The following is a 72,089-nucleotide window of genomic DNA, read 5'->3' on the forward strand; positions in this document are numbered from 1 at the left end:
AGGACTAACGCCTCCACACCATACTCATTTGGGAAGCAGGTTCATTAAATCTGAGTATATTAGCATAATTCAAGATTCATTCTTTTAGATATCCTGGTGTCGTAACGTGACACTCCGATCCTCTACTACAATCCTGGTGTCGGAACTTGACACCCGATCCTCTACTACTATCCAGGTGTCGGAACGTGACACCCGATCCATTATTACTATCCTGGTGTCAGAACGTGACACCTGATCCATTATTACTATCCTGGTGTCGGAACGTGACACCCGATCCATTATTACTATCCTGGTGTCGGAACGTGACACCCGATCCATTATTACTATCCTGGTGTCGGAACGTGACACCCGATCCATTATTATTATCCTGGTGTCGGAATGTGACACCCGATCCACTATTACTATCCTGGTGCCGAAACGTGACACCCGATCCACTAACCTCATTCTTTTAGTTCATCAAGTCTTCCTTTATACCAAGGCATCATCATTAACAAAGAGGTTTTAAGGGTAAAGATTCAACAGCCTCATCATGCTTATTTTATCACAATTATATATAATCACATCATGCAAGAACACAACTAAGTATATAGAAGACTTTACGAAATTACCGAATACATATCAATCGCTATTTAGAGTTTACTATGGAATAGCATAAATCATAACCTACCTCCACTGAAGAATTGTGATCAAGCAATCTACTTCCCCAATGCTGCGTTCTTCTCTTTCTCTCGCTCGTTCTCTCTTCCTCTTTCTGATTTTTCCTTATTCAACTCTTTTTCTTTTACCCTAGTTACCATTTAATTAAGTATAAAAGATGATAAAAGTAACCCACTATTTATTTCAAGGTTATCACATTTAACCCCCAAGTAATTGAATTATTAACATTAACCCACTAACTTTATAATTATAAGAAGGAATAGTCCAAAACGCCCCTTAAAACTTTTAACAGAAATCCGACCCAGTCAGGGTTACGCAGCCTGTGACGGCCCGTCGTGCCTGCGACGGTCCATCCTGCTGCTTCCGTCACAGAATTCAGAGACTCAATTTTATTAAAGGGTCTGTGACGATCCGTCGTTCCTACGACGGTCCGTCCTGCCATGTCGTCGCAAAGTTCAGAGAGTTGTTCTCAGTATCCAAATTTTCAGAAACTAAGTGTTTTGAAACGAGACCCCCTCGACAGTCCGTCGTGCCTATGACGGTCCGTCGTGGGATCCGTCAACCCAAACAGTTATTACCAGAAATAAACTCTACTGCTCAAAACGACTAACAAGTCGTTACAAATGTATTTATGGATAAGCTAATATATTGTTGTGATTATGACATAATAAATTTATTTATAAATTATTAATGATATATCATGTTTAGAAATTTAAATTAATTAATTAAATATTAGCCTTAATTTTTTCTTATGTCATCAGTGTTTAATCTAAGTAAAAAATTGAGGAAATGGAGAGGATTTAGATCCAAAAATAAATAAATAATAAAAAACTACAATATTTTTTTTAATATACAAAAAATTGGTGTCTTGAAGGAGTATAATGCTTTGGTTTGGATGAATAATGAGAAATAAAATGGAGGTTAGCTCTTTATACTATCTAATAGGAGAATGACACATAATAAATATTTTTGTTAAAATAAAGGATAAAGAGAATTGTTAGTTTCAAGGGTATAAGTGAGCCAAAAAGGTGAATGAAAGAGTATTTTTAGACTAAAAGATTGATGAAGGATATTTTTAAACCTTTCTTATAGTTTAGGAGTATTATTGGCCCTTTTTCGTGTTTTGAAATATTGGAAGTACTAATTATATCATTTAGTTTAATCATTTAACATATTTCCGTAAAATTATGTGAAAATCGAAGTAAATCAATATGACTAATGTTATTTTTGTACCATCATTAAAAACTAATGTGCTACAACAACATTGAAAAAATATGTTTATTTTATCAATGTCAAATTACTTTGTTTTTAAATATCTAAGAAAGAGTCATTAGATTCTATGAATAATTGGATATACATTTAATTTCTTTGACTTAAATACAACTTACATGCCAAATATTTAAGGATTTTTACAATTACTATTTAATAAACCCCTTGAAAATGAAAGAGAGTTTTAAATTCCACTTAATGTATAGATGAGTTAGATATTAAATATAATGTACCTAATCGTAATTACCATCAAGTCAGTGACTCTATATAAGGAATCCAAATTTCAGTTTTTGGCACCAGAAACAAAAGACTACTCATAGCTTCTACTCAATGAGGTTTATCCTTTCTTGATTTTGCCTTTTTAAACCCTTTGGTAAGTGACCATTTTGATTTTGATTTGTTGCCTCGAGTGCAACAAATGCAACTACAAAGGAGAATCAATAAAGGCAAGACCATACTAATTGAACTGGATCATTTAGTTGGGAATAAGCTATCCCAAGATAAGCAATTGCATTTGTTAGGTTATTATCATTTTAATATTAATATTTAACATATTAAATTTCTTATTTTGGAGTTATAAGAATGATCATTGGTAGGCATTTGTGTTTTAAACTACCAATTTAATCATGCTATTCATCTTTGACTTGGTAGCCATGTAATGCCATTACTTTTGGATTTATTGGTTGAATTCATTGTAGAGATAAAAAAAATTCAATAAACATTGGAATGGATAACTTCTACATCATCCATTAGCATTGGTTGTCCATCACTTTATTTCATTCTTAATTCCTCCATTAGTATTTGTAACCTATGTAACATATGTAACTCCTATTGTAACCTATGAAACACATAAGGCCATTATCTTCATTATTTACTAACTCCATTATCTTCCTATTCATTGCTAGAAAGACTTCTTGTAGTATAAATAGTGGTGGTCTTAATTTGGTTTTAGATACACAAAAAAAACCACGAGAAAACAAAGAGTGAAAGAGTTAGTCCAACAGAGAGTTCTTATTAGTTGAAGGGAGGTGTTTTTTTTTGTAAAACTTTGAACTCAGCTCTTGTCCAGAGTTGTTGAGTTATACTTTGTGAAGGTTGTTCTATCTTGGATGGGACAAGTCAAAGAGGACTACTGCTGGACCGATGAAAACATTTGCTGCAGTGGGCTTGAATCTCCTTAAAGAGAGCGAGATATCCGTGCTCAGCCTGAAGAGATTAATTTGTTCATTTTATTTTTAATTGTAATCTTGCAATTTTATTATCTTGTAAGTTTTTTCACTAACAATTTTAAGGAGATTCATGATGACTACAATTGAAAAAACCGCGGATGTCAATATGGGATATCTTAACGATCCCAATGTTATGAGAGCCTCAAATACTTGGTAGAAGTAAACCCTCGGCGAAAAGACCAACTTTCTTGATCGATCTTGATAAATTTTCCCTTTTCACTGTCTTCTTTACTCTTCCCTTTCTCCATATGCCTAGCATGAAATCCCAAATTCTAAAACTGATTAAAATCTTATTTGACCCATATTAAACTCAAAAATCGGATTAACATAATAGGGCAATGATCTGAACAAAATACACCTTAAAAATTCGAACTGGACATTTCCTTAATCCAATAGCCCAACTTCTAAATGGCATAACTTACTCATACAAACTCAAAATTGTGCAAACTTGGCGGCGTTTGAAAGATCGTACCAAGAGTCCAATCATGTCTCGAACCACACCTAACTCATCTTAAGGTAGGAGTTATGATCCTGTGAAGTTTACCAAAAACTCACTTTAACTTGCTTAATAATTTTCAGATTTCCTTATACTTTCCAAAAGTAACTATTTTCAGATTTTAAACTTCCTTCTTGTTCTTTCTAGTTGCGAGATGTTAGAATTCTCATCCTTCATCATCTACAAACCAATATTAGAAAAACTAAATTTACACATAGTGTCGCTTGTGCTTGTACATGTAGACCTTTATAGATAAAATTGATTTGTTATCAATCGCGGTACTTTACCTTCTACCATTTTACGGACAAGCTTCCACACATTTCGATACTTCTTGTTGCATCTCTGAATTTGAAATAGGTAAGTCAGAGTAAATTGAAAAATTACAACTAATGCCATAACTTTTATCTTTCTTAATATTGAATTTTGAAATACCAGGATCATCATCACGTAGATATGGTGAAGAAAAGAAGATGTCATCCCCACAGGTTACTTCAAATAGAGGTACATCTTTTTTTTTTTGCTAAGTTAATATTTCATTTTAGTTCTACTCATAATAGTATTACAATTTATCATGTACACATAAAAAGATTAGAAATTAAACAGAACTGCAAGTTGTTGTCAAAAAATTATGTGTGGCTAAAATAGGTTCCTGATTGTAAATTTTGTGGGGGGGGGGGGAGATTTGAATATGAATCACCCGAGTTTAGTTGTAATAATGAATCAATTAAGTTGATTTCTGACCAAATGCCCACAAAGTTGAACAATCTCTTTCTGGGCAACACTGAAGCATGTAAACATTTTCATACCTACATATTAACATAACAACAATTTGTTTGCATTCAGACAACATATATACATTTAAAGTTCAAGAACAAATGTATGACTTTATTGATGATTTAATTGCAGCAATGAAAGACCAAAAAATCTACAACTATATTTCTATTATAATGTAGCTGAGATAAGAAATTGATTGACTCTACCAGCCAATCTTAGTGAATCTATTGTGATGAACTTGATGAATATACTAAAATCAGTCGTATACTATCTTTCTAAAATTGTTAACAAATGTGCCAAACCTATCTAAATTCTACATTGAACTTAAATTAGATTGTGGTTTGAACCAACAAACATATAATTTTCCAACCACCTCTGAAGTAGGAAAATTTTGATAGAAAAACAACGAAATGAAAAAATTTCTACACCTCACACTCGAATATACACCCACAATAAAAAAAATTAGAATTGGTAAGTTACTACTATGGATTTATGATCCATTTACTATTTTCTCACCATCAAAATGGATGGAATTGTGATATTAAGAAATTTAAACAAACATGTAACATTTCTAAATATCAAACTAATCGTGAAAGTGAACAACTACCAAATGTAATGAACATGACTTAAATTGAGTGCCTACTCGACATGGAATCTAAAGTTTTGTCAAAAGTTTAGAACAAAAGACAAACTATTTCTCATAAATATCATTGTTATAAAATTAAAATAATACAAAAAGAGTCAAATGAAATGTTACATTTTGGAAGACTGTTACAACAATATAAAGTTGACCAATACATAAAACTTGAGGCACAACTGTTAAATTTCTTCTCGTTTTATCACAATTTATTTAGAGTTTGAGGTGTTGCAAGGAATTATTGATATATTAAGACATGGTGAAAGAGATACTTCAGATATTGCAAAAGTATGAATGCTACTTCTAACTTTCATAGAAGGTCCAAGAGACATGTGTTGTTGATATATGGATTCAATTGCATTAGTATATCATACATATTTTTGACAATCGAAATCCAACATGTCTTTTCATGAAAACAAATCATTGCAAATTCCATTATCCTAAAAAAACTCTTAGAAACAACAAAGGAAAGAATTCTTATCCTATTTAAAAAGGACGAAAACTGCAAATACTTATACAATTAAAAGGATACAATATTTATAATACTTGATTAGTCTCATACAATCCCTATTTACTTTGTAAATTCAATTGTTATATTAACATGGAATGTGTTAAGACATTAAGATGGTCAAATACATCTATAAATATATTTGTAAAGGCCATGACGAAATTGCATTTTCTATACATAATAATGACTCAAATGTCGAAATATATAAAATGAAAGAATATCAAGTTGCTAGATGGGTCTCTGCTCCAAAAGTTTCATGGTATCTATTTTCTTTTCCTATCAGTGAAATAACTCCAACTATATCCCAACTTCAACTACATATAAAAACACTAGTATTTATCCTCTAAAAGCAATCAAACTGTGGATCAAATTCTAAGTAATTCGATGATAAGAAGAACAATGTTTAACTGATCTTTTTCGAAATGAATAGAATCAATAAAAATGTTATAGAACTCAATTTACTATATAAAGACTTCTCAAAATATTTTGTTTGGTCAACAACAAACAAAATGTGGTCACATCGACGACGACATAGTTTTGTGATTGGAAAAATTGTCATATGTCATTTTACTGAAGGAGAAAGATATTATTTTAGATTACTCCTAACAAATGTAAGAGGATCTAAATTATATGAAGATCTTCAAGCAATTAACGGAATATGTTGTGACCCAATTAGAGAAGCCGCATAAAAAAGGATGCTTATTATATTCTGATAAAAATTTTCTAACGTGTATGTATGAAGTTGTGACCTATCAAATACCTTACCGTTTAAGACGTCTATTTGCTACAATATCAGTATATTGCAATCTTGTTAATCCAAAAGAACTATAGAAAATACTTAGATTCAATGTATGAAGATTTTAAAAAAAATATCCTAATTTAGGAAGAAAATCTATTCAACATTTAGTTATAAACACATCAACGCATTTTACATTTAACGGAATACAATATAAAGGAATATAATTTTGTTTCTGAAAATATTATACCATCTAGAATAACTAAAGAATCAAAAGATATTCACTTCGAAAGAATATAATAGTAATTGAAGAAGATCTTTTATTACAAACAAAGTTAAATCCTCATTAATAAGAGCATTTAACACAATACTTGATAGGGTACATTCGGATAAATCAAGTGCTTTTTATTGAGGGTCCAAGAGGAACTGGAAAAACATTATTATTAGTAAATGTAAGATAAAAAGAGTATATAGCTTAAGCAACTGCAGGTTTTGGTGTTGCAGCTTCAGTTCTCCTCGGAGGCCGAATTGCACATTCACATTGCAGAATTCCAATTGATATTGACAATAACTTTACTTGAAATATTAGTAAAACAAAGTTCATTAGAATATCTAATTAGAGATTCAACATTAATTGTTTGAAATGTAGTCTCAATGCCAAACATAAAATGATACAAACTAGATATTCTATTAAAGAGCCAAATAGGTAAACCAAATTTATTTGGTGAAAAAATTGTAGTCTTTGGAAGAGATTTTATAAAAACATTGCATATTGTGCACAATGATAAAAGAGAAGACTTTGTTCTTATTATATTCTGCTATATGAAATTAACTTGAAAAATTATGCTTATCTGAAATTATACGAGCAAAAAAAGATCCGACCTTCTGTGAATATTTTGTGCGAATTGAAAATGGACGAGAAATAATTAACGAGAAAAGAAAAATTATAATTCCACATAATTTTATCATTCATTGTACAAAATAAAATATAATCCCTAAACTCAGAGAAATCTATCCTGATATAAGGACATTCTACTCAGAACAATCTTCTATAACTTTTCGAGTTATTTTATCTACAAAAAATAATGTTAATGAAATTAATGATATGCCCATCAACTTCCTAATAATGTTAAAATTTATATTGCAACTGATGAATCTCTAGAACTAGGTGATCAATATTGAGATTTTCTTACACACCTTAAATCCTACTAATTTACCCCATACAAATTGACTTTGAAAAAAGACTGTCCACTTATGTTATTGCCAAATTTAAATCTTCCAAGGGATTATGTAATGAAACACGATTAATATGTCATAATTTTAATAAGCATGTTATAAGTGCTACTATGAATAGTGACTACAAAAACAAACACGTATTTATTCCGAGAATCCTATTAATAGAATCAACCGATGAAAAATTACCTATTCCTATTAAAAGAACACAATCTATAATTCGACTATGATTTACAACGAAAATAAACAAAGCTCAAGGTCAAACATAAGATTGCGTAAGAATCTATTTGTGCGAACCCGTTTTCTTGCATGACCAAGTTTATGTCACTTTATCTAGAGCTAAAACTTCTAAAAATGTCAATATACTAATACGTCCACCTATAGTTGAAGATAAAATGATCATTATAATATAGTGTATGAAGAAATCATTCAAAAAGTATTCACCTAAAATCCTATATTTTCTATACATCAGGAGCCAAACCAACTAAGCCTAAAAGGACTACAAATGTCTTCCATAAAAGTTATAGTAAGACTCTACATTACACAATAAATTTAGTAAAACTTATATCAACTCAACTCTAAAATTGTATATGTCATTTGTTCATACTCTATGGTAATATAAAGCTTTCGCCTTCAAGTTTACATATGAAATTTACATATTATATGTTCACACTTCGTAAAAACAACCCCCTCTTCTTTCTAAGATGAAATGATGGTTCTGTTTTCATTCATTTGGCAATTTATTAGATCATTCTTACTCAAGTGAATAAACTTTTTATGTGTTTTTCTTTTCAGAATTGGGAAAAGTTAACAAAAATAAAGACAACTAACTCAAAGTTTAGTACTATATGATAGTCGATAATCCTTTTTTCCCTCTTCTATAATTCTTTTTTTTTCTTTTACATATTGTGATCTTATTTCACTAGTTTTGAGCATATATATGTTTTATGTGTGTCGAATGAGACAATATTGTTTGGCCCACAGAAGAAAAATCATTTCACATTCACCCTTTGACATACGTGGGTAACATATGGACGCTTAAGTAGGCTAATGTTTTCTATATTTGGGACAACTAAGTTGTTGATGGTTGACATACTGACTACTTAAGGTGTGATTTTCAATATATATTCCTTAATCTGTAATATATTTCATAAAACTTCGCATAGATTCTCCATCATCAATCCTTACATGAATATGGGTTGTGTTCCAAAGGATAAACGAGAAATCTAACTCTAAGAACACAAGAAAAGGTATATAAAATAGCTATCATTATAGGTCACTTTCAAGAGTTAAACACATTAGGAAGAAAAATTGATTTAGTACGATTATATTTTATTTTAAGTATAAGTGATGATGAAATCTCCACTTCTTCATTTCTACAATTTGTTAACTATAATTATGGTCGAGCTGTGTTCACTGTTGAAAATATCGGTCTCCTATTTTATACTCGATGTCTTTCTTTTCTTTTTTTACGTTTAATGACATTTGACAAGCAAAATATGTCATTTAATTGTAAGTGGTTGTATATTTTCTTCACCTTTAAGGTTATTCTCTCCAATTCCAATATTCTCCCTTTTTTAGTTTATCGAAAGTATTAGATTCCAAAAATTGTTGCGTATATGGGATATTTTTCTAAAGCATATATATATATATATATATATAGGGACTTGTGTCCGTGCATTTAAGTAAAAAACACGATCAAGTTATTAATTTAATTTTCCATTTGGATATGTAGTTGGATTCAAATGTTGGTTAATATGTTGATTAAAACAAACTATAATGTACTTATATGACAAGGAGACTTTCTTTTAATACAAGGAATTCTTTCTAAGGTAAGTTATTTATTTTTCATAGAGTGCAAGTTTAGGTATATAAATAGCAAACAATCTCCAATTTTAACCTATCTTATTCATTTATCTGAAAGTTCTACCTTCATTTTACTGTATATTTGCTTCTTGAAACAGTTCATTGAGAAAACCAAAATAAACAAGTATCAAGAGTTGTACATGTTCATGAATAAAAGTATAAACTTTATTTAATTTTTGTAACAGGTGGTCCATTTAAATAATGAATAGTTGATGAATTTATAGGATTTCCCTTTACTTGCTATTTGTCTACTATACATTGAAAGACAATAGGGTGAGATTCTATGCATTTATTCCCTATCTAAGATGACATAGGTATTTCTATTATTGTCTCTCTAACTCCTTGGAGAACAGATATTTCATTTTGTAATCCATACATTTTGTAAATATAAATTTGATTTTATATTGAGATATAGCAAGAAATCAATTGATTTCTAATTAACGGTCTATTCTGCAGGGGTGGAGTAAAGGTAGAGTGAAGATTACTAGCTCATTGCACAACTACACATGTCCTTCTACCTCCTCCATTTTCCCGTTATTTTGCTTGGATCTTACATCATTTTTTCATCTTTTCCATCATCTTCTACTTTTGTAAGTAAGCTAATATGTACTTTGAGTTAGTTTACCTAAAACAACTTTAGTATTAACCACACGATATTAGTTGATTATAACAAAAAGGCATGTTTGTAGTATTGTTACGATTGGTGAAATTTGTCATCTAAATAAATCATTTTCTTTTTTCCAACCTATGTAAATCCTACTATCAATTTACAACACATGTAATTTTATGTTATAAGCTACAACTATTACTAGTTGTCTCTCCCGCTCACAAGTCTGTCGTATACAAAAGAAGAACATGTATCTCTAGCAAGCACTAAGGAGAGAAGCATTAAAAAGGCCAAATCATTCGTCTCAAGAGAGGTTGAAATGATAACAACACTTTTTGGCCCGCCTGAGTGATTTAGGTTATACGTCAAGTGGATATACTACACTCGGTTATGTATGTTGTAGTAAATTTTCGTTTAAATAAATGTTCAATAATGAGATAACTTCACCATTAAACTATCACCTTTTGGCTGGAAATTGTGGAATTCATGTAGCATGTTCAGCTTTAGTTGTTCAACATATTAATTTAATTGGGGAAATTCGAGGGTTAGAACACTTATATAGGGTTTTTGGTGGTAAAACAACATAGTATTAGCTTAGAATAATTAGAAAAGATTCAAAAGCCTCTGAAAATAATAATTACAAACCCACTCGATGGTGGGAACCTACGATCCGTGGGTCCACCTATGCACCATCTTGTCCCTCTGTCGATTGGGTTAAGAGACTGCGATTTTGGACTCCAAATGACGGGACCCACCCACAGGTTTTGGTTCAATCAACGGGTTGTGGTTCCAACCCATGGTCCTCCATTTTCGACCTCAAAATCTCTCAAAGTCTAAGACTCACCTACGAAACCGATCTACGACTTGTGGAATGAATGACGGGTCGTCCTGGTGAACCTTCATCAAGGTAATGGAACTTGAATTTTTTGGAAAATCTGACTACCAACCATGAACCTCACCTATGGTCCGTGTATCAAACAATGAACGGTCAGTAACATCCGTTGATCATGGCACTAGATTTCTTGAAAGCTGAAATTTTTGCACTTTCTTGAATGAAAAGTGTTACCCTCTTCTTGCCTATTGGCTTGACTTCTGCATCCAATTGTTCTGGAAGATTTGGCTAGTTGGGTCATACTTGTTGTTCCATTCGGCGCATCGTCGAAGCGCTTTTCACTTGACGAGTTGGGTTAGTTCATGTGCTACTTCGCTAGAAAGTTTGGCAAACGGGAGGCTCACTCGGCGAGTCGCCAAGTGGCTTCGGCGAGCTCCAACTCTTTCATTCTTCATCTTTTCCAATTTTTTCGCTTCTTTTTGCATCGCAGTGTCCTTGCCTTACTCTTAAGCCTTCATTGTTGAACATAAACAAATTAACATCAGTTATGCACACAAAATAAACATTGAACAAACTAATTCATTCCAAAACAAGCTTTAAATGAGTCTAAATTCCCAATTCATCAATGCACTGTATTTATAATTCAATGACACCTCTGACGTTGTTATCGCTTCTGCAGGGCGTTCAACCATTCAATAAATAATTGAATAGAAATTTTCCCCTCCAACATCTTTTTTCTCAGTTAAAATAGATAATAAAATTTTTTGTACAAACAGGTCAATGTTGGGTGTATATATGATCGATCAAGTTTAGTTGTCTATAGGTACTATTAAGATCATATGTAATTCAATACTACATTGACCAAGAAAGGTTAAATCTATATTGAAAAATGGAGAAGGCCTAAATTCCTAATCTACGAATTAGAAGATTTAAAAATATGGATGTTAGGGTAACAAATAAATTCATGAATAGTTACACTAGAAGCTTATCTTTGCCTCAATATGAATTTCTTGTCCTTGATATTTCCTTCACAACCGTATTGATGAAAGCTCAAACTATGAGGAGGAAGGGTTGAGGATGGTTTGTTATAAATAGAAAAATCGATTCAGAGGTTTAGTTTCTTCAAATTTGTGATTGGGGACACTAAAATCCTTCTAAAAAACCATAATTATCAACACAAAGTTTGAGTTGAATTGTTTTCTATTAGAGTCAAAATTCATGGCATTTGTGAGAATTCGAAATGTCTAAGGTAAATTTTATCTAAGCAATTTCAGGTTCTTGGTTGTTCTTGATTAGATTTTAACTTACACACAAAAGCATATGTAATCACAGCGCTACCAAATATAGGTACTAATCGCATAATATCAGACAACAGAAGAAATTTCTATGAACCCAATTCAAAAAAATATATACTTTTTACCAAAATGAGGTTAAAAAAACCATATTTTTTCATTAAAGAAATTGCGGAATACAGAGGTGAACTGACATCTCAAAAAACAATTAATAAAATGGGAAATTCCCCAATTTGTTTTGATAAAAATAAAAAAAATTCAAACCTCTCAATTCGGATGGGATCAGAGCCAAACAGGAGGTTGATAAAGTCATCAGATTGACCGAAAATGGTTGGTGCTTTCCTCCGGCTCCTGAATGAAGTGATCTTCATCGGCTCCACCGGAGACTCCCCGTTATTTCCCATTTTCAAATAGACAGAAAAATGGAATACTAGTCTACTACAGGTAGAGAGAGAGAAAAGGATCTGTTTCACTACAGAAAATTCAAAAAACCCCAAAATCATAGAAGAGTATAGAATGCATATGTATAAGTATAATTTTTTTTGTCTATATGAGGCAGAAGAAGATGTTTATATGTAGGGACGGGGTTTAATTTAAATGGCAGACAATTATGCTATTTGTATACTTAAATTTATTTGAAGTTTTTGCATACAGTTATTGGGACCAATTCGGGGTGTGCATTCGGTTTTTTTTTTATTTTGTGGTTTTAAGTTTGGATTTATTGATTTTGGGTTTTAAAGAAGTGTAATTCAGTTTGAGTCAAAATAAGTCTGGACTAATTTGATTTTTTTTTTCATTTTCGGTTTGGGTTTATTTGATTCGGTTAATCGACTATGTCAATAATTGAAAACATAACAAAGTTATATTTGTAATTTGAAAGAACATAATGAATATATCTATATATATATATATATATATATATATATATACACGCACGCGCACACACACACACACGCTAGCTCGTCAATATGGCGCCACCATGAATAAGAATTTCGTTTTTATTTATTTATTTTCAAAACTAGTCTTACCTTTTCATAAAAAATAATGACTTTTATGAAAATTTGTTATTTTTGTTGAAAAGTTATGACTTTTATGGAATAAAGGAAGTATTACTAGATACTAGGACTCAAAAATGTTATTTTATTTGTCTCAATTAGGGGTGCATATCGGTCGGTTCGGTTCGGTTTTGAACATTATCGGTTTTGCTTATCGGTTATCGGTTTGTAGACTAGCTAAACCGTTAAAGAACCATTAAGTTATCGGTTAATCGGTTATCGACCCTTATCGGTTCGGTTATCGGGTTAACCGTTAACATATCACACATTTTTTAAAAATAAAAATCACATGAAGAACAGGCAAAAGGTCCTGCAAGGCTGCAACCGTGTAACTAAAGTGACAGCATACTAATTACTATAGCATACTAAAGTGACAGAATACTAGCAATTAGCAAACACTTACACTGCCTTTCTTTTACTTGCTAAAGCACAAAGTCACACACTAAAACACAAACAAAACAGTTTATGATTCAATATTCATCACAACCTTTTTATACATGAGACAAGTCCTTGAAACTGAAAGATCACAAAATGATTTCACACTTCACAGTAAGGCTATCACTATCAGTAATTCAGTATGCATTTATGCTCAGTGCTCACCCAACTCTCAGCAGTCAGCACAACACAACATTTTATACTAGAAAACACTCGACACAACAGCCACAACAGTCAACAAATCCCCAACAGCTTACACAGGCGCAATCAAAATCCAAAAATTCAAAATAGCAGTCACACAAACTGAAAATTTAGTCCAAACATAGTACTAATATTTCACATTCAAGTAAACAAAATAATAGCTAGTAATCAATTTTTGCGAGTTAACGATTCTGGTTTCTTGTTTCCAAACAACGTTTGACATGATTTCTTAAGGAGGCAGTTCCATTATAGTGCGAATGGTAATAAGCAACACGACCACAATGAATACATTTCACTGTCCACGATCCATCTTCTTTTTCTTCAAGTTTTTCATAGTGATTCCAAATAGGTGATCGAGCATTAGAACCATGAAGTTCAGGCATGATGAAATCTGATGAACAAAGAAACAGAGAAAGCATTAGATATTTTAATGATTAAAATGAAAGATTAGTCAAGATAAAGTGATAAACTGATACAGAACACCAAATTCTACTGGGAGCTTTGCACAAATATTTGTATCAACCATAATATAACATACTCATTACGCATTAGTCATTAGAAAAGAGAAGTCAATCATAAATCATGCATAAAGACAAGATAATAAATAACACATGTATGATGCAATATAAGAGACCACCTCAATAGTAAGACATCTACCTTCCTTTTCCTTAAGTAGAGTTATTGAAGGAAATCTCCAATTTTACATGTCATCAATGCAAAGTTCGTTTCCAAGTTTTGCCAAATCTAAAGACAAATATAACAAGTCAAGGCTCAAGACTTAAAAAATAAAAATATAGAATAAAGTATTCACAGTTTTACATCAATGAGGTTCTTTTTTTACCTTCTTCAAGTTGCTCAAGAAAATCTAAATCTTCCTCAATACTTATTGGTTGTTGCTCACTTCGAAGCCAATCTTGAAGGCACACTAGAGCTTGTACCAATTTAGGAGTTAATGAACTCCTAAACGAATCAAGTATGCGTCCTCCAGTACTAAAAGCACATTCAGACGCCACACTTGAAACGGGAATAGACAACACATCTCGAGCCATCTCAGAAAGAATTTGAAATCTAGGGGAGTTAACTTTCCACCAAAGCAATACATCAAAATCTGATTTCCAACTTCAATTTCTTCATCAAGATACTTAACTAATTTTGACTTTGAACTTGCTCCTCCTTTTTCAGATGTATGTTTTTGTAATTCCTCAAAAAAATTTCCAAATTCTCCTCCAGACCTTGAATCAGAAGTATCCACCTTAGTTGAAGAAAATTGTCCATTTTTATCAGAATCAACAGGCTTTGTATACTCAATAAACAAAGATTCCATGTATGTTCGCACACCGATTTCTAAAGCAGCACCTTTTTCTCCAAACATCTTCCTAAGTGCAAAGCCAAGAGTGATAAATTTGTGACGAGGATCCAAAACACATGGTATAAAAACCATTTTATTCATTTTTTCAGTATCACCCCAATATTTATCAAATTTCTCCTTCATATTTTCCACCATTTTAGCTAAAACATGATCTTCATTTGATATCAATTGATTTAAGTAAACACCAACTTGACAAATTTCAAGAAAATGAAGATTTGATGTAACATATCGTGATCCAGATATCTTCAAAGTAAGATTAAAAAACATTTCAAGAAATTTTGTGGTTCGCTTTACGCCCTCCCAATCACTACTCAAAAGTGTACCTGTAGAATTTTTATCCACCATATCAACAAACTTAAGATGTAGTGTCAAGCCAATATCACGATCGGCGTACTCTACAATTGCACCTTCATATTCAATTACCCGCTTCAACATCATGTAGGTTGAATTCCACCTTGTAGGAACATCCAAGCATAAAGACTTTTTAGCAAGATTTTCATCTTCACAACATTCTTGAAACTTTTTCCACCTAGCAGAAGATTGTCTGATGTATCTCACTGCTTGCCTAACTCGTTCAATAGATACATTTGCTTCTTTTGTACTATCTTGAACAATAAGATTTACAATATTAGCCATACACCTTATATGAAGGTGACTACCACCCATTAGGTTGGTCCCCCATTTAGTTAATTGCTTAGACAACTCAGTTATTGCCACACTATTTGGACCAACATTATCAACTGTAACCGTGAAAATGTGATGCAATCCCCACTCATGTAAGCACTTACTAATAGACTTTCCAAGATCTTCACCTCTATGACTAATGATTGGACAAAAATTGATAATTTTTTTATGCAAAGTCCAATTTTTATCAATCCAATGAGCAGTAATGACCATATAATTAATTCTTTGGATGGAAGTCCAAATATCAGTGGTTAAAGACACCCTTTGTTTTGTTCCCTTAAAAACAGCCATCAACTTATGTTTTTCTTCATCAAAAAGATTAAAACAATCACGAGTCTTAGTGGTACGAAAAGGAATGTGGAAACAAGGTTGTGCTACTTTCATAAATTGTTTAAAACCTTCTTTTTCAACAAATCTAAAACGAAGTTCATCAATAATTACCATACGACACAAAGCGTTTCTACACTCTTCCTGATCAAATTTCCATGGAACAAATACTACATCACCCTTGTTACCACCTATCATTGATTGAAATGCTAATCTTGATTGTCTAATATCAATGTTATAAGGCATCTTAGGGCATTTGGATATATGAGTAAGCATTGACGTCGTACCATGTTCTTTTGTATCAGCAAAAAATACTCTTTCTTACAATAGTTGCAAACACCCTTTTCATTTCCATCAGAATCAGTTTTACGAGAAAAAATGATCCCACGCACGAGATCTTTTTTTCCTCCCTTTCTTTACTTGAGACTCAACAATTTGACTTTGATCTATTGCATTTGAATTAGAATCTCCACTTTCACCAACAACCTTATCAGTTATGACATTTTCAGCCATGATACTTTCACCAAAAACTGCGAAAAGATATGCCATAATCGTTTATTGAACTATTTTTTATAAGATCTAGATGAAGCAATGAATTATTGAAGCCTTGAAGGAACTAAAAAAAGAGTAAGCAGCTTTATTCAAGCAAAAAATACCAAGTACAATCAGTTGGCTAATTAGAGTTGTTTTGCGACAGGACATAGGATTTTTTGACACAAAACTGAATACTGGTGAAATTATGCATGAAATTTTGAGTGATGCACCTCAAAATCCAAGAATTAATGGGAGAAATGGCACATTTTTTGCCCAATGCTAAGTGCTAACTGATCAGTTTTCACTTTTTATAGTGAAATAAACTGTGTAACAACAGTGTAAGCATTCCCAGTTTCCCACTATACAATGGCTAATTTATAATCCAGATTTCAGAGAAAACTTACACCAAATACCAGCAAAATTATTTGAAAATTGGAGAGGAGCAGATAAAGGATTTATGTCGACATTACAGCAAATTAATAGTAGGGTACTCAGACAACTCGTAGCACCCAAAACAAGTCATTGTTAGTCGTTACCTTGTGAGACGTGAGTTCCGTCCTCGCCTGAGTGACTAGAGAGTAGTTGTCGCCTCGCCGGACGGCTGAGTTACTCGTTGGTTAGTCGTCGCCGACTTGCCTCACCGGATTTTGGAAATTGGAGAAACTTTGGAGACTGGAGAGAGCGGCGGAAACTGAGAAGTCAGAAGAAGGTCATGAAATGATGATAAATGGAACGAAATCAACGAATACAGAAATTAAAGCTTGACTCTTGAGGACTGAGATGTCATTGTTAGTTGTTACCTTGTGAGACCGATATGCACCCCTAGTTGTCGCCTCGCCGAACGCCTGAGTAACTCGTTGGTTAGTCGAGTTCCGTCCTCCCCTCACCGGAGTTTGGAAATTGGAGATTGGAGATTGGAGATTGGAGAGCGGCAGAAGCAGAAGGACGAAGGTTTCTAGACTTTCTACTTTGTAACCTAATTGTGAATTAGAAAATTAGAAAATAGGGGGAAATAGTCGGGTAATCGGGTGACCCGGGATATTTCCTTCCCAAACCCGTCACCCGAACCGTTAATCCAATTAAAAAAATTAGTGAACCGGTCCCCAAACCAATTACCCCATAGCCTGACCCGTTAACCCAATAAACCGAAAATCGGTTCGGGTTAATGGTTTTACCCGTTTTTTGCACAGCCCTAGTCTTAATATATGTGGTACATATGAAACTAGAAGAGTGAATCAAGTTTTTGTATGATTTCAAATATTTTGAATTGTTAATGATTGTGATTTAAGTATTATTTATATAATTTTTCAAAAAATATGTGCTATTTTTTCTATCTCAATTTATGTGGGACATATGAAATTTTGAGACTCAATTAAATTTTTAAAATACATTTTTTAATGTTTTAAGTTGTTAATTGTCATTGAGTGATCCTGACCTGCTCACATTCTCCTCAATTCCAGAGTCAACAAAAAATTTAATATATTGTTTTGAAAAAATTAAATTATTAATTATTGTGATTAATAGTATTAATAATACACTTCAAAGAAAAATAAGAAAATAATTGAATCAAAGAAAATACTAATATAAATAAAGAAGTTGAAGTAGAAGAATAAATCAATTTATTTTGACAAATAATTAATTTTTTAGAAAATGTTCACATAAAACTCCCAAGAAGTTTTTTAAAGTGTGAATTGACAAAATTATCTTCTTATTTATGATTTTCAAATATGTGTGCAAATATGAAAGTGATCAACTAATATGGGACGAAGAGACTAAATTTATGAGTCAATGCATAAATATTACTCTCTTTGTCCCTAATTACTTGTGCAATTTTCTAATGATAATTCAAAAGTGAACAAGTAATTAGGGACAAATAGAGTAACAAAAACATTCAAGGATATAATTTCATTATTGTCTTTCGTGAAATCATATATATAACTTTATTAAATAATGTAATTTATCTTCTAAAAATATAAAATTTCAATAAATGAACGTACAAATATTGAAAAAAATTAAACATTCATTTTGAATTTTGAACAATTCAATTATGTTGAACTAGTCCTTAAAAAATCAATTAATATGGAATAGAGGGAGTACGCTAGATACCAGGACTCAAAAATGTTATTCGCTCGATTCCACAAATTTTAACTTGAAGAGGCTAACTTCAACCCCCCCCCCCACCCCCCACCCAAAGAACCATTATGTTCCTTTCAACCTTCATCCTACAGTGTTACAGCTATTTGACCAAAATTTACAGACTCTTGGGCACCAGACTTCTAAGGAGCTATGTTTTGATATAGATAATCAGCTATTAGATTCCAGAGATGAAGGCATTTTAACAAAGATTTACTGACTCAGACTTCCTGATTTGCTAACTTTTTGATATGGATAAATAGTTATGATATTCCATAGACAAAGGAATTTCAACAGCAGGCCACTGTCAGCAGCTTCAGCCACAAATCCAGTCATAGGTCATAAATATTCTTTTGATTCAGTCTTTTATGAACTGCTTTGTTCATTTGATCCTTTACCATACATAATTACAACTATTTAACAAAGATTTACAGACTCTTGGATACCAGACTTCCCAAATTGCTAAATTCTGATATGGATAAGTTGAGATAGCAGGGACAAGGGAATTTTACTAAGAGCATGTCACAAATGAAAAAGTTGCGGGGACAAGGAACAGGCCCCAAATGAATAATGCAGTAGCTTCAACGACAAATCCAGTTAGCAGACCATAATGATTTCTTTTGACCAATTCTATCATGTACCCAGTCATATTGCATCATAAGATCCATATAGCAAAGTTTAAACGTACCTTGCAATGTACAGTCAAATGAAAGTTCCTATATAGTTTGTTTGTTTTAGAAAAGTGATTTTTTGAACTTATAGTTTATAGATCAAGATATAATGTAAATGTAGTACAAATAAATTATTGTGCGAATGTTTAACCATAAGATATGAAGTGTGTTTTTTGCTCAAGGTATAAAGGGTTTTCTCAAAAATCTTGATATTGTCAAATGCAATGAAACTTATTTCAGTCTCGCAATAGATGAAATACATGAATATCTATAACAAATGATTATTATGTAAAACTGGACGATGATTGTTATATGAAAATACTTGAAGGATTTAAAAGGTTTTAAAGCAATTCCATTGAGTACTTAATGATTATGAGACTTCTTAACATACAGAAAGAATTTTTTCAATCTCATTAAAATGATTTAAAAATATCATGTATTAGTGTAATTGATACACTTACAGATTGTTGGTTATGCAAATGCTAGAAGATTATTTGATGTATATCAAAAAAAATATGAGAAGGGATTGTCATATTATTATTCAAGTTAAACCAAGAAACTAAGAATTAAAGTAACTCAACACATAGATGACGAGTGATTTTCTTTGAGTAGAAAAGATGAGCTTCAATAAATTTGAAATGATCAATTTTAGAGCAAGAAACTATTTGATTATGTAAATGAATATTAGTTATTTGATCCGCATAAAGATGGATCGTAATTGGATTTTTTTTACATGTGGAACTATAACAATATCTTGGCATTCAACGAATCAAACACTAGTACCCACATCTTCAAATAATACAAAGTATAATATTGATTATGAAGTAAGTGTAAAGCATGTTTGGTTGGAATCGAGAACTATCATATTCATGAAATATATGATTTTCCTTTGGAAAGAAATATTCTATCCAACATATACGAAATATTATATAGCTCGATTGTAGGGAGGGTACAATAAAAGGAATCCTGACAAATCATATTTCACCAAAATAATTTTTTAACACACGATCTTCAATAAGATGGTGAGAGAGACATTTGAAAGACTCGTTCAAGTGATAATCTTGTAAATGTATTCACTTTGTATTATCAACATCAATATTTGAGAAGTTGTGACATAAGATTGGGATTCATCTATCGTGAGGAGAAAAAATATGTGTTATACTCTTTTTGTTAACTATGGTTTTCTTTCAATTGGTTTTTCTTGGTAAGTTTTTAACGATGTGTCACGCTCCGAGCCTACACCCTTAACATGACGACTCGAGAATCATTACTGGTCGCAAGCGAACCTGTGGCCTTACTCAATATCTAGGGAAGACTTAATCAACAATATTGGAACTCAAATGCAAAGATTAAACTGAAATGTCTCAAATACGTAACTAAGAATATTTAAACTATTCAACTAGTCATAAGAACACAACTCAAGTCTTGAACATTAACAATTGGAAATGAAAGAGACTGCTCAAAAAACAATTCTCTAGGAAGCCTCTAACAATTAAGATAGATGTCGGGACAAGACCCACAATATCCTAATATGACTGAAAGTAAATGTGCAACCCTCCAAGACAAGGAGGCTCACAAAGAAACTCTGGAACTGCAAGTAGTATCAACAGAGCGCTTGTTGATGACTCTGGTTACCTATATCTACATCATCAAAAGGTGCAGGTCAAATGACATCAATACATGAAATGTATGAGCACGCGAGGGGGACTCTAAAGCACAAACATAAGCTTGAAATGATTAAAAAAAACAACACTCACTTTATCTCAACTCAACTCAAGAATACTCAAAGCAATAAGAAAGATGCAGTATAAAAAAAAAAGTTTTTAAAACAATAGATAATAACTCAATGTATTTTAAAATATATTAATACTTTTTTACTCTTATTTGGGTGATTATCTAACCGGCAACCATCACTATGAGTTATGTTATGATACAATGTCTTGCCCATACTACAAGAACTATCATATACCTTGTCGGAGTATATGACATCCTCAAAGAAGTAGATCCAATAAGTTATGCTTAAAAGTAATAAGGAATCATCTAAAAGATACAAAAAGTACAATCCTTTATTCACATTGGCAAATATGGTATATGAGGACTTTGAGTTTTCTCAACTCTCTTTAACTCGAACTCCAACCAACCGATCACAACTCGTATGGCTTTATCTCAGTTGAACAAAATCAATGAGACGTGTACGGTATATTGTTTTCAAATAAAAAAAATTAAACAAAAAAGAATGTCAAACAAAGTAAGACTATTTTTAATTCTAAATTGACTTTTCCTTTTTATTATTTTTAAGTGGTTTTGCTTATTGTATATATGCTTTTCTTAATAAAAAATATTATTATTCCACCAGTATTAATGCTTCTTCTACTGTTCAACATTTTTAATCTTTCTGTAGAAGCACTAAGGTGGGCTGAAACAAATGATGTTACATTTATAAAAGGGAAAATTGTATATAATATTAAATTACTAATTTAAATTAAATGTTATAAATGTACTTTAATTTAATTATATCTTATATCAAACTATTGCTATTTTCCGCCTCTCCCTGGTGGAATGTCGCTCGCTACTCTCGTTTGGTGGCTGTCTCATTCGCCTCACTCGCTTTTATACAAACACAAATGTGTAAAATGCGTTTGTGTTCGAATAAAGCGAGAGGAAATTGTATATACACATATTTTCGTTTCCCTCTCTTCCTTCTCCCAAATTTCGCTCGCAATCCTCGCCTCTCTCACATATACAAATAGAAAAAAATTGTGTAAATTGTGTTTCTGTTTGTATAAAGCGAGAGAAAATTGTATATGTACATGCAAATACATATATTTTCGTCCTATACACTTATAATTATTCTATACAAATACTCCCTTGTCCAATTTTTTTATATTTTTCTCTCTTTCTCGTTTTATAGATACACAAATTATACAATTGATCTTTTGTATAAAACTACTTTCTTTTGTATATATATAGCGAATTATACAATTGGTTTCTTTGTATATGTATAACGATTATACTACTACTTTTTTCGTATATGTGTAGCGAAATATATATAATTTATGTTTGTTATGGAGCGTGATTATGCAAAGTATAGTTATAACATACAAATATGATTTTTATTTGTTATATGTAAAAGTAATCATTATAAAATGTTCTCCTCTGGTTTTCTGTCAAGTTTAGCAGGCTACATAGAATCAACTGTTAACTCCATATCTTTGTATAGAATAATAAACAACGGTACATATTGGTATAAGAAATTTTCACTTTTTACATATAATACTCTATGTTAAAAATTGGCTTACACTGTCAAATAAGAATGAAAACTAGTAAGTACGCTTCCTATGAAACAAAGTACTAAAGCTATTTTTGTACACATTTACTAATTTCATTCCTCTCTTGGAATCCATCGGCTCCACCATAAGCTTTTCCGTTTATTGCTAAGATCATCCATACTCTCATTCAGGGTTTTTATAATTTTCCTTTGAAGTCGAAGAGCTGATGCAAGAGCATTCCTCTGCGCATTTGACTTCTTCTTAGGCTCTATTTCCTGTAAATCAGAAATGGAAAAACAAAACAAAGCGTATTGAGGAAATTTGACATTTAATAACCAACATTAGTAACAATGTCGTAATGCCATGAGAATACATACCCTAAGCTGCTGAAGTTGTGCTTCCGTGAAGCCCCCATCTTGTTCTGTTCCTGATTTTGCCATTAGTTGAACAACCCAGTTTGCAGCTTCACTATAGTCTTGTTGTGTTGCCCGCAAGAATTGCAGCTTTAGGTTCTGAATGAAGGACAGGGCTAGAAGACCTTCTCTATCAAAGTATGGATGTGCTAAAGCTGTCTTTGCACTAATTCTTTGGCGTGCTTTGAAACGTACCATAGATGTTAATAGCTCCCACCCTATTCCACCATCCAAATCTAACAACTCGAAGCCTTTCCTAAGTTCAGGGCCAGCACGAGGCTCTACACTCTGTCTCCACGAAACTAAATCATAGTCGCATCTCTTCAGTTGTCGGTTGAATTGAATGAGACTGTTGTCACTGCGTAATCCTGGGAATGCCTATCATGGAACAAACAACATATAAATTCTTCAGAAAACACTACAAGACAGAAATATCAGCATTTAACCTATTTCTGACTGCAATACATAGTAAATTTTAAAATCTTGTACATGCAATATCCAATTCTATTTTAGTTTTATTGATTTAAGCATTGGTATGTGCAAACCGACTGGCTTGACTAATCCGTATTTGCACCAGAAAAGCCCATTAAGGAGGAAGGGGGTGGGGGGGGGGGGGGGGGGGCGCTATTGGAAGATGTAAGATCACATCTACTGGGCAATTTGTTTAAAGTTATAGCGAATCCAGATCTTGGTTATATGAGCTAAAGAAAAGGAGAAAGGAAACCAACAAGTTCTTTTTAACATGATTCTAGAGTATATTTAATTTAAGGAACCTCTCAAGTCTTGAAAAAAAAGGTGATCTTAACCAGGTCTGCCACGATTAAGTTAATATGAGCCTGAATAGAAATATTAAAATTCGAAAAGAAATAATTTATAATTCCAAAACAGAGGTTAAAATATTATCTATCCAAGTTTATAAAATAATGCATACATGCTCACTTTTCATGTTGAAAAATGCAGTTTTTTGAATTCCCTTTCTTCTCTCTTTTTCTTCTTCATCTTCTTCTTCTTTTTAATCTACAAACATTTTTTTATTTTTGTTGTATGAAGATTGGTGGAGGTGGTTTGGAAATACAATTTTTTGGAGTAGACAAGGAGATTCTGCAGTAAATCCAACAACTACCGAGCCTAATTGCAACAACATTGATAATTACAACGAAGGAATGTGTTACAGTAACTCAGAATTTGCTTAGTTGTTCCAATAACTATTGAAGTTGTTCCAACAAATTTAGTAGTTGTTTGCAGCAACCTAATGAAGAAGTTGAATTTACTATTGAAGGTGGAAGTAGAGGGGAGACAGAGATGTGGAGAAGGAGGCAACAGTTGAGGCGGGGAAAGAGAAGGAGGTGGTGGAGGAAGTGACTGATGAAGAGGTGGCGGTTATGGAAGTGAAGGAGAGAAGGATGGGGAATGTGGGGCCTTTGTGTATACAAGAAAATGTGGGGGGTTTCAAATTAGCGACATTAACACTAATCTCAAAAGAGTTACACCTACCCAAAAATAACCAAAATATAAGTCGTCTTTCCTCAAATAAATCATGCAAAGGCCACCCTTAATTAAAGGACCTTTGTTTCTTTCTTAATATCCATAAAGTTACTATTTGCAGGTCATCATTCATTTTCTTCCTCATGTACTGGTGTAAACCGCGAAGCTATATAGAGCTTATCTTACTTAACCTGCCGAGTAAAAGTTCTTCCATGCCCAAGAATAAGTGTGTGGACTTATTCTCAAGTTCAAGAAACTTTTCTAGTCCATGAAGTCAAGAAGCTACATTAAAGACTATTCCTTCTTAAAATGGGAAAAATTGTTCTTATTTCCTTTTGTTGTTATATGTTAATAATTTCTTTATTGTTTCCTTGTAGAATAGGTATTTTCTTTCCTTGCTTTTATCTATTTTCTTTCCTTATCAGAATAGCAAATGTAGTCATCAAAGAAGAGACCCTAAGCCTATATAAAGGGCTGTGACGCCTTGTAATACAGTTTAAGTTCTTTAGATAGCAACAATTAGAAATACAGAGATTATACTCGCTTTCATTTTCTTAATCATTGTTTTTGGTTCCAAACGAAGTGGTGATAGCCTTTATCTTGTTCTCGAATGTGTGTGAGGTTTCTAGCCACATTAGCGGTAACTTTAGGAACTACAAATCATTTGATCATTCAAGAACACATATTCCCCATCCAAAATCATCATATGTTAACTTGTTTTGAAGTCGTTGCTTCTTTTAGAACAAGTGAGTAGTCATTTCATAGTTCAGAATCTCATCTTTAACCATGTTTTAGAAACTCTTGATTACATGTTCTACATCACGAGATATATCAGTTTTTCCATATCATTGTTTTTTGCTTAAAGTGCAAGAATCCTAGTTGACTAGTTCTTTATTGATTCAGAGAACCAAATCATGTACTCAGGGGAATTGATATTCTCTACCTTAAAATAAGAAAAATTAAAAGAAACTGACAATCACTTCCTTGAAATCCTTTTAATTCCAGACTCAAATGTCTAGATTCTCCCGAAGAGCTAAATTTTGTCCAAGAAATATTAATAGTAAATACCAAGTAGCTTTTGATTTGAATCTAACCATTTGCAGGAATATGAGACCGACACTGTAGATGTCAAATCGATCTGGGAGATTCAGCTGTTAACAAATTAGCATAACAAGGAGTTAATTTTACAAAAAAAAAAAAAAAAAAAGAGAGGAGGTAATGGGCCAAAAGTGTGTAACAGGTCACCAAACCTGCCAGAGTACTGGGGACAGTGCAGTTGCAACTGGAGCAGACGGTGCGGAAGGGGTTTGTGTGCTCATAATGTATTGCTCTGGTGCAGCGTATCTTGACCGGAAAAGACACACAATTAGAAAAACAAGTAAACCAAATCTCTAAGTGACAGATCCACACATGCAAACATACCAAGTTATAACTGGCATTACCTGAAAGTCTTCCAAAATACAGATGATCAGTAACACAGAATGCATCTATTTTCTCTTTACCTTTTAATGGTACAGAGATTAACTTTTGAGATCATACCAATCTCAATAGTCAATATACAGTCAGATTAGTATAACAACACAAATTGACCCTTTGGATGATCATTCATACTCTGTGCATCTCTTCCACATGTAACTTAAGCTAATATAATTAAAACTAACAAGCAGAAACATGCCATAAATCCAATCTCAAAGTCATCTAATGTTCTTTCATATGTGCGGGAAAGTACTCATTCATTATGGTACATAACGTACCCATTAAATTGGACAATCCTGATATTTCATCACTCAATTTCAGAGAGAGGTTACTCCGTTAGGACCCACAATTTTTTTCTATTTAGGCATATAATTTTCAGTTTGTCAGCTTGAACATATAGAAAAAGAACACTACTAAAATGCGCAAATATGAAGTTGATTTTACTGGTAGTCGTCAAAGAACGAACTTATAAGGTTAGCACTGATGGTTCATTTGGGAGATTTGAGGACATCTGGTTATAAATAATAAAGGGGTGATTAACAAAAAAAATTGACTTCAGAAAATACGTAAAGTGAAAAAATGGATGTGATTCGATGAGCAAATTGACATCATACTTCATTAATCCATTAAAGCAACAACAAACACAGATTGAGATGTTGAGGTTAGAATATACACTACCCTGACAATAACACGGATGGATAATGCATGTTTATTTAATTTGATTGGAGATGTTTTTGAAATGAATAACAGAAAAGACTGATATGAAGCCATCCTTATGAGCTGAAATTATATAATGCCACTTTTTTTTTTTTTTGAGAAGGTAACATTGTGTATATTCATTGAAACCAGTGCTTGGGTTGCACAAAACCATATTTACAGTTTGTCAAAAAGCAAGAAAACTGAATCTGAATCCTAACAAGAACCTAGGATATCTATAATGGATTCAGTGTCCTCTAAATACATTTGCTTGCACCAGAAATAAAAAAGCCTGATACAAATTAGTTTGATCTTTTGGAGATCACAATTATTGCTCTCAAAACATCTAGCATTTCTTTCTTTCCAAACAGTCCACCAAATACAGGCTGGACAATCCTCCATCTATCTCTATCTCCAGCTCCCACTCCTACTTCTCTCCCCCCCCCCCCCCCAAACTGTATAAAAGATGTGTGATTCTCTTAGGCATAGCCCAAGCAAAACCCCCTGAGACTAATGAAAATCCTCCAATAGCTGGGATGTTATTCTGCACTGGAGAAACAGATGATTGACTGTCTCAACCTCTTCCCCACATAAATAGCATCTAAAACACATGGAGAACTTCCTTTTCTTGAGATTTTCATGTGTTAAAATTGCTTCTCTTGCAACAAGCCAAGTGAAACATGACACCTTGAAAGGGATTTTAGGTTTCCAAATCTGCTTCCAAGGCCAAAGAGAAGGTTGTTGTCCATCTTGATTTAGGAACTTATATGCAGAGTTTACCTTGAATGTGCCTTTGTTATTTCTGGTCCACCATAATCTATCATGTTCATCCCTTGTTCCTATAAAAGCTTTCAACCTACCAAAAAAAATCAGTCACGGTCCCAATTCCCCAATCATTGAAATTCCTTCTAAATTGAAAATTTCATCCATGTTGTGTCCAAACCTCAGCTACATTCACTTGTTTATTCACTACAAAGTCATGCATCTCAGGAAAGATACTCTTCAAGCTAAAGTTGCCCAACCATTTATCCTCCCAAAATGAAGTCTTGATGCCATTTGCTATCCTGATGGTCGTATTGATCTTCAAGAGAGGCCACAAGATTCTGATGGACTTCCATAGGCTTACCCCTTGTGGTGTAAGTACCTCCTTTTCATCCACTCGTTCTCTTCTCCATATTTTGCTTGAATCACTTTTCCAAGTATGGTTGAGGCTCTTGAGAATACCTCCATAACCACTTTAGTCTAAGGGCTTTGCTCTACTTTTTCAAATTCCTTACTCCAAGACCCCCATGTATCTTCCCCCAGAGAACCTTGTTCCACTTGACTAAATGTTTGACAGTGGAATCATTTTCCTCTGTCCCTTTCCATAAGAAATCCCTACTAATTTTATCAAGTCTTTGTATCACCCCGTTAGGAATAGGGAAGATGGACATCATGTAAGTAGGTAAGGCATCCAAAACTGAATTAATGATAGTGACTCTGCCTCCCAAGGAGATATATTGAGATTTCCATCTGGTAAGTTTTTTCTCACGCTTTTCAATCACTGGGTTCCAGATGTTCAAAGCCTTTGATTTGGCTCCTAAGGGCATGCCAGATAAATGGTAGGCAAACAACCTACTCCCCTCCAAAAATCCAAGATAGTTCCTCCATATTAGAAACATTATTAATAGGATACAACTGACTCTTTCTCCAGTTGATATGCAAACCCGGGACTCCTTCAAACAACAGCAAGATTGATCTTAAAACCAATAGATGTCCCTCATTAGCATCATAAAATATTAAGGTGTTATCTGCATACTGTAAATGAGTGACTTCCATATTGTCATTTGATATTGAGGTTTGAGTTGTGGCTACGTCAAAACCCCTGAGGCATTCTTCTCTCTAGCCACCTTTATCATGTTATTTAGGCCCTCCATAACAATGATAAAAAGGAAAGGAGATAGGGGATCCCCTTGCCTCAGACCCCTTTGAGCAGGGAAAAAACCTTCTGGTGCACCATTTATAAGGACTGAGAATCTGACAGTAGAGATGCAATTATTGATCCACTGAATCCACCTCCTTCCAACACCCATACATGCAAACATCTTCAACAAAAACTTCCAGTTCACATGGCCATATGCCTTTTCTATGTCCAGTTTGCACAAAATCCCTGCCTTTCCTTAGGTAATTCTTGAATCTACTACTTCGTTTGCAATTAGAATGGCATCCATTATTTGTCGATTTTTAATGAATGTCATCTGTTGAGCATCCACTAGCTTGTCAACCACTTTCTTCAGCCTTTCAGTCAGAACTTTGGATAACAACTTATATACACTTTCGATGAGATTGATGGGCCTAAAATCTCTCAGTTCCTTGGCACCATTCTTCTTTGAGATCAAAGCAATGAAGGTGGCATTAAAGCTCTTCTCAAAGATATTGTGAGAATGGAAATTCTTAAAGGTATCCATGATATCCTTCTTCACTACATCCTAACACTTGATAAAAAACCCCATTGTGTAACCATTTGACCAGAAGCTTTGTCCATGGCACACATCTTCAGACATGCTAGTACTTCTTGCTACTCAAACTCCCTTTGTAACAGTTTGTTTTCAGCTTCAGTGACCATTGGACAGTTGATTAGGTTGCTGAAAAGGTCTTCTATATGAGGTTTCTGAATAAAGCTTCTGATAAAAACCAATAATCTCCCCTTTAATTCTCTCTGGATCCTTCACTGTTTCATCTTGAATTATCAGTTGATCAATGTTGTTGCATCTTTTGTGTGCATGGCCACTTTGTGGAAATACTTGGTATGTTTGTCCCCCTCTTTCAGCCACAAAGCTCTTGATCTTTGTCTCCATGCTATCTTTTCATTTTCAAGATGTTCTACATAGTTCATAATCAAAGATGCCTTCATTGCTGATTCTTCTTTTATTAGGACTCTATTTTCCATTACCGCATCCAATAGCTAACTAACTTAGGATTTGGACCTTTTGTAACCCTAGGTTGCCCAAGCTGGTTCTACTCCACTCCTTCAATTTGCCTTTTAGGGCCTTGAGTTTACGCCCAAGGATATAATCAGGCTTACCAGCGAATACAAAAGACTCTCACCATTCTCTAATTTTTTCCACAAAACCCTCCGTGTTGAGCCACCAATTATCAAACTTGAAATAGGATTTTTTTTGCTCCCAAGCTCCACATTGTAGAGCAATGGGACTGTGATCTCAGCACAATCTCTGTAAAACCACTTGTTGAATTCTGCTAAAGTTGGCATCCACTCCTTGGAAATTAAAATCCTATCAATTCTTGAAGCAACATTGTTATTGTCCCCCTTTAAACCAAGTGTAGTTACCCCCTACCAATTGTAAGTCCACCAAGTCCATATCTTCAATAAAATTAGAGAACTCTATCATATCTAGAGTTCTCCTGCAATTTCTCTTTTCTAATGGATATCTTATGATGTTGAAATCTCCACACACTGCCCAAGGTCCTCCAAAAAGACTTCTAACAGCACCTATTTCCTCCCACACATGCTCTCTCTCAACTCTGCCATTAGGAGCATAAACTCCTGTTATGTGGCAATTGAAATCCTGAAACACTACCTCAAACTTGCAGGTGAGGGTGTAGGAACCTGTTTCCAGCACTTTCCCTTTCCATGATCTACTGTCCCATAACATCAAAATGCCCACCCTAGTGCCATTTTCTTGTAAACAAGCATACTTAACCCATCTACCACCCTAAATCTCTTTTATTATATCATGGATCTACCCCTTTAACTTTGACTCTCGTAGACATACAATGTCAGCCTTCCAGTTGCAGCTTAAACTCTTCACAAATCTCCTTTCTCACCACTATTTAATCCCCTAAGATTCTAGGACACAAGTTCCGCTTTCCTCCTCTCTCTTCCCCTCACATTTGAAATTAATATCAAAAGAAGTCAGCCTTTTCAATTCCTGAACCCCCTTGTACCTATGCCTTTTTCTAATAGAATCACTTTCCATCTTCCTAGCTTGTCTGCAACTGTCTATTTGCATAAGTAGCTCCATAGATTCCTCCTCAAGTCCTTGAAACTCCACACCAAACATTTTTCCCAGCTTGATAAGATTTTGTCTTACCCACATAGATGTCTCCTTCTCTTTTGGTACTATGGATCTCATGTCATTTTGTATGGGATACGCATCCTCCACCACCCACTCCTCAATTTGTTTGTCAGTCTGCATGCTTGATGTGGTAGTTTGATCCTTTTGAATTTCTAGAAATAAATCTGGTTTATCAATGCTAACCTCCATCGCCATCGTTTTGGGGGGAGGCGCAGCATCTTTTGAGTTTATAATTGAGTTCCCATGTTCTGCATGCCCTTCCTTTGTTGCAGTATCATGTTGTAGAAGAGTGCTCTTAAGAACTGGAGCATGGTCCTTTATTTCAAAGCATAAAGGATCAATAAAGGCTACCTCACTTGGGCCTGATAAGTCATTTAAAATGATATTTGCTCTATCAGGCCAAATCTTTTTTTTAGTATTGCCCCAACCCAAAAAGTTTCTCAAATAGACTTGGGTCTCCACTTCCTTAACACATGAGTGTGGGGTCTCATTTAAAAAGACTTCAGCTATCTCTGGAGTCCCATGTGCCCCATCTGCACACCTTCTGACTTTTTCAAAAAGTATTGTCCTTTCTCTGTAGGAGACAACTCTAGTACCTGTTGGTCCAAAGACAGTGGCAGACCTCCAGTTTCTTTGCTACACTTTCCCAGCTCCGGCATGACTAGATGGTGATTTTCTTCTACAGTTGGCGTCAAGATTTGGAATTGAACTTTCCTCTCTACCCTAATTGGGATAAAAAAATTTATCTCGTCTCTCTCGATCGAAATCTCGCTCGGGCAGTTTTTTCCATCTCCATGGATTTTAATTCTTGCCCACTTTAAATGGTTCTTCAAACCCATCTCCTCCTCAGTTTCAACCCATCCTCCACAAAGATTTCCAATTTCTGTGAAGATTCTTTGTGACCAGAGTTGTAGAGGTACTCCTAAAGCTCTAATCCAAGTGGATTTGGCTTTTTGATTGGAATCTTCACATTCTACTACTAGGTTCCACCACTGAAGATTAAATTTGATCTTCTCCCACCTCCACTACCTCGGTACGATTTGTTCTGCCATGTGCCTGTTTGTAAATTCAAAGAGGAACATGTTGTTGGCCATCTCGTAAATGTTGATCCCAAACACTCCTTTCCAACAGACTGCAATCCATCTCCAGATGTCTGATAAAGAGGGAAGTTGTGTTTCTCCCTCATCAAAAGAGCCCACAATGCACCTCTTGAAAAGTCCAGTGTCTCTTGCCCTTGGTGCCTCTGCAAGTTGAAGGTTTCTTTCACTGTACGAGATCTTAGTCTCACCTGAAGTGTTTGATATCCAGCTTTCTCCAGCTGCTGTGGCATAAGAAAGGTCCTTCTTAAAATGTTTGGGTTGTACTGCATTCTTCAGTTGGTGAGAGCATTGAATGAACCTCTCTATCTTAGAGGCTATCTCATCCCACCCAACATCTATAGCTAACTCTGGAACTATTATAACTACTCTTTCTCGACCAACAAGAGTTAAAATGCTCAAGAATCTACCGTACTCATTCACTTTCCTAGTGCAGAAAGTCTCAGTGAATTTTTCTTTGTATTTCCATCTTCTGAATCCTTTTTCTCTATTCTTGGATGCTTCTTTGAGGGCTGTGTAGAGCCATTTCATGATTTTCGCACTCATGGAAGACCTCATCAGCTTGCGGCTTCTCTCGACCCATTCAAACCAAATGTGTCTCCCCATTGTCCATCTTGTTATATCGAAAGACTTAAAGTCTGCGTTGAAATATATCTTGTTTTCCTCCATCACAGATCAACAGAGGAATAGCTCTGCAGGTGAAAGAAGAAAATAATGAAAAAAGGAGAGTTTGGTGAATAGGCTACCACGGAATGTGGGAGTTGAGAGTAGAAAGAAAGGACGTTTCCGGCAAGGAGTTGCTGAAAAGAGAGTTTTCTCTCTCCTATGAAGTAGGAAAAAAGGGAGTATTGGGAGTAGTGCCCGGGAGGATTTGTTGCATTTTATTTTTGGTTTGGGATTTTGTCCCACTAGGCCTCATTTGTTATGCATATTATGCCACTTTTATCAAGGGGATAATCAGTTTGCAGAGTAGGAAATCACCTTGGATCTAAAAGAAACTCCTTAGGAATATAATTGATTCCTACTCTCAAATCTGCTGCAGCACCAAGATCAATTATTTTGAACGCGCGAGAACCTGCTTCAGAGAGACATCGATTACAACTTACAAGTAGACAATCAAACTCAACCACAAATATTAACAGGACAGTTTACCTTCAGAGAAAATTATGTTTTGAGGCTTAATATCTCTATGTACTATCCCTGTGGAGTGAAGCCCATCCAAAGCAAATAGGAGTTGTCTCATAATTGTCAAAATGATTCTATTTTCTCTATCCAAACCTTTGGGCAAGTCCTGAACCTCTCGAAGGATCAATGATTCTACCTGGTGATTTAACAAATCATGAGAGAGTGCAGGTCGGGGAGGATAAAACAGATAGTAACTTTTGCAGAAAGAACTTACAACAAAAACTGCAACCTAACCAGACACTAACTATGACCAAGCTTCATTTATATCCATCCAGCTCATTGACTGATTCCAATTTATTTTTTTTATTTCAATACTCAATAATTTGTCTCAGAAGTTTTCTAAGATAATATCTAATATCACACTTATCTCTAGACCACCATCATAAAATCTAGACTAAAAAAAAGATGAAAAACAGTCGTGACAAACACCGAATCCACCACAATAACCAATCATTAGTTCAACTAGTTGTTATTGTCTATGAAAATTAGTTTCTTTCATTTGCTAAATCTGTATAGAAGGGCAGATTGTAAAGAATTCCTGCCACAATGTAGAGCAACTAAATTATGTAATATGGGGGTTCATTTGGCTCATAAAATCATCTCAAAGCTAGCCTTTTGGAAAAGAATTTACAGCTTAATTATGTTAAGAGTGCCTTGAACATTTCAGTAGATAAAAATAAATGTTCCTCTGAGAGAAATTATCAGAATTCAGTCATTCACCATTCAGAGCAACTCTATAAGAGTCAGACAAGAGAAATTATAATTATTCAAAATAATGAATTATATTAACTCACATATTAGTATCAATGAAAATGAATATAAACTATGCAGTTGTTCAACCTTGAAACCATTGGATCACATGTGCAATATTTTGGATATGCTGAACATATATATTTAAACATGGTACGATCCGATAATTTGACTTAAATGACAGAATTTATTATATATCTCAACTTGAAGAGGTAGTTTTAACAATGCAGTGAATGCTGAATGTTCATGGAAAACTTTCTGTAGAATCTTTTCTCAATTAGGAGGACATTTTCTTCATTTTGTTTATGTCTTTTCAATTAGCAGATAATAGCATTTTTAAGTGTTTTGTACAAAATCCTTTTGTCGTTTAACCCTACCAGTATCTATCATAAACTTCCACTACGAAATCAAAAATCATGTATATGATCCTTTAACAACTATAAATATATAGTTGTTAAATCTTCATGTAAATGCCTAAAACGAAGATATTCCTGTTATATCTGGACCGAGAAGGTTATGATATTGTTTCAAGAGAACTTTTTATTCGATAGAAAACATTGTAGTATTAGTTATTAGTGCTAGGGATTTCTACTACAATTAGATCTTTTTAGGTTATACCAACAAATATCAAATAATCCTTTAACAACTATAAATATATCGATTCTGTTTTCCACCTGATCTGTCGTTTCCTCTCAGACACGGGAAACTAAGATCTGTTCACAATCTGTACATTAACCTCAAATCACAAATTCGCATGGTATAAGCACAGAGCTCTATGTAGCTAATGAAATAGGAAAATATAGTAACTATATATGCAGGTGAATTGAAATTAGTGAGCATTTACCACGAGAGCGAAGCGTTGTGTCCCAAAAGCAGTTGCGATTCTATGAAAAGTAGATAAAAATATGCATTATAGGTAATAAGAGAAAGGAATACCTACATTGTAGGGAAAGTCTCTACTCTGCATCAAATCAGCAAGTGTAGCTTCCCCTTCGAAACGCCAAAGAAGCCAATACTCTGCTCCTTTCTTTGAAGAAGTCTAGTAGCATTTTCAACATAAATAAGTGATTGGAATATACATACATACATACATACATATATATATATATATATATATATACATATGATTGAACAACAAGTGTACCTCTCGAAAACCATAAAGAAAATCAGCACAACTATTAGCACAAGCTCTACGCACACGCTCATTCATCCATATTTCCACTGCTCCATATTCAGTTGCCTTTTTTAAGACTAAATCAGCAGGCTTTGATGATGGCTTTCTTGCCAAAGAAACTCTATAAACAGAACCAAAAGATCCCTCACCAAGTTTCTTTCCCAATACAATATCATCCTGCAAACAAAATAAAACAAAACAAGATAAGATAAAGAATTTGGGGGACAAAGAAGATAAGTAAACGGTACCTTCTTATAAATAGGTCGAAAGAATCTTTCAATAAAGGCAAGAACAAACATATCAAAGAAACCAGGAGCAACACCAGGAGTAGCCCAGAGGTAAGAGAGGGTACCCAAAGCCAAAATAACCCCAGGAACTGTAACTGTGATCCCATTTGACTTGGGTAGTGTGCTTCTATAAATTATATCACCACACTCCATTACAGTACAGGGTAGTCCTACCCCAACTCCAACAAAAAGATCATGTACAGAGCTACTGCAAATTGAAAAATTACATTGTTTCTTCAATCGTATCGACAAACATAACGGCTTCAAAATCCCCAGTTTCTTCCCCAGAAATGAAGAATGGAGTACTACACCACCTATGCCAACTGCAGCCATTCCCAAACTCTTATGCTTTCTTTACCAAGATTTTCTTTTCAATAACTGACTGTTTTTACAGGTGCTCTATTTTTTTCTTTTCTTTTTGTGGAGGTAAGTGGTTAATTGAATTGGCGAAAATCCATAGCCACAAATGACACATTACATCTCTCGATATAACCAAACGGTTTTTCATCACCCAAGTTTATAAATATCTAGTCTAGGGTGTGCACAAAATGAACCCATTTATAAATCCAATCTAAAAAAATATTGAATAACACATTCACATATTAGTAATTTATTATTTTACGTGTAAACATATTCAATAATAATCTCAATATTTTACTACCTACTACATTTTTTCTTTAGCCGACTTTGATATCACAACTTCACATTATATAAAATGTCATAAACTTAAAGTAAGAATATATTTCTCTAAATTTCTTTTGTGTTACACTTGTATACTTCTAGTTATTATTGTTTCTATGTTATAAGCATTTATAAAGTTAAATTATTATATTATAGCGTCAAATTGTTGAATAAGTCATATATTTGTTTTATAAGCATTTTTTATTATTTAAATTGAAAAGTGAACCGTTAAGGACCAAAACTGGGTGCGACTTTAAGGCTCTGTTGGGCATATTGAAATAGAGAAATTGATGTGAATGGGGCGGATTATTGTTTTATGGAGGTTAAATAAAATTATAGCTAAAAAATGTTATAGATTTCATTTTATACAAATGAATTATTAGTATTGACTCTACCATAAGTAAATATATCAATTATATATTTTTGATTAGGAAAAAGAAAATAAATAATTATATTTGTAGGATGACAAACATATTTGATGTTTTAATTTACTCTTTATAATTTAGCATTAATTTTTTTTAAAGGTGGAAGTGCAAGTGCATCCGTTAACTTCGAAAAAATATGTATGTATATCCTTTGAAAAGCTGAAAGAAATTAAAATATAAATAAATTTGTCATCATGAAGAGAATAAAAGGCAGTTAGTACTGCTAGTACAAAGCAATGTAATCAACCACACGACTGCAGTTTGATTTCAGCTACCCCACATTTTATGATTCTTCAACTCATAATATTGGTGCACCCCTAGTAGTCAAATTAGGGGTCCACATTTGCCTACGGCGAATAATTTTGTCTGATTCTTCACGTTTAGTTCTTCAATTCACTAGATTCACATTGAACAATATTTTTTGGTAAATAGTTAGTCTCTTTTTTTCTTTATTTTCCTCGTTTTTTTATTTCACCAATTTGTGTAGTTATTATATAGAATAGATAAATGCAATATTTTTATTACAATTTTTTTAATAGTTTAACATTTATTGCATTATAAGATTAACAATTATTTGAAAGGCATGTTATAATTTTATATTTTAATATTTTGTTAGTTCAAAAAGAAAAAAGATAGAATAAGTGGGGCGAGGTGAAGCGAGTCTATGCGGGACAGGGCACTACTGGCTATTTTATCGATCTCGTTGAGTTCGGAATATCATTTTAAATGGTTAGCATTTTTAGTTTTTATTGTTTATACCCCTGTATGATTTTGGAGGGGTTATTAGAGGATTTGGAGATTTATACTCCAAATTACTTATGCAGGCTCTCGTGCAATCACTATTGGCGACCCTCGGTCAATTCTGGGGTGGTTGCTTAAGCGGCCAAGGGGCCGCATTAGCAAGAGGAACCAAGGGGCAGGGAGACACTCTTGTGGCAAGATCGCCGCTTTTGCAGCCTGGCAGCTGCCTATGCGGTAGCCGTATCTTAGATGGGGACCACATTTGCGGCATGTTGTTGGCAAAAAATGGTCGCTTAAGAGACCATATGATCTCTTTGCGGTTATCACTAGGATTTAATCACTTTTCTTTTTAATTTCTTCACGGAAGAAACCCATTAGAAGTAGAGCTTCGTCAAGGGCTTTCTTGCTCAAATCTTCACCAAATAAAGCGATTCAAAAGTAAATTTCCTCCTTTTCACCATTTAAACTTGATTCAAGATTTATTTTCATAATTTAATTTCAATATTGACCGTAATTCCTTTTTTAAATCTTTAGACCACTTGAGGTCCAAATTGAACTCCATTTTGCCCATCTTTAGGGCATGTGACATGTGACCCTCACTCTGAGGGGAACAGGTTGACAATTTTTTTTGATAATTATGTAATGTCATTAGATGTTCGTATTTTTACCTGATTCTAGTTGTATTTTGCATTTCTCATATGGAAGCCGTTAGTCTTTTATTGATTTGCCCATTCTGTTCTTAATAGCTTGGTAGGTGTTTGAGGATCTACGGAATGGAAAAGCACTAGAGTGAATGTTCGATTATGTTTTCAACCTTGAGGTTGGTTATTGTTAATATTTTATACACCTGGCTTATAAGATAAAATTTATTTCAAGTAGTATTGTTTGATTAAGTCAAAAATTAGGGTTAGTTTATGCTTATTAATACTTAGTCGACTTATAACCCGTCACTAGGTGTTCAGTATAGATTTAGCCTATAAAAGGCTAAGTTATGATTGATCCTTTTTTATTGTATCGTTCAATATCCTTAGAATTGTCTTCTAGGTGGCGTGAAACTTAGGTTACCATGTATTTGTGCTTTGATTGAATTGTTGGTTGTTTATGGTTATTATTGAGCTTCCATACCTGATTATTTGATTATTGGGCCCAAGGTCGTGAGGGTGAACAAGCTAGACTCCCAGGTTAGTATGTCTGTACTATGATGGGAATTACCCGAATATGTGTTTGGTGTGTGAGATTTGATGTGAAGCTTTGGGATTCTTTATAATTTTTGAATGTGGTTGTTGAACTTGAAGGCTCATTGCTAGAAAAAAGACTTGGTATTAGTAAAAAAGATTAGTTATTCTAATGATATAGTAGACCTTGAGACTTTTATGACATAAAATGTTAAACATGCTCATTTACTTGATTTCTTGTATTTTTGGATACTTTTGCAACAATAAGTCTGATGTACCATTCTGGGTGGCCCATTGACTTAGATATTAGGTACATGTTGCTATCTACATTGAATGATAAGTCTAAGGTATTATTCTGGGTGGCGCGTTGACATATATTTGGGTTATTGGTACTCTAACACCAAGTTCGAGGCACTATTCCAGGCAGTCGATGTTTCTTTTGAGCTTCTTAATTTTGTTTATTTCGTTAGTTTTGTTGCATCATTGTGTGATTTGGCTATTGTGTATACTTGAGTTACATTGTATTTTAGGTATAGCATGTGACTGAATTACTAATATAGTTTACATGTTCTCCGTAGTATGGTTGTCGTATCTCTGAATTTGTCCTTGATTTTCTAGTATCATCGTGCTTCACTAATACATTGATCTTTTTGAGCTTGGTCAACCTATTATGCCTACACAGTATATCATGTTTTTGTACTCAGACTACATTTCTTCATCTTCTTCTAATGTAGCTCCTAGTATGACCCACCCTCAGTGAGCGTCGAATCTACCTTGGCCATCACATATTCAGATTGTGGTGAGCTTGTGTCATTCATAGACTTGTTTCTTTCTCTCTTTTGTACTAACTTATGTTTTGTATTTTTCTTGGTAAGTTCTTTTACATTTTGTCTTTCTATACTTACTAGCTCCTGTATAGATGACATCAAGTCCAGGGTTATGTCTTGTGTCAGTTTTTCTAGTCACTTTTGGGCATTTTTTTTACTTTTTTTACCGTATTACAAATTTGTGATATGCCCCACTGACAACACTCAATTTATCCTCGAAACAAGTAACATAATAAGTGGTTGTAAGCAATAAAAACCCAACTAAGAGTCGGGATCTAATCCCAAAGGAGTAAGCGGTTGTAAGCAATAAAAACCCAACTAAGAGTTGGGATCTAATCCCAAAGAAGTGATATAGGGAGAAGAATTCAATTAGGAAATTGGGTAGCTACCAGGCAAAGGGTGGAATAACTCCATCAAGTTTAATGAAAATAGTTATGAGTTGACAGTAACCATTAAACTAATAAAAATAGGGGAATATAGTTAAGAACCAATCTAGGAGTGTGGGGGTTAGCATTGATTTAATAAAGAGGTTAACGTGCTTGCTAAAAAAAGCTAGGTGATCATTATTGATACAAATATTATTTCGATCTCAAAGTAACATAGCACAAAATCTCCTTCGATCTCATTTATGCAACTTACACATAAACTAATTACTTTATATTAATATATTTCAAGAATATTTATCAACAAAGATATGCCTACATACCCTTCTTCAAGTGAGAACATAGAAACAAATCCAGATTGCAAGAATCAAACTATTTAATCACTACTATTAATTCCTTTGGGGCATCAGTCGAAGAGCTAAGCTGGCAATCTTAACCCATCAATTAATTTCATATTTAACTGTTTGAATTTATGACTAAAACAGAGGAAGATACCAAAGCCACTAAAATATATCAACACCCAACCTCATAATCACACCTCTAGATCTTTGGAGTTTTAGACTCACATTAAATGAAAAGAGATTATATCCGAAGTGGATTAAGCCAATCTTCAAGACTCACTTTGAATTTAACACTCTAAGTGTTGATTATAAATATTTCAAAAAACCCTAAACACTAATGAGAATGGGGAAAAAGCTTCAACTCAATGTCTAAAATTTTTAATGTTTAAAAGTTACTTACTCTCTCTTTAATTAACTATTTATAGATTCTCCACAAATAAATTCATACCTATTTCGCGACTTGTTCAGTGAGATTTGTCAGACTCAACTAACACATTCGACTGATCATTCTTAGGTCCTTCGGCTTGCCCTTTTCTAGTCTCAAGCTTCAGATATTTTAATCCTCAACTGGATAACTCGACCAAGTACACCTTTCATATTCATCATGTTGCCGATGAACACCTTTATCTCTTTCTCGACCTTCATTTTAACTTTGAAGTTTTTGACATTTGGTGCAAAAACTCAAACCCTTTTTTCTCTTTAGAAAAATGCCAAATTTTTCTTTCTTCACCAACTTGACTTGACCTCTTTTTATCAAGTACAGTAAGCTTCATATCAGCCATTCACATTTCTCTTTTGGCAAGCTTCAGCTTGGGGTTTTTTTAAACACAATTTCAACATTTTTAGCATCTCTTCGGGTGGTTTAGTACTTACCTTATCCATTGAATTCCACTATTGTATAACATGAAAATATCATCATATCATGACAACATCAGCCATCGAGGACACTAATGGTTGAACTAAAAAGGACTTAAATGAGTATAAATGTATCACTCATCAATACCCTCAGCTTAAACCTTTTCTTGTCCTCATGTAAATCAATAAAATAATCAGATAGACAAGAGTGTATACAAGAGTTCTCAATGAGAGCTAATATGCCAGTGTCACGAAAAGACTAATCTAAAGAATAAACATTGCTCAATCATGATCAAAAAGTTTCAAATGATGACTAGCCAGTATTATTTTAATCTCAAGCTCACTATTGCTTATTTTTTAGTGGAAACCATGTTTTAACAAATGCTTTCAAGTGACCTCTTATAAGAATGATTTCATGTCTCAGGAAGCGATTCAATAAAAACGTTAGGATTCAAGACAACTCTCACTTTCTAAAAGAAAAATGTATACATATTTCATCCCATAGGTTTGACATTATTTTTCGATCATCACATAACCTAGTTCATCTAGGATCTCAAGGGTCTTTAGCATTGTAAATAGGAAAAGGGTTGAGGTATGGTCAATTTGGCTCAATGACTTCATCTTTTCAAAGTATTGTTGCAATCATATTCCCTATTTCAATTTCCTTCAATTCTTTTCACTTGGAAACTCCAACCAACCTTGTCATTCAATAAAAGGTGTCAATTAAGTCTTGGTTTTGTTTGGGCAAAACTTTGACTACAAATAGTCAAATCCACTTCAAAATGTAATTAAGTTAATCTGGGACCAAATTAATATTTTCAAAATTTACTAATCTTTTATAAATATTAAAAATACTAGTTTTTTCAATTACTTTAAATCTATCCAAACCATTAAAAAGTAAAAGATATTAGAACTTTGTCTCTTCTTTTTCTTCTCCAACATTATGATCTTCTGCTTCTTCTTCCTTAAAAAATTCGAGTAAATCAACAAATATTCTCCCCATTATCTTCCTCCTTAAATCCGACCGTCACTCTCTCTTTCTGAGCTGGAGGTCGTGTTCGACTTAAAATGGGTAAGTCATTTTTTTTTAATATTTTACAATTTTAGAAAACATTCTTGATACTAAGTCTTTTTATTGGTTTAATGAATAATAAATCATATGTGAAAATTGAAAAATAGTTTAATTGTTGCTCTAAAATATACTTGTTACAAAAATACACTTGTTGATGCATCTGTCAAGCATGTGGATGTAATTTTGTACTATTTACGAAAGAATTCGAAGCACCAGATTCATTCTAAATATCGATATACCACTAATAATTAGTTTTTAAAACATTGGCAATGCCAATGTTTTCCTCAAAATGAGAATAAAATCGTTGACACTATCAAAAGATTTTTTTTGTAACCTGCATACATCATTCATAATCAAAATTGTATCTTTACAAACAAAGTAGTATCAGACTACCTACTCACTCATAATACAAACAAAATCCACTAACCTATAACCTTCTGTACGATAAAATCTAAATATAACAACAATTCAATACTATATATAGCTAAACGGAATCCAAGGGTAGACATTGAGATGTTGAAGTGAATTCTTCCATTTCACCTTGGTCTTACTCTTGATATGCATATGCATTACAATTTTCTTCAAAAATCCATCAGTGTTCATGCTCCCATTATGAAATCTTATCTTGTCCCTTTCTCTTCATATGACATACACTATCATACCAAAAATATTATTTACTATCATATCAAAGGGTTTAGTATAACTACTGGACTGTCTTGGAACCTCATAGATGAGGTTTATGTCCCTGTAAATTGTAATAGTGAGTTTCATTGGGTCTTTGTTGTCATTGTATTGAAGGAACGACATATAAAGGTGTGTGATTTGATGTCCTTATCTAGGACTTACAGAAAATTGTGCACTGAGATTCAGAAGTTGCATACAATATTGCCAATGTACCTTAGATCCAGCGGATTTTTTGAGCAAAAAGATTGAATTAACTGGTCAATTCTTGAATCTTACCAAGGCAAGAACAAATCTCACCCATCTGAAGTCATACATGTTACTAGTATTTACCAACAAGCAAGAAATAGTTTTTAAGTATGACATTATTTTTCTTATTTTACCATTTTCGAAATGTGAAGTTAATATTCAGTTTACTATATTTTCTAATAATTGGTATACCATAAAGTGATTGTGGACTTTTTAATGCTGCATATGCAGAGTTTTTGAGTGATGAACTACAAGTACTATTTTGTGGAATTATTTCTAAATTCCTTAGCATGAGATATGCTTCACTCCTATAAAATTATGGATTTGAAAGGCTCAAAGTGACTATAGTAGTTACAATGAAGACCCACATAGCCCTAGACCTAAAAAAGTAAAGTTCATATGTCTAGATGAAAATGTTATGGTTACCACCATTGATTATATTTAATTTTGATGGTTATTTATACCATTGTGAATTACATTTTTGTTTATAAGTTATAAAAAAACAATTGGTGAAGTGATATTTTTGTTGAAAATATTAATTATTATTATTATTTTATTGGAGCAAATGTCAATTATGTTGGAAAGGAATAAATGTGGTATCTGTGGCAACATATATAGCTTTTGTTATGAAAAATTCACACAATTATTTGTATGTGCCCAAAAATAAAGGTGATATGTGGCAATATGTATAATCTCTGTCATAACAAATCAAAGAATTATTTGCATGTTTCCCAATAGAAAGGAGATATTTGACAACATATATGTGACACCTCTAAAATGAATTAGGTGAACCTAGAGCCTAAAATGTTTTTCATGAGGGTACAAGATCCTAAAATGTTTTATAAGGTGGTATTGATGCAGTGTCTAGAGATTTAGGTGAATTAGAAGTCAAACATCAAGAAACGACCAAGACATTCGACTACTAGTAACCTATGTGCCTCATGTGATGTTATGTGCCTATATGTGTGTTTAATGAGTTAATGAGGACCGTATATGATTGATTATAGTTTTTATATACAGTGTGTCAAGTTTATGAAGTTTGGAGGTCAAACGTCTAAGAACGTCCATGTTTTTCGAAAGATTTAACTTTAAATGACCTTGTGTCTCTTGGCATGTCTCGTCGAGTTTTATATGTTCATTTTGGATGAAATGGATGTGAAAGGTATTAAAATCGTTTACGAACATATTAGGGTTGGAAACGTCCAGGAAAAAGTCCTTAAGGATCAACCAAGGGTCCTTGAGGAATGAGCCTTCCTAGAGCCAAAGGCTGTCAAGACCAGTCCCAATTGACTAAGGCAAATGATGGATCGTTGGCCAGTCGACGCCCCGTTGATGAGAGTCGCTGGTAAATACTTAGACTAGGGAGATCAAAATCCTAATGGACATCCTCTTAGCCAAACGACGGCCATACATGACGATCCATTTATGGACAAACGGTCCGTTGAGGGCCAGTCGTTTGTGGGGTCTGTCCCTATGCAACTTTACTGTAAGTTGCAAGGTTGAATTGGTCACCCAACGTCCAAATAAGAGTTTTTGTGTTTAATTAAGGGTATTTTAACTGGACATATAAGTCCTAAATACCTAGATGAATTCATTCTTCCAAATCGAAACCCCAAAATCTCTAAGAAATTCTCTAGAACTTCATTGAAGCCAAAACTCAAGTAAGAGCTTGGATTGGAGATTTGAGTGGTAATTCTTCATAAAATTTGTGGATTAACATCACTGAGTTATGGTTTTTTTATCCTTGAAACTCTATTAATCAAAGAGCCAAAAATTCAAAGAGATTTCTAAAGTTTTCAAAAATGAAGTTGTCCAATTTTATGATCTACCCATGGGTTCTTGCATTAAAGGTTTTTAATCATTATATATTGATTATATTGATGTTAATTAGATTATTTTAACTCAATTTACCTATGAACCCGTCTAATTTATGAACCCTAGTTTTTGACTACATTATGGTTGACTTGATATTAACTTAATGCTTATGAATTCTAGTGTAGTTTTCTATGGGTTATTGAATGATATAAGAACTGTATTCAGCTGATGTATAGGTTGTATTATATTGATAAAACTATATTGAATTGACATAGATTCATTTAATATTATAGTTTTTGTATTGAATTGATGTTCATGACCATGGGTAAGGGCCTTATGGTATTGAATTGGATGATTTAGCAATGGATTGAAGTAGTGTGAATGGAACAGTGGTACGCTTCCCTAATTCTCTTTATTTTATGTAATGTAGATTTTGAATTATGTTGTGATTGGTATGGTCCACTTATGGTCGCGGTGCTATGTGAATGATGTGGCCTTGTTGGCTTTACTTTATGTATATTGAAGATCATGACCTTGTCGGCTCTATTTGAAGTATTATGATGATTTGTGTATTTGATTTATGTGAAGTATTATCATATCTATCTACATGTGAGTAATGTTAAAGTATGTGTTCTTCTATTGATATTAGGTGATCATGTTATTCTATGACTATGTCTTTGCGTATGTAGTCTTAAAGTTGATGCATGATTATTCCTACTTGACTATATGATTCTATGATGGTTATGTTGATGATGATATAGGTAGTGTATAGGGTGAATTAAAGATGATAATGGGTATTCCTATGTTCTTCTAGAATGATATGCAATATGTGCTAAAGTGAAGTCATTGGTGTGTCTTGTGTGGTTGACTTGTGTCCCTTACTTGATACATGTATGAATGTGAATATGAGATGACTTGAATTAAAATGTTAAATACTCTTAGTCTTGTATGTATGAATGATATGATACCTTGAATGATCCTAAGAAGGTCCTTTTTGTGAAACCTTGAACTTAGTGGTAAGGTTATGAACCTTGAAGTCAAAAGTCGTAATGGTATCCTTCTTGTATGAATGATGGACTTAAGGTTTGTTGGATGGAACGACATCATATCATCCTTAGGAAAGTCATTAAGATATCTTCGTCACCATTGTAAGGCAGCCCTAGGGGACCTCTTTGGTAGGGTGAATGTGATCGGGTTATGAACTACATATGGAACCCCTTCGTATGATTCTTTAACGTAAATTACTCTATGAGAACAAAGTCTAGCACAGAGTGAGTATGGTTTGGGAAGTAGATCTAGTGAAGAATGAGACTATAGTACAAAAAAACCCTTCATATTCCTTTACCATGTGCCTACATGGGATGTGTCCAAGTTCTATCATTGGCAAGTAGAACACCCTCCATCGGAGTAGGTTACAACTCTGGATTCCATGATTTTCTACCATGTTCTGTGTCGTTTATTACCTATTCTCATCATATGGGATACCTACTAGTATTGTGAGAAGTTCTATGAAGTTTAGGTGGTGATATAAGATGCTTTCTAGATATTGCATAATAGGCTTTGAAGATGTTAGTGAGTCCCTAGGTCTTCTCCAAGACCATTACTTGAATTTTCTTTATGTGATGAATGTCTATTAAATGAGCTAATGAATGTAATCACTTAAGATAAGATAGCATGTTAAATGAATAAGTACTTATGTAGAGTAATTAAGGGTTGTCTAGTTAAGGTGTGAAGAGGGCATAGGAATGGTCACTTTGTATCTTACCTGGATAAATCTTAAGAATGACTCTAGTTAGGAAAGTTGGTTGATTATATATACATGATCCAAATTTAGATAGTCTTAAGGAATATTTAGGTAATATTGAAGAGGTCAAGTATGCACATTCTCTTCCTTATTTACTTGAGCAGGTCTTTTGATAACCTTTGGGAGGTGAATGTCATACTCTATGAATGCTATTGTGTTAAGTGAGAATGATCTTATCATAGGTAATCTAAAGGATCTCTTAAGTGTGTGTGAAAGGGATTGTATGGGAGGTCATTTCACAACTCACTCAAGTGGACCTTAGAATCACCTTTGGTAGGAGAATCTCATGTTCATGAGTTTTGTGTATTGTAAGTGTGTATATCTCATTATGGGTGGTTTTAAGGATCATTTAGGTGTTCCTAGAGAGGGTGTATGTGCGGTCTCTCTTTTTCTTACTTAAGTGAGTCTTAGGATTGATTTTAGTGGGAGAATTACATGCTAGAAAGTATTCTATGTGAAGTCGATAGACTTCACTGTAACAGTGAATTAGATCACTCTAAAGTTGTCCTTAAAATGATAAATTGCTTCACTACTATGTTATGTGTTTCTAAGTTGTTAAATGTTGTTCTTATGCTCATATTATGATATTTAAATCAAAAAGAGCATATTTCCATTAAATGTCGGTTTTCATGATTTTTATGCATTTTGCCATACTTAGTACATGTGTTTGTACTAATTCCATGCTTTTATCTATCTCTAAAGTGATACATAGGTTAAGGTGCTTTTGGAAGCTAAGCTTGGATTATAAAGCAAGTTGAAGTATGTCCTCATTTGACTCAAGGGAATCGATGTCTTTTCTTTCTCTTATTGAAGTATTGTAATAGACTTAGTAGTACTATATTTCTATTGTGTTGGTCGTGTCCCAAAGTACTCTTGTGTCGAGGATTTGATGAAATGAGACTTAGTATTTTCTATGGATTTTATATGAAAGAGATTTAAAAGACTATTTGAATGTTTGTGAAAAGTTTTAATTCCACACAACTTTTCATATGTATATATGCGATGAACGATACGAAAGAGCTTGTACAAGACCTCCGAGAGGGTAAGTACGCCGGTTACACTCTGAGAGTGCAATATCTTCTTGGGTTTGGTCTCGGGATTTGAAATATATCACTTTGAATATATGTTGCAACATTATATTGTCAAAATTCAACAAAAAAATCAAAAAGGTAGAACACAAACGTCATTTTTTCCTCTCTCCACAATAAAATGTTGTTTCATATTCCAAATTTTAATTTACTTTTACTAATTTCCATTTTGTTTCCTTCATTCTTTCCTTTCATCTCTCTTCTTGTTTCTCCATTATTCTTCTTCACAGATCCACTTGTTGTTGCGATCTACAACATAAGTGTAATCTATCGCGATAGTTTGTACAATAAATCCTTATTGTCCTCATCATTCCTAATTTATCATCGATATCTTCTCAGTTAAAATTTAATTAGGGTTTTGAAATACTTACTAGTATTAAATCAGGACATTTTTAGTGCTTTATCGCTTATTTGTTTGTAATGTCGGTAGTTTTGTTGGTTGTTATCTCATTTTAAAATATTATCTGTTTTCAAAAATTTTCAATTAGTAGTTGGTTGGTTAGGGTTTAGGGAGGGTTTTTTTGTTTGTTGGGTACTTCATGTATGTTGTATTGAACTATATTTGGGTAATGTGTTGTTGTTTATGAGTTATTCTGTGTTCTGTTGTTGATATTTTTGTTAAAAGTATTTGATTTTGCGGGTTTAGATACAAATATAATGTTTCATGTCAAAAGAGAAATTGTATTAAATACTGACACAAAGATCCAGTTGAGGCCTAGAACTAAAATGGGTAGGAAGAAGAAAGAAAATTCCAGTTCCACTCTTTTAGAAAAACTTACATCTAAAGGAATTTCTTCTTCTCAAGTAAAGTCAAGAGTTTCTTCTTGTCAAGTAGAACATGAAATTCTTCTGTCAAGTAGAACCAGGAGTTTCTTAAGAAGATCTTGAAATTCTCCATGAAATTGTTATAAATGAAAAAGGACAAGAAAAAAAATGAGGATGATGATGATAGAAAAGATAAAAAGGGAGTTGATGGTGATGAAGAAAGGGAAGAAGATAAAAATGAAGTTGATGATGAATAATAAAGAAGAAATGAAGAAAAAAAGAAGTTGAGGAAGAAGAATAAAAAAAAGAAGTTGAGGAAGAAGAATGAATAAAGTTGAATAAGATAAATGGAAAACTAAAGAAGTTGAACAAGAAGAAAAAATAAATGAAGTTGAGGATGATGGGATTAAAACTATCAACACACACACTATCTCTGTGCATTTCCATCCTAATGCTATTGGTGATAGCATTATAAGTTCATCCATGGAAGAATCTTTCGACTCTTTTAGGACCATACTCCGGGAAAATGATTTGGAAGATTTTCTTAGGAATAGATTTTTTGGTCAATATCTTAATTTGCCAATAAATAATAATGCATATTTTCAAATGAGCATTGTCGATAAACTTTTGAAGAAAATGATTCATTTTGTAAAATAATGAAAGAAGGATGAGGTGTTGATTAATTATTGTGGCATGCCACTCTTCTTTGGCAAAAGAGAAATTGACATTGTTACATGGTTAAATTGTTATTCTCCTTTAGACCCAATCTTTATTTTTACAATAAAAAAAAACCACGGAGACGAAAGAAAGGAGAACCACAAAAAACTAAGGAACATTAAACTGAGAAAGACTTGGTGTCCCTAGTTGGCCCAAGATTCAAAAATCCCAAATTAATATATTTGTTGAATGATACGGATACATCAAAGAAACACAAGGAGTCATTGTGTATAAAAATCTGGAAGTTCCATGACTTAGACTAGATCTTAGCCTATTAAATAATTGTTAAAATGAATTTTTAAGACCTATATTAATGTATTAAACTCAATTATAAAAGGTTATAGCCAAAATGATAAAGAAAGACCTTGACATCTGGAAACTAGCTAAATTAAACTAGTAGACATCCCTATGTTTGGTGAAGGTTTTAGAGTGTCCAATGCAGTATATAACTTGTAAAAAGACTGTAAATAGGTAAAATATAGCATAAAGGGTCCAAACGTCCAGTAAAGACTCTCCAAGGACCACTGGAAGGGTCTTTGAGGAGGACCTAAACATTGGCGAGCAAGCTGCCAAAGCAGCTTGCGACAACCAATATGTGGAGCCAGCCACGTGTCGCGCAGCCATCACAAGGAAGGAAAAAAGTTGCCTCGCAACATGGGGCCTCCACGAGGATCACTGCATCGACCCAAATATAAAAAAATAAAGAATTGAATTGCCCCCACAATGCGCATCCACTTCCTAGATTCGTCCGCGCCGTTTTTAAGTCAATTTAACTTCACAAAAAGACCCAGTTAAGTGAGGGGTATTTTGGGTAATTTAGGGGAAGATTTTACATTGAATTTAGGTCAGTTTTAAGCCACTTTAACGCACTCCAAATCAGATTCACCGAATCACTCTCATCTTTCCCTAAACTCTCTCTTTACTCAGCCACCACTGAAGAGCCTTGGAACCTTGGAGAAGAAGGTCAAGTTCTCAACTTTTCTTCTTAATATTTGTGGATTGAATTGTCATTAAGGTATGGGTTCTTGACTCTTGGGGTTCCTTTTCCCAAGAGGTTCTTTCAAAGTGATTTCTAAACAATTCAAATTCCTAGGGTTTTACTCTACCAATTGGTTTTCCTCCAAACATGAAATTTATGACTAATTATGATAAACTATATTTTTCCATGGCTAATTAAGTATGTATTCTTGGATAATTGGATTTCATGTGAGGCATGTTTTTTTCCTTAATAATGAATTCGATTATGTTATATCATTCACTTAATGTCATGTAATGTTGGGATTGGAACTATTGCTTGAATGAACTTATAAATGGACCCCTTTCCCTTAACCGTAGCTATGAACAGATCTTGTATATGACCAGAGTGGTTGGGATTGGTTATTTTATTGTGTATTTCACTATATTATTGGATAATTGTGGTGAATTGAGAGTAAGTTCTTGATGAAGATTCTTGGAAGCAATAGGTAAGTTTTCTAAATCTATGATTACTCTATTTGTCACGACCCAAAACCGGGCCGCGACTGGCACCCACACTTACCCTCCTGCGTGAGAAAACCAACCAATCTAAACCTTAACATTTAAATATAATATCAACAGAAAGTAATGCGGAAGACTTAAACTCATTAATAAAATTAATAACTATTATTATCCCCAAAATCTGGAAGTCATCATTAAAAGAACATCTATGATCAAATTACTAAACTAAGAGTATTCTAAGAAGCTAAAACAAATAAAAGCTAGTCCATGCCGGAAGTTCAAGGCATCAAGACATGAAGAAGAAGATCCAGTCCAAGCTAGAAGCTTTAGCTCACCCTGAAATCCGGAGTAATGAAGACTGACTAGAGTTGCGGTTGAGTTGAAGACGATGGCACGTTTGCTGCACTCCACAAATAACAAAGAAGAAAACAATAAAAGTAGGGGTCAGTACAAAACACGGGTACTGAGTAGATATCATCGGCCAACACAAAATAGAAAACAATATATATTAAGCAATATCATAAAATCAACTAATATCCTTAGCATGCAGCATTTACAGTTACCATAACCCTTGGTTACAACACCAAGCACATCAATGAGGACTCACGCCTCCTCATCATACTCATTTAGGAATTAGGTTCATTAAATTTGAATATATTATCATCTTTCAAGATTCATTATCTTTATTCCCCTCGTGTCGGTACGTGACACTCCGCTCCTCATATACTATCCTGGTGTCGGAACGTGACACTCTGATCCTAATTCTATCCTGGTGTCGGAACGTGACACTCGATCCATATTCTATCCTGGTACCGGAACGTGGCACCCGATCCATATACTATCCTGGTGTCGGAACGTGACAGTCCGATCCTCATATTCTATCCTGGTACCGGAACGTGGCACCCGATCCATATACTATCCTGGTGTCGAAACGTGACACTCCGATCCTCATATTCTATCCTGGTACAGGAACGTGGTACCCGATCCATATACTATCCTGGTGTCGGAACGTGACACTCCGATCCTCATATACTATCCTGGTACCGGAACGTGGCACCCGATCCCCTAATCTCACTACTTTCGTTCATCAATCCTTCTTTTATACCAAGGCATCATCATTAACAAAGTAGATTAGGGTTATCTTTCAAGATTTAAGATTCAATAGCTTCATCATGCTTATTTTATCACAATCATATAATCACATTCATGCAAGCATACAATTAAGCATATAGAAGGGTTTACAATACTACCCATACATATCATTTACTATTAAGAGTTTACTACGAATAGCATAAAAACCATAACCTACCTCCACCGAAGACTAGTGATTAAGCAAGAATTTCCCAAAGCCTTGTGTTTTTCCTCTTCGTTCGTCTCTCTCTATCGATTCTCCTTCTCTCTCTTTCTGTTCTTTTCTTTTTCTTATTCAAACCCTCTTTCTTCTACCCTAGTTAGCATATAATTAAGAGTAAAAGATGGCAATAATAACCCACTAATTAACTTAAGGTTACCTCTTTTAACCCCCAAGTAATTAGACTTATTAACATTAATCCACTAACTTTATAATTAAAGCATGAATAGTCAAAAACGTCCCTTAAAACGTATCAAGAAATCCGACCCAGACTGGGATTACGCAGTCTGTGACGGCCCACCGCGCCTGCGACGGTCCGTCCTGCTGCCCCGTCACAGAGTTCAGAGACTCAATTTCTCTGAAGAGTCTGTGACGGTCCATCACACCTGTGACGGTCCGTCACACCTGTGATGGTCCGTCACACCTATGACGGTCCGTCCTGCCATTCCGTTACGAAGTTCAGAGAGTCGATTTTCAGTACCCAATTTCAGATTTTCTAAGTGTTTTGAAACGAGACCCTGCGACGGTCCGTCGTGCCCATGACTGTCCGTCGTGTGGTCCATCGCCTTAGCCTGTTTTTCCAGAAATAAAATCTGCTGTTCAAAATGACTAAACAGGTCGTTACAATAGATACCAATTTACCCATCGTTTGTCCCCGAACGATCCCAAGAAGGAAAACAAGAGCGAAAAGGAGTACCTGAATCTGTAAACAGATGTGGGTATCTTTCTCGCATATCTGCCTCCTTCTCCCAAGTGGAGCCAGCCACGTGTCGCGCAGCCATCACAAGGAAGGAAAAAAGTTGCCTCGCAACATGGGGCCTCCACGAGGCTCACTGCATCGACCCAAATATAAAAAAATAAAGAATTGAATTGCCCCCACAATGCGCATCCACTTCCTAGATTCGTCCGCGCCGTTTTTAAGTCAATTTAACTTCACAAAAAGACCCAGTTAAGTGAGGGGTATTTTGGGTAATTTAGGGGAAGATTTTACATTGAATTTAGGTCAGTTTTAAGCCACTTTAACGCACTCCAAATCAGATTCACCGAATCACTCTCATCTTTCCCTAAACTCTCTCTTTACTCAGCCACCACTGAAGAGCCTTGGAACCTTGGAGAAGAAGGTCAAGTTCTCAACTTTTCTTCTTAATATTTGTGGATTGAATTGTCATTAAGGTATGGGTTCTTGACTCTTGGGGTTCCTTTTCCCAAGAGGTTCTTTCAAAGTGATTTCTAAACAATTCAAATTCCTAGGGTTTTACTCTACCAATTGGTTTTCCTCCAAACATGAAATTTATGACTAATTATGATAAACTATATTTTTCCATGGCTAATTAAGTATGTATTCTTGGATAATTGGATTTCATGTGAGGCATGTTTTTTTCCTTAATAATGAATTCGATTATGTTATATCATTCACTTAATGTCATGTAATGTTGGGATTGGAACTATTGCTTGAATGAACTTATAAATGGACCCCTTTCCCTTAACCGTAGCTATGAACAGATCTTGTATATGACCAGAGTGGTTGGGATTGGTTATTTTATTGTGTATTTCACTATATTATTGGATAATTGTGGTGAATTGAGAGTAAGTTCTTGATGAAGATTCTTGGAAGCAATAGGTAAGTTTTCTAAATCTATGATTACTCTATTTGTCACGACCCAAAACCGGGCCGCGACTGGCACCCACACTTACCCTCCTGCGTGAGAAAACCAACAAATCTAAACCTTAACATTTAAATATAATATCAACAGAAAGTAATGCGGAAGACTTAAACTCATTAATAAAATTAATAACTATTATTATCCCCAAAATCTGGAAGTCATCATTAAAAGAACATCTATGATCAAATTACTAAACTAAGAGTATTCTAAGAAGCTAAAACAAATAAAAGCTAGTCCATGCCGGAAGTTCAAGGCATCAAGACATGAAGAAGAAGATCCAGTCCAAGCTAGAAGCTTTAGCTCACCCTGAAATCCGGAGTAATGAAGACTGACTAGAGTTGCGGTTGAGTTGAAGACGATGGCACGTTTGCTGCACTCCACAAATAACAAAGAAGAAAACAATAAAAGTAGGGGTCAGTACAAAACACGGGTACTGAGTAGATATCATCGGCCAACACAAAATAGAAAACAATATATATTAAGCAATATCATAAAATCAACTAATATCCTTAGCATGCAGCATTTACAGTTACCATAACCCTTGGTTACAACACCAAGCACATCAATGAGGACTCACGCCTCCTCATCATACTCATTTAGGAATTAGGTTCATTAAATTTGAATATATTATCATCTTTCAAGATTCATTATCTTTATTCCCCTCGTGTCGGTACGTGACACTCCGCTCCTCATATACTATCCTGGTGTCGGAACGTGACACTCTGATCCTAATTCTATCCTGGTGTCGGAACGTGACACCCGATCCATATTCTATCCTGGTACCGGAACGTGGCACCCGATCCATATACTATCCTGGTGTCGGAACGTGACACTCCGATCCTCATATTCTATCCTGGTACCGGAACGTGGCACCCGATCCATATACTATCCTGGTGTCGAAACGTGACACTCCGATCCTCATATTCTATCCTGGTACAGGAACGTGGTACCCGATCCATATACTATCCTGGTGTCGGAACGTGACACTCCGATCCTCATATACTATCCTGGTACCGGAACGTGGCACCCGATCCCCTAATCTCACTACTTTCGTTCATCAATCCTTCTTTTATACCAAGGCATCATCATTAACAAAGTAGATTAGGGTTATCTTTCAAGATTTAAGATTCAATAGCTTCATCATGCTTATTTTATCACAATCATATAATCACATTCATGCAAGCATACAATTAAGCATATAGAAGGGTTTACAATACTACCCATACATATCATTTACTATTAAGAGTTTACTACGAATAGCATAAAAACCATAACCTACCTCCACCGAAGACTAGTGATTAAGCAAGAATTTCCCAAAGCCTTGTGTTTTTCCTCTTCGTTCGTCTCTCTCTATCGATTCTCCTTCTCTCTCTTTCTGTTCTTTTCTTTTTCTTATTCAAACCCTCTTTCTTCTACCCTAGTTAGCATATAATTAAGAGTAAAAGATGGCAATAATAACCCACTAATTAACTTAAGGTTACCTCTTTTAACCCCCAAGTAATTAGACTTATTAACATTAATCCACTAACTTTATAATTAAAGCATGAATAGTCAAAAACGTCCCTTAAAACGTATCAAGAAATCCGACCCAGACTGGGATTACGCAGTCTGTGACGGCCCACCGCGCCTGCGACGGTCCGTCCTGCTGCCCCGTCACAGAGTTCAGAGACTCAATTTCTCTGAAGAGTCTGTGACGGTCCATCACACCTGTGACGGTCCGTCACACCTGTGATGGTCCGTCACACCTATGACGGTCCGTCCTGCCATTCCGTTACAAAGTTCAGAGAGTCGATTTTCAGTACCCAATTTCAGATTTTCTAAGTGTTTTGAAACGAGACCCTGCGACGGTCCGTCGTGCCCATGACTGTCCGTCGTGTGGTCCATCGCCTTAGCCTGTTTTTCCAGAAATAAAATCTGCTGTTCAAAATGACTAAACAGGTCGTTACAATAGATACCAATTTACCCATCGTTTGTCCCCGAACGATCCCAAGAAGGAAAACAAGAGCGAAAAGGAGTACCTGAATCTGTAAACAGATGTGGGTATCTTTCTCGCATATCTGCCTCCTTCTCCCAAGTGGCTTCTTCAACGGGTCGATTCTTCCATTGAACTTTGATGGATGCAATCTCCCTTGATCTCAACTTACGAATTTCCCTATCTAGAATGGCAACAGGTTCCTCCTCATAAGACAAATTCTCGTCAAGCAAAACAGAATCCCAATGGATAATGTAGTTTCCATCCCCATGGTATCTTTTCAACATCGACACATGGAATACCGGATGTACTCCGGACAGCCCTGGAGGAAAGGCTAACTCATAAACCACCTCCCCTATGCGCTTAAGTACTTCAAAGGGACCAATGTACCTTGGGCTTAGTTTACCTCTTTTACCAAACTGCATCACCCCTTTCATTGGCGAAACTTTCAATAAGACTTGTTCACCCTCCATGAAATCTAATTCTCTAACCTTTCGATCTGCATATTCTTTTTGCCTACTTTGCGCCGCTAGAAGCTTTTCTTGAATAGATTTCACTTTCTCTATCGAATCCCGCAAGAGATCAGTACCCCAAGGTCTAACCTCGAATGCATCAAACCAACCAATGGGGGACCTACATCTCCTACCATACAATGCTTCAAATGGAGCCATATCAATGCTTTAGTGATAGCTATTATTGTATGAAAACTCCGCTAAGGGTAAGAAGCTATCCCAATGGCCACCAAACTCTATCACACATGCGCGAAGCATATCCTCCAACACTTGAATCGTTCTCTCAGACTGACCATCGGTCTGAGGATGGAACGCAGTACTAAGGTCCAACCTAGTACCTAATTCCGCATGCAATGTTTTCCAAAACCTAGAAGTAAACTGCGTAACTCTATCTGATATGATGGATAGTGGAGCCCCATGCAATCGAACGATTTCTGAGATATAGATCTTGGCTAACTTCTCGGCATTGTAAGTCACCTTAACCGGAATAAAATGAGCACACATAGTTAACCTATCAACAATCACCCAAATAGAGTCGTACTTACCCATCGTCTTTGGAAGACCAACCACGAAGTCCATTGCGATTCTCTCCCATTTCCATTCCGGAATGGGCATTCTTTGAAGTGTTCCTCCGGGCCTTTGGTGTTCATACTTTACTTGTTGACAGTTTTGACATTTGTCAATAAAATCCACAATATCACGCTTCATTCTACTCCACCAAAAGTGTTGCTTTAGGTCACGGTACATCTTGGTTGCATCAGGATGTATAGAATATCCGGAACTATGAGCCTCTGTAAGAATGGTGTTGATCAAATCATTGACACGGGGTACACACACCCTTCCTTTAATCCTCAAAACACCTTCCTCATCGATCGTCGCTTCTTTAGCCTCTCCTCGCAACACTTTATCTCGGATCCGGATCAATTTTTCATCATTAAACTGGTTTCCCTTAATCTTGTCAAGGAAGGAAGATCTTGCCTCCACACAAGCTAAAAATCCTCCCTTCTCATTTACTTCTAATCTCATAAGGTCGTTAGCCAGAATCTGAACTTCTCTAGCCAATGGGCGTCTAGAAGCTTGCAAGTGAGCTAGACTTCCCATGCTTTCCGCCTTTCTACTTAAAGCATCCGCTACAACATTCGCCTTCCCCGGATGATACAAAATAGTGATGTCGTAGTCCTTCAGTAGTTCCATCCATCTCCTCTGTCTTAAGTTCAAATCTTTCTGAGTAAAGACATACTGTAGGCTACGATGATCCGTATAGACCTTACACTTAACCCCATATAAATAGTGTCTCCATTGCTTTAATGCAAACACTACCGCGGCCAATTCCAAATCATGAGTTGGATAGTTACGTTCATGCACTTTTAATTGTCTTGAAGCATAAACAATCACATTCTTCTCTTGCATTAGCACTGCACCCAAACCCGAATAGGATGCATCACAATAGACAATGAAATTCTTACCTTCCACTGGCAAGGTGAGAATTGGTGCAGTAGTCAACAGAGTCTTGAGCTTCTGAAAGCTTTCCTCACACTCATCCGACCATACGAATGGGACATTTTGCTTAGTCAAGTTCGTCAGTTGGGAAGCAATAGAAGAGAATCCCTTGACAAATCGGTGGTAGTATCTAGCTAACCCAACAAAGCTCCTTATTTCTGACACATTAGTAGGTCTTACCCAATTCTTCACTGTCTCAATATTAGAAGGATCAACCATCACCCCATCCTTAGAGACCACATGCCCCAAGAAGGACAATGCATCTAGCCAAAAGTCACACTTGGAGAATTTGGCATAAAGCTTTTTCTCCCTCAACATTTCCAATACCCTTCTCAAATGCTCTTCATGTTCCTTCTTGCTCTTTGAGTATACCAATATATCATCAATGAATACGATCACAAAGAGATCCAGATATGGCTTAAAAATCCCGTTCATCAAGCTCATGAAAGCAGCAGGGGCATTCGTAAGACCAAAAGACATTACTACAAATTCGTAATGCCCATACCTTGTTCTAAAAGCAGTCTTTGGCACATCCGCTGCCCGTACTTTCAATTGATGATAACCGGATCTCAAGTCAATCTTAGAGAAGACACAAGCACCTTGTAACTGATCGAACAAGTCATCAATGCGAGGAAGAGGATACTTGTTCTTTATGGTTACCTTGTTCAACTGTCGGTAGTCTATGCACATCCGAAAACTCCCATCCTTCTTCTTCACAAACAAAACCAGAGCACCCCAAGGAGATGCACTTGGTCTAATGAAGCCTTTGCTCAACAACTCTTGAAGTTGGGCTTTTAACTCTCTTAACTCCGGGGGACATTCTATAAGGGGGTATAGAAATGGGGCGAGTACCCGGTTCAAGATCAATACAGAAGTCAATATCCCTATCTGGTGGCATACTAGGAAGATCTGCAGGGAACACATCCAAAAACTCACGGACCACCGAAACCGACTCAATCGAAGGTACTTGGGTAGTGTCATCCTTGAGATGTGCCAAGAAAGCTAAACACCCTTTACTAACCATTTTCTTAGCACGAAGAAAGGAGATGATACGCACCGGATTGGAAGTGTAGTCACCCTCCCAAACTAACAGATTTGTCCCAGGCTTGGCTAACGTCACCGTTTTAGCATTACAATCCAAGATTGCAAAATTCGGAGAAAGCCAAGTCATACCCAGAATTAAATCAAAGTCAACCATTTCTAAGATAACCAAATCTACATAAGTGTTGCTCCCCACAAAATTCACCAAACAAGACCTATATACTTTTTCAACTATCACAGACTCACCCACCGGAGTAGAAACACGAATAGGTATGTCAAGTAATTCACAAGGTAAATTTAGACCATTAGCAAATGAAGAAGATACATAAGAAAATGTGGATCCAGGATCAAACAATATAGAAGCCATGCAATCACAAACCGAAAGATTACCTGTGATGACAACATCTGATGTCTCCACTTCTGACCGCCCAGGGAAAGCGTAACAATGGGCCCTTTCGTTTGTTTGTCCGTTGCCCCTACCATGTTGTGATGTAGTGGCTCCAGTTTGCCCATCACCCCAACCGTTTTGGTGACCACCATTACTTCGACCACCGCGTCCTCCAGAATGACGACCTCTTCCATAACCACCTCTACCTCTACCATTTGGAGGTCTGTGACTCTGTTTTGGACAATAACTCTTAATGTGTCCAATCTCCCCACATCCTTAACACTCTCTGGGTTCAAGCATAGGTCTCTCAGAGAAGTGTTGACCGGTCTGAGGTCGACCACCAACTACAGTCTGTAGTGAAGACTGAATTGGTCGAACTGAGTAACCTCCAGAACCCTGTCCTTTAGAGTAAGAACCATTAAACTCACCTCCCTTTCGAAACCTTTTTGATGTCGATGCCATGGTGAAGTCATCTGGCTTTACTCCCTCTACCTCTATCACGAAGTCTACCACTTTTTGAAAAGATTTCGCTGTAGCCGCTACCTGTAAGGCTGAAATCCGCAACTCTGATCTTAACCCCTTCACAAATCGGCGAATCCGCTCTTGTGGACTGAAACATAGTTGGGTGGCATACCGGGATAACGCACGGAACTTAGCCTCATACGCAGTGACCGATATCCTACCTTGCTCTAGACTCATAAACTCATCTCTTTTCCTATCCCTCAAAGTCCGGGGGATATACTTCTCCATAAACAAACTAGAGAATGAGGCCCAAGTCATAGGTGGCGCCTCTGTTGGTTGACACTCAACATGTGACCGCCACCACATTTTGGCATTTCCTTGGAACTGATAAGTCACGAACTCAACACCAAACCGTTCTACTATACCCATCTTGTGTAGTAGCTCATGACAGTCAACTAGAAAATCGTAAGCATCCTCAGATTTAGCACCCTTGAAGACTTGAGGTTTCAATTTCAAGAACTTACTGAAAAGTTCATGCTGATCATTTGTCATTATAGGCCCAGTAGTCAGACGCGGAAACGTGCCTATGTCCAATGAGGCATCCATACGAGGAGCCATAGTGGCGGCATGTTTTACCTCTGAAACCGGAGGTGTTGGTGCAGAAAACACTGAAGGGGCCTGACCCTGATCAGACAACCCACTAAGATAAGCGAGAACCCGATTGATCATCTCTGGGGTAGGTTGGGGTGGCAATTCCTCATTTTGCACTTGTTCATTCTCCCCTTCCTCACCCTCTTTTACTACTTCCTCAGTCGGTGGAGGAGTCACTGCCCTAGTATCAGATGGGCTAGGTGCTCGTCCTCTTCCTCTAGAGGACGTCCTCCCACGACATCTTCCACGGCCTCTTGCCGCTACTCTTCCTCTAGCTACAGCCTCAGTGGCTGGTTCAGACGCACCCTATCCCACCGGTGCTGTGTTGGCGCGGTTGTTGCTCTAGTTCTAACCATCTGCGAAATAGAGTGAAGATGGTCAGATACCAATTTGTATCACCTAGATACCAATTGGACCCAAGTAATAGCACGAAAGGAAGAATGAAAGAATGGAATTTTCCTAAAGTCTTATAGCCTCTCACAGAAAAGTAAAGGCACCCCCCTACCGTTCCTTAAGACTCTACTAGACTCGTTCTTGTGTGATGAGACCAACGAACCTAATGCTCTGATACCAAGTTTGTCACGACCCAAAATCGGGCCGCGACTGGCACCCACACTTACCCTCCTGTGTGAGTGAACCAACCAATCTAAACCTTAACATTTAAATATAATATCAACAGAAAGTAATGCGGAAGACTTAAACTCATTAATAAAATCAATAACTATTATTATCCCCAAAATCTGGAAGTCATCATCACAAGAACATCTATGATCAAATTACTAAACTAAGAGTATTCTAAGAAGCTAAAACAAATAAAAGCTAGTCCATGCCGGAAGTTCAAGGCATCAAGACATGAAGAAGAAGATCCAGTCCAAGCTAGAAGCTTTAGCTCACCCTGAAATCCGGAGTAATGGAGACTGGCTAGAGTTGCGGTTGAGTTGAAGACGATGGCACGTTTGCTGCACTCCACAAATAACAAAGAAGAAAACAATAAAAGTAGGGGTCAGTACAAAACACGGGTACTGAGTAGATATCATCGGCCAACTCAAAATAGAAAACAATATATATTAAGCAATATCATAAAATCAACTAATATCCTTAGCATGCAGCATTTACAGTTACCATAACCCTTGGTTACAACACCAAGCACATCAATGAGGACTCACGCCTCCTCATCATACTCATTTGGGAATTAGGTTCATTAAATTTGAATATATTATCATCTTTCAAGATTCATTATCTTTATTCCCTTCATGTCGGTACGTGACACTCCGCTCCTCATATACTATCCTGGTGTCGGAACGTGACACTCTGATCCTCATTCTATCCTGGTGTCGGAACGTGACACCCGATCCATATTCTATCCTGGTACTGGAACGTGGCACCCGATCCATATACTATCCTGGTGTCGGAACGTGACACTCCGATCCTCATATTCTATCCTGGTACCAGAACGTGGCACCCGATCCATATACTATCCTGGTGTCGGAACGTGACACTCCGATCCTCATATTCTATCCTGGTACCGGAACGTGGCACCTGATCCATATACTATCCTGGTGTCGGAACGTGACACTCTGATCCTCATATACTATCCTGGTACCGGAACGTGGCACCCGATCCCCTAATCTCACTACTTTCGTTCATCAATCCTTCTTTTATACCAAGGCATCATCATTAACAAAGTAGATTAGGGTTATCTTTCAAGATTTAAGATTCAATAGCTTCATCATGCTTATTTTATCACAATCATATAATCACATTCATGCAAGCATACAATTAAGCATATAGAAGGGTTTACAATACTACCCATACATATCATTCGCTATTAAGAGTTTACTACGAATAGCATAAAAACCATAACCTACCTCCACCGAAGACTAGTGATTAAGCAAGAATTTCCCAAAGCCTTGTGTTTTTCCTCTTCGTTCGTCTCTCTCTATCGATTCTCCTTCTCTCTCTTTCTGTTCTTTTCTTTTTCTTATTCAAACCCTCTTTCTTCTACCCTAGTTAGCATATAATTAAGAGTAAAAGATGGCAATAATAACCCTTTAATTAACTTATGGTTACCTCTTTTAACCCCCAAGTAATTAGACTTATTAACATTAACCCACTAACTTTATAATTAAAGCATGAATAGTCAAAAACGTCCCTTAAAACGTATCAAGAAATCCGACCCAGACTAGGATTACGCAGTCTGTGACGGCCCGTCGCGCCTGCGACGGTCCGTCCTGCTGCCCCGTCACAGAGTTCAGAGACTCAATTTCTCTGAAGAGTCAGTGACGGTCCGTCACACCTGTGATGGTCCGTCTTGCCATTCTGTTACGAAGTTCAGAGAGTCGATTTTCAGTACCCAATTTTAGATTTTCTAAGTGTTTTGAAACGAGACCCTGCGACGGTCCGTCGTGCCCATGACGGTCTATCGTGGGATCCGTCACCTCAGCCGATTTTTCCAGAAATAAAATCTGTTGTTCAAAACGACTAAACAGGTCGTTACACTATTATGTGGATGTTGGCCTATAATTGATGTTGTTATGATATTGAAGTATTTATGATGTTTCTATAAATATATGATGGGCTATGAATATGTTAAATGTGGGATCATGGTAAGGGAATGATAATGCAAGGTTGATGATGTTTCTCTTGTATGCCTTACACAAATAACTGTGGTATTGTAATCTCACTAATGGAGGGTTCTGATGAAAGGAGATTCTCATCCTAAACGTAATGACCTAATGATCATATTTATACAAGGAGTTAGTATCCTATGACCTAGATAAGATTTATGATTAATGATAACTTAAAGGCAATTCAAAAAGGGACTTTAGCTTAGCGCCGAACGAACTAGATATGAGAGGCATCCCTTCCCAAGTTAGAAGGTATGTTCAAAATGACTCTCATGAGATGGAGGATGCCATGAAATATGGAATTATGAGTCTCTAATATATCTCCAAGTGTCTTAACTATGTTTCCCCTATAGGAATATTAGTTAGTGGATCCACCCATAGTTCTATGTTCATGTTTTGGTTCTACTTTTGCAAGTAAACCACCTTCTTTCGATGTGGGATTTCATGACACCAGATTCCATGTTTTGCTCACATGTTCTAATTTCGGTTAAGGTGATCGTTATCGCAAGTAAAATAAAAGACGAAATTAAATAAACATTGACTAGGGTGACTTGAGGAGTCTACTTAATATATATAGGGGTATGGGACTTTGCCTAGACATTGTACAAGTCAACTCTAAGAAAATTCCAAGGAGATTATTTTTATGTACTATGAACATCAAATGTATAAGGCTTATGATATATGATGCTGCTCTTATATGACGTTGGTTATGCTGATTAACATGTGTTGGTCTACATTGCTATATGTGATGATGACTACTTAGCATATAAGTTCTATGAAGCAAAGCATTACTTATGGTCTCCTATCTTATTTACTTGATTATGTGGGGTTGTGGGGCTTCACATGACAATTTCACTTGTATTCTAGGGATGAGATTATTGGTAAGTGTTGTATGTTATGCTGATATGAACTATTGAACATGAAATGTTAATATGACTTTATGATGATGTGTCTTTGGTTATGATCATGCTTTATGTTGTGGTGACACTTATATTGTATATGCTCTATTCTATGTGCATTAAAGGCATTCAAATGACTTAGCATGCTTTCTAAAGAAATGGTCCTTTTCATGCATGTCTTTAAATGTTTTATGTGCATATACTCATACTTCGTACAAGTTGCATACTAACCCATATCCTTTATGTATCTACAAATGTAGGGTCTAACCATTGAAGCTTAAGAAGGTCGATTGAAGAAGCTTGGAAATCTTTCTCCAAGTTTTGGCAGGTCCTCATGTTCGGGGATACTATCTTTTCATTATTCAATCCATGAATATTTTAGTAGTGTAAGAGATACACTTTTATTCCTTTTATCATTAGAATTATTTTATAGTAAGGCCTATATGACATATAGATATTGCATTGGCTTAGTCCAAGTTTTTTAGTATTTAGATGATTTTTATCACATCCCGGAATACTCCCTATATGTAACCGTCGTCGTCGTCCTCTTTGAGGAATAAGACTAGTCTCTTAGCTTACACAATTACTTTTATAGGTCAAATTTAGCTGAAAATTTAAAACTTTTCATTACTTCTACTTAGAGGTTTACATAGACTCTTACATACACATAGTATATCTATATCGAGTATGCATAGACCCTTCATATAGGAATATTACTTAGTCTTCTACTTTCATTGCACATGAATATATAGAATATAACATAGTCTCAAAATAGTTGTCTCATCTCATAACCATTTAATAAAAACATATCAAATGGGGCCTAGGCCATACATCAATCAAACAAGACCACATATAGGTCATACAACATCAATATCCAAATGAAAAGGAAAGAAACATAAGAGTCTTAATACTAAAAACAACATCATGGCTTGATAGTGGCATCGCCCCCCTGAAAGTGAGGACCTAACCTACTTGGATGGTTAAGAAATCCAAGTCTTCTTCAATGCCATCTACAAAAGCCCTTCAATAGCCGGATCCTTGACTAAAATGTTGGGGAAAAGAAAGAGATGGGGTTAGTACACCACTTGTACTAAGTACAAAACAATACACACACATATCATGAAAACATGGTAAATAAGAATTTTCATTAAGATGCAATTTATTTTGAAAACCTTTATGCACATTCAATAAGACCATACCAAATTGATAAGACATAGTCATTAAGTCATAGGCATGTACATGACAAGACCAACAACATCACAACTAGTCAAGTCAACATGCATATCATAAAATTAGACATGTAGTAAAATAAACTCTACCATCAAGTCATAACCTCAACAAGCATGAATAAGAGTTCATTATAACATGACCAAATCAATACAATTACCCACAACCCCTATCAAGTCAACTAGTGCAACGACCAAACAAAACCCCATAACGTTACTCAATCAAGTAACTCAACAAGAATCATGACCTACATGTCATGTAGTATTATAAGAATAATCATACATAAGAAAATCCTCTTATGACTCCCTTCAAGGCTAACTAGTGCAATGTTTAGGTAGAGTCCCATACCCCTACCTAGACTAAGCTAAACCCCGTAGGTAGTCCTAGTTAGAGTTCATTCCTATAATTCATTTTACCTTTTGGGAACATCTTGCCTTAACTGACATAGACCAAATGATCTAATGTGGAATCCGGTGTCATGGAACCCTACACGGAAATAAGGCGGACTACTTGCCAAGGTAGTATCAAAACATGAACATAGAAACTACGTGGATCAGCTAGCTAGTATTCCTGTGGAGGCAACATAGTTCAAGAACTAGGAGCTATAGATGGGACCCTCTTTATGCTACATGCACTGTAGTTTCCAATATCAAGAGTACATTAATTATCGTACCTTTTCTATGTGGGAAGGGACACTCCTCACTCTAGTTCACTCGGTGCTACGCTAAAGTCCTTTTTGCAATGTCTCTAATGTCTTTATTAATCATAATAGCTTATTGTAGGTCATAGGGTCTAGTCCTTGTATAAACATTATCATTATCATAGCTTAATAAGAATTGCATGACTATTTTCCTTTCATTAAAATTCATATAGGTGAAATTAGCACATTAACATTTTCATATCATGATAAGGCACATTGGTAAATCATTCACCATTTTTATAACATTTACATCTTAAGCCAAAAACTCACAAATCATAGTCAAGACATTTAAATTCAACATCATACCATCCTATCAACCCTAATACAAGGCATACTTCAATATAACATCATGACTTAAACACAATTAACCATTATTTGAAGTAAAGGATAGGGATCATAAGACTTACCAAGTCTCGTTCATAATTCATCATCAAGGTCTTACCATCAACCCTTTAATTCAACACAATTAGGGTATAATAATATCACTCATCAATAACCAACATGATAACAAAGTCAATTGAATCATTATATCACAATTCATCACTAGTTCATAGCTTAAGATAAGATACTTAGGTAAATTGACAACATACTTCATAACCTAGATCAACTTCTCATGAACTAACATGATTGGACTGTGATTCATCCTAATTTAATCATAATTGATACAACAACATCATATAATAGTAATTCAACCAATAACCAATTCAATTGAACCAATACAATATAATTCATATCAAGATCACAACCTAGGGTTAACGGGTAAAGGTCATGTTCTACAAACTTAGACCAAACCATTAAGATATATCATAATTAAGTTAGAATACATATTAATTTATAATATCCAAAATAAATCATAAACAAATATAACATGAATTTCGAGATTGAATGAAACCCACTTGAAAAGTCAACTTTTCAAATTAATTTGATGGAACCCTTTAAGGAAAGAGGTCTCAAAGGTGAAATAGATCCCGTACATTACTAATTGATGAATATTGATGGTGAAACTTGAAGTTTTGTAACCCTTAAACCCTCCCCTAGCTTGGTCTTCAATGGAGTTATTCACTTGAGAGAGAGAGAAGAGAGAAGGAAGAGAGTTTTGTGTTTGAGAATTATGAGCTTAGGTCTACTTTAATTAGGCTAAATATTTATATAAAGGTCCTTAATTAACTTAATTGAACCCCGTTAACCCTTTATTAACTAACTAACCTCTTAAATAATTAAATGAATCAATTAAAATAACACAACCAAACACAAAGCTGACCTACGAGACCCCGATTGAAAATAGACATGAGACCAATAATCCTCGGTGGGCCTCAAACACTATATTTTGCAGTAGCATTTGAATATATACTCATTTTTTCATAAAATCTCATATTTCTCATCCACCGACAATGTATAAATTATGTGTGGATCATTTTGAAAACTTGAGCTGCTTGTGTCTTTCCCTTCACACGCCTTGTATCTTCGGTATGATGTTGGTCCAATTGCAGGGAGTGAATTAGCTTGGTAGGGATCACTGTCTCTGCACGCTCACCCTTCCTGTCTTAATTCTCAATGCTGGCATGTTATATTATCCATGATTATTATTCTCTTATAGTTAATTGTTAGTTGATTAAATTTATTCCGCTGAATCCCTTCCTGCTGCATGAATGCTTCATTTGCCATTGTGTCTTCTAGTTGATTTACTTCTCTGTATGTATGTACTATAATTGCATGTGTTGTTCCTTGAAGTATATGTATCTTCCCAATTTTTGTGTATTCAAATAGTAATTTCCAATCCTTATTGATCATCCTTGTTAGTCCTAATGAATCTGATTCCACCAACTCTTGATATTGGCAACTCTAGAATGTTTTCATGTGTTGCTTCATTTATGTTAGAGATGTTACTGTATCAAGCAGAAAATATATTATACCTCCCTCTAAGAATAAAAAAACTAAGTTGGTGCCTTTGGATGTTCTCTCTATTTTGGTCTGATGGTTGTTATACTTTTTCTTGTGTGATTTCTTTATTGAATTGGTAGTCTTATTCCCAAAACATGACCCATCCAAAGTTTTCAAGGTTAAAATATATTTAGTTCATGTATGTATACTCTCCATTATGTTTGAAACTTCTTAATTATTTCCTATAAGAAAATTAAAGTGTAGTTTCAGCTTCAAAAAGCTGCTTGTTTCGTGGGACACTACAAATATATCTTCTAACTCCTACTCCTCTCTCGTATTATGTTTTTTTATACTAGTAAAAAAGAAACAATCTCTCATTAAGACTACTAATTAGCTTCTAATTAAGTTTGTACAAAAATTCTATGATAATTGATTTGGATTTTTGAGAGGAAAGCAGGAAAGAGTTATGCTAGTCCCTTGTTGTTTGTATTCTTTTTTATTGGACTTACAAAATCATTGTTGATCATTGCGGAAAATCGTTAAATACTTAATAGATCTTGGGATGAGACTACAAGTTATTGTTGACATGCCTTCTGTTTTTCAATCATTAATGTTTTGCATCTTTTAAAGTATGTTTTAGTGTTTTAGTACATACTTTTTTATTCCTTGTTTTAAATTGACATAACTTTTTATCTAACAGATCTTGAATTTCAATATGAAGAATATACCGTTCCACAAAGTACAGAGCAAGTTGAAGTTCAATATGACTTTCACTTTGGTTAGGGGTGTTTTAAATTAAAGACAATGTCATATCGTATATTTTTTTTTGCAATATTTCTCTTTTTTAGGAGTTGATAAAGATATGTTATGCTACTTGAATATGATATATCTTTCTTTATTTAGTTTTTTGTATTAAGCAGGAGACTTTCTATAATGAATTGAATTATTTAGTTTATTTTGAGTGTTTTTGTATTTCTTGTATAAAATTTTGTATAATACGAATGAAATTGGTTCCTTTAAACTCTCTTATAATTGTCTTCTTAAAATTATTTCAATAAACTACAATTAGCGACAGGAAATGTGGTCGTTAATAGTATTTGTATTGCAAGTAGAATTAATTAACGTAAATCTTTATGGTCATTAGAAGGGCTTGTACAAAGTGCAAATCCGGTCGTTAAAAAGGTCATATAACGACCGAAATTATGTTGCCATTAGAAAACCTTTTAACTATCAGTTTTAATTTGGTCGTTAACTCTTAATGTTGGGACTTTCAATTACCGAGGATGACAGGATTTATGACGGTCGTTAATTGCTTTTAGAGACCAAATTTGGACTTATAACGACAATATTTCCCTTTGTTAAAAACCATTTTTCTTGTAGTGTTGGCAGCTTTTCGCCAATTTTCAAAGGTCCTCCTCAAGGGCCATTAGTTGGTCCTTTGGGAGTCGTGTCTTGAAGTTTCAACGATAAATCAACTCAAACACATGTTAGACACACTTCCACCAATTTTCATCAATTCCCGACTCCTAAAAGCTAGTCAAATAGGCTAAGGCATGCTAGCTCCTCATTGAATTAGTTTTCGGACGTCATGGACGTTTTGGTTTCTAGACTTCCTAAATGACTTATATTCATTAAAATGAAACTTAAAACAGTGTCTAAACCTTATTACACTTATGTTAGGCTCTAGAACACGTCTTGGATTTTTGAAGTGTTACGTTATCCCCCCCTTAGGAACATTCGTCCCCGAATGACAGTAAGAAGTCTTTTGAAGGAAGGAATAGACTCAAGACTAGCAGCCCAACCAACAACAATAGATAACAACATCTACCATATAACTTACACAAGTCAATTCAAAACTTCAATTACCACACATAAGGTTCATCATTAGATTATGAGGAATATTCTTCTCACAATAAGAAGAGCTCAACATAGCATTTATGAATCAATTATGCTAAAGTTCAACTTACCAACATGCTAAATATCATTTCATAAAGACTCACCACATCAAAATGCGCAACATCACTCAAATAAGCAAAATTGCAAATTATTAGGATACTTCATTGTAATCACTATAACAATATCCAAAAATTCTCATTTTGCAAAACTTCACTAAAAATCATAGCAACTTTAATTTTAGTCATTATTTTCATTATTAGTAACAGGACTTCATGTCGGCCTCGGCCTCCCATGTTACACCTCAACTAGGTGATTCTTCCATTACACCTTTACGGAAGCCACCACTTTTTTCCTTAACTGCTTTACTTGCCTATCAAGGATTTGAATCGGAACCTCCTCATAACAGAGGTTGTCCTTCACACCAAGACTATCAATAGTAAGAATAGACTCGGGATCACCGATACACTTTTTAAGCATATAAACATGGAAAACCGGATAAATCAAAGCCAATTCAATAGGCAACCTTAGCTCATAAAAACCTTACCAATCCTTTGCAAGATTTCATAGGGACCCACATAAAGAGGACTCAAATTCCCTTTCTTTCCAAATCTAACCACCCCTTTCATAGGCAAATTCTTTTCAAAACACACTTTATCACTTTCTCTTATGGCTGGCATAAGAATTTTACCGACTATAGGCTGTTTGCAACCGGTTCCTAATGATATGAACTTTCTCCAAAGTCTTGTAAATAAAGTCAGGACCAAGAAGGGAAGGCTCACCCACTTCAAACCATCCAATAGGAGACCTACACCTCCTACCATACAAGGTTCATAAGGAGCCATGGGTATGGATGAATGAAAACTATTATTCCCAACTTCCCTTGAAATCAATAATACAAGCTCTGAGCATATCCTCAAGGGTTTGAATTGTTGCGCTTCGCTTCACCATCCGTTTGGGGAAGAAAAGAGGTGCTTAATTTAACCTTAGTACCCAACCCTTCTTGGAATGACCTCCAAAACCTAGATGTGAATTGTGCACCCCTATCCGATATGATGGATAATGGAATACCATGGAGACATACAATCTCATCTATGAAGATCCTTGCATAATCTTCCGCTGAATAAGTAGACTTGATGGTAATAAAGTGAGAGGACTTGGTCAACCTATCCACAATCAAGTGAGAGGACTTGGTCAACCTATCCACAATCACCAATATAGAGTCATATTGCCTTTGAGTCCGAAGCAAACCTACTACAAAATTGATGTCTTCCCACTACCAAGTAGAAACTTGGATCTCTTGAAGTAAACCGCATGACTTTTGGTGTTCGACTTTCACTTGTTGGAAATTTGGACATCTAGCAACAAACTCCGCTATGTCCTATTTCAAACCGTCCCACCAAAATACTTCCCTAAGGTCATTATGAATCTTTGTCGAGCCTGGATGAACGGAGTAGCAGGACCCATGGGCTTCCTTAAGGATCCGGTTCCTCAAACTATCTACATTAGGAACACACAACCGTCCTTGATACCCCAAGACACCATCCACCCAAAGGAGAATGACTCATTAAGCTTACCAAGAACCGATTCCTTCAACTCAATCAATGGTTTATCAAGATGTTGTTCGGACTTCACCTCAACTACCAAAGACGAGTCGGAGTTATGATGGACCATAAAAACACCATTTGGAGAATCTTCCAACCTCACACCCAATCTAGTCAATCTATGAACATATTTTAGTAGGTCTTTCTTGGCTTAATCTACATGAGACACACTATCGATGGATAATTGAGTTAGAGCATCCATAACCATACTGTCCATGTCGAGGTGATAGAGAACACTCATGTCGTAATCCTTCAACAATTCCAACCATCTTTTTTGTCGGATATTCAACTCCTTTTGTGTAAACACATATTGGAATTCTTGTGGTCGTTATACACATAAACATGAACCCCATACAAGTAATGCCTCCATATTTTTATGGCAAATACCACTGCCGCTAATTCGAGATTCTCATGAACCTTAAGTTTCCTAGAAGCATAGGCTACCACCTTCCCATGTTGCATAAGCACACACTCTAAACCCACTCGGTATGCATCACAATACACAACAGAACCCTTTGTACCCTCTGGTAAAGTCAACACCAGAGTGAAAGTAATCCTATCTTTCAAAATTTGGAAATTTCTCTCACATGCCTCCGACCACTCAAATTTCTTACTCGTCTAGGTCAAAGTAGTCAAGAGAGGTGCAATGGATGCAAAACCATCCATAAACCTCCGATAATAACCCTCTAGACCCAAGAAACTCCTAATGTCGGTTGGAGGCAATGATCTAGGACAATTTTTCACTACCTTGGTTTTCCTTGGATTAACCTCAACTCCCTCACTAGATACGATATGACCAAGAAATGCCACCGACCTTAACCAAAACTCGCCTTTTCTATACTTTGCAAATAATTGATTTTCCTTAAGCACTTGTAATACCACCTTCAAATGGTTCATGTGACCACCCTCATTTGTTGAATTTTTCCAAGATGTCATCAATGAAGACAATGACAAATATATCTAGGTAACTTCGAAACACCCTATTCATGGTATCCATAAACTCCTCAGGGGCATTCGTGAGACCAAAGGATATTATAAGAACTCATACTGACCATATTTTGTCCGAAATACCGTCTTTGGTATATCCTCACCTCTTTCCCTCAGTCGGTGATACCCCGATCTCAAGTCAATCTTAGAAAAGTAGCTTTTCCCTTGGAGTTGATCGAACA

The 72,089-nt window shown here is 35.1% G+C and overlaps 1 protein-coding gene across 1 annotated transcript; it reads right to left on the bottom strand.

Moving 5' to 3' along the window:
* Positions 1-22,736: 22,736 nt before the first annotated feature.
* Positions 22,737-35,987, bottom strand: LOC101251157 (serine/threonine-protein kinase STN7, chloroplastic). The gene is made up of 9 exons (XM_069292305.1): positions 35,415-35,987; positions 35,137-35,343; positions 34,929-35,031; positions 33,210-33,374; positions 33,039-33,132; positions 25,963-26,056; positions 25,807-25,863; positions 23,192-23,605; positions 22,737-23,089 (listed from the first exon to the last, which is right to left on the bottom strand). The coding sequence occupies exons 1-9, from the start codon at positions 35,784-35,786 to the stop codon at positions 22,928-22,930; spliced, it is 1,668 nt and encodes a 555-aa protein (XP_069148406.1). The 5' UTR covers positions 35,787-35,987; the 3' UTR covers positions 22,737-22,927.
* Between the last annotated feature and the right edge of the window lie 36,102 nt (positions 35,988-72,089).

Source organism: Solanum lycopersicum, chromosome 12, assembly GCF_036512215.1.
Source record: "Solanum lycopersicum chromosome 12, SLM_r2.1".
Taxonomy (NCBI): Eukaryota; Viridiplantae; Streptophyta; class Magnoliopsida; order Solanales; family Solanaceae; genus Solanum; species Solanum lycopersicum.

Excerpts from the sequence above, each read along its gene's own strand:
- LOC101251157 (XM_069292305.1), bottom strand. The coding sequence starts at position 35,786 with ATGGCTGCAGTTGGCATAGGTGGTGTAGTACTCCATTCTTCATTTCTG. Across the intron at positions 35,344-35,414 it reads TTCGACCTATTTATAAGAAG|GATGATATTGTATTGGGAAA; the intron begins GTACCGTTTACT and ends TTTTGTTTGCAG. Across the intron at positions 23,090-23,191 it reads CACAACTTCAGCAGCTTAGG|GAAATAGAGCCTAAGAAGAA; the intron begins GTATGTATTCTC and ends TCTGATTTACAG.